We start from the raw sequence: 72089 nt of genomic DNA on the forward strand, positions 1-72089 counted from the left end.
AATATTTTTCAAAACACGCTAGATACTGTGCTTTTGGATGGAAACGTTTTGGAATCAATGGAAAAATGACAGATATGTACACAGGGAAAGTGAGAGAAGAGAGGAAAGGGACAAAGAGAATAAGGTACCACTTGGAGATACACCATAAAAATAGTATACCTTGCGTAATTAATAGTTAATAGACAACAGACACTCATATGTATATTAGGGCATGTGTGCATATTATGGGCCAGCTTGTCCAAAATCATATAATGTTATTGTGTCTTATAAAGACTACATAATCTGCATAGTTAGGGTATTTATTTCAAAGTCAATGACCTTTGTAGTAAAACCACTTGGTGTTGAGGGGACCTTGGCCAGACTTGACACTTCAAGGATCTAGAAAGACCTATAGGTTTAATTCTATGTTTAGGCAATTTGGTGGGAGAGATTTTAAAGTGTAAATCCACAATTTTTCTTTTTGAAGAAGTATTCAATTGAAATCCCCCCTTCTCGGGGGCAACCTCAATCTGTAGATTCTCTTAACACGCATTCCCTCAGGTTTCTCATTATGGAATTGAGCAAAATGTTTTGCTAGTGGTTTTTCAGGGTCTAGTAAACCACATTGAGCCACGCATGAAAATTGCCCTCTTATTTCTTCATTATCATTAGGCCCCTCTCATACTTACCACCTCAGCCCTCCTCTCTTTCCACTGTCCTTCCTTGCATTTCTGCTCGAGCACCCAGGGGCTTGCCATAAGGGGCATTCCCCTATTCACTTTTTTCACATTTTTGATATGGCAGTTTGCCGTGGGTATCCCCCCTAATGGCAAGGTACACCTGGCGTCCGGACGCATTATTTTAGTATGTGTATTTTAATTTTTTTTGTACTGTTTTATGTTTTTTATGTGCATATTTTCACCTTATTTCACCAATTAGCCATCATGGTTGTAACCAGACACCATTTTTATCATTGATTGCACATGTTGCACAATAACATTTCATAACTTTGGTACCCCCCTTTGTATAATTTGTTCATCCCCTAAAAGGCTTTCTTTTCCTGTGGTCTTTACAGGATATTTTTTGTGCATATGGTTTAGCCAAGGAGATGACCACCACATAGGTGTAAACAACAGGGGTTACATTAAGTACCTTATTCATTAGGCCTTATATATATTTTGTTCTACCACAAGCGCAATGCACATTTGCGATACATTTCCAAAATGAACTGCAAAATGCCCGTTACGTGTGCACTTTGTGACACATCCAGGAAACATCAAATGTGAATGTGGCCTAATACCTAGTATGCACTGCTAGTTTTTTTTTTGTTCAACCCAGCGGGCCGAACGAAAAAAATACTGACACCTCAGGTCAGAGCCACTGTTCTAACAATCTGATGTTAATACAGTGATCTCAGCTGCTGTTCTATTGTGTTCTGACAGGGGGACACTCCCCTCCCCCCCCCCGCCAGAACACTGCGGTCAGCGCTCTTAGCCATTGGACCTTTTTGGTCATGCCCCTTCAGAAGCCGGCTGTCATATAGTCAGATAGGGCTATATACATGTCATGACAGCATTTTTAACACAGGCTGCAGAGTTTTATAGTCAGCACCACCTGTCAAACTTCTCTCTGAGGGGGCGGCTCTACACCTTAAAGCCAAATATTTGTCTCACAGTTGCAATGCGGTCTAGCAATGTAAAATTGTTATTCAGCAATTTAAAAAAAGTTTAATAAAAAAGTAGCGAGGCTATAATTTGTACGGGGCCTCGTGATTTCTAACAGCAGCCCTGGCCTGGGGATCATGAAACTGGGAAAGTGTAAAGGAAGAAATATGTTGGCCACTGAAGTCATAGGAACAATTGCTGGGACTCCCAATATCTCGAAGATAGTCAGGAGATATTTGTGGTTCAAGGATTATTCATTGTGGTCTACACATTTTCTGCTCAAATCATCCGTTTATATGTTCTGAGAGCTCCCAGGAAAGATTCTGTTGGAAACACTACATTTCTTTCTGCCTAAAGGAACATTTGTGAAACAATTCACAACTGAGGGAGACATTTGGTTCCCCCCTGCCTGGCCACATATGCCACTGTAGTTTTGGTGTCCGACAAAATTTTTATAGCATGTCCCTGCAACAGCATACCTAGGTAAGTCAGAATTTCTCTAGAGGCCTTTCTTGCTAAAAACAGGAGGAAATACACCCCTGAACTGCTATCTTTTATGGGAACTAGGACAATGTCAGCTTGTAAACACTGACATTTTTCTTGAAAGGCTAGAATTCAGGTGTCTATTAATAAAGATTGGAGAGGTCTTTTTGCGAATTGCCAAATAATACTTTTCCTAAATAAAGGAATGGAACAAAGTCCCTGTTTGGAAGCATAATCAGCGGACTAATAGAGACTTCACATCCCAACAGCCCCAGCCTTTCTAATGTAAGTCTTGACCTCCTGAGTGTCTGCCTATCCTTGTGCTGCCTTTTTAGGACATGATTTAATAAACAATCTACCAGGCAAAGCTAGGGCAGCACATGCCCAATATATATTTTCCTGGACCTGGGAAGGAGGGGGGTCTGGGGAAGTTGAGTCTGATCTTTTCGTGTGATGACATGAGGGTCTATGTTTGCATGACATTTTAGCCTTATGATAACATTTCTGATATTGGGATAGATGCTGCCTGGCGTGAGCAGAGGGAGAGACATGCAGAGATATACTGTAGATCTTGATGGGCTTGTATTACATCCTAGGATCTTTCAAGACAAGCAGTACCCATTTAGAAATAAAAGAAAAAAATCTCTATAAGGTACCTTGTCCAAAAACAAATCAACACCACAAGGCAGAGACAGCCTAAGACAGAGGTGTGAATTTTATTCATGAACAGGCACCTATGTCCCAGCAACAGAAAATAAAATAACTTCACTGCTACCTTTCATCAATTTTTTTCAGTACTTTAGCAGGTGCCAATGGTGGACTGATGGCAGTGCTGGAAAAAAAGATGGGAAGACACTCAAACTAAATAAAGTCTTAGGTAAAAATATCAGTAAGGAATCACAGCACAGTATAGCAGAATATACTTACAGAGAAGCCGAGTACAAATTGGTACTGGTGTACTGGAGAGGAGACACCAGCAGGTTCTCTCCTAACATGGTCAGGCAAGACAGAGAAAGTACACTGTCCACAGCCAACTTTAAAGGGTAACTCCACTTTCGTGGGAGAAAATAAATAGCAAATAAAAAAAAATAATATAGCGTATAGAATTGCGACACAAATCATATTGTGTTTGAATGTTATTAAAAATTACCTTTCCTTTTCAATCTGCAGCTGTTGTAATTTTCTAAAAATGCAATGCAATATGGCTACCTGGAGGTGTTCTATACACAGAATGTGTACTGACCACACCCCAGAAACATAATTTCCTACTTGTGTGATTGGCTCACCAATTTTACCAGAAGTCTGCCTAAAATATAAGTCAGATTCCAGGCATCTCCTGCAACAAAAATGTCATTTTTGGTGAGATACTTCAAATAGGAGCACGTCTAAAGGGGTGCAGGCCCAGCAGATTTCCTCATTAGTGCCTTGCAGGTGCACAGCTGACAGATAATTATGAAACCACTCCCATTGGACCCACTCAGCACAGAGGCACAGGGGAACAAGAAGGGATTACTTCAGAATAACAAAAGGTAGGAATCTGCAACAAAGGTTGTTATAATCCTTGCAATGTACAGAGATCACCCAGAAGGGAATGTTTTTTTCTCAACAAAAGTGGAGTTATGCTTTAAATACTATAGCCCATCCCCGGCTATGGTCAAACATAGATATCTATCCATTTTCCACCATATCCTTTGAGCAGAGAATAATTTTCACAAATCCTTTTGAGGATTCTCTTTTTACCATACTATCTTGTTTGTTCTTTTTACAGTTGTTTTGTTTTGTTTCTCTACATGTTCTCTCGGTACAACAACCTTCAGAAGAGACACTTTCAAGCTCCATATTGATGAACACCCTCAAGTCTACAGCTTACCAGCTTTCACCACCGCCATATGTCGAGAATTTCTATCACCTTTACAAGTAGAAGGACTCCAGGACCCATTTACACAACAGGGCCTCGACTACATCGCAAAAACCAAAGTAAGTGCTAGCCTCCTTTCACTCAGACAACAAACAACCATTAAGTGCCTATCCCTGAATGCTAAAGGCTTGAACCATCCTGCTAAACAATATTCCATGTGGAAAGAAGCCGTAACAAAGTTGATATTCTCAGTATACAAAAAACACACTTTCTAGCCTACAATATCCCCAAATGCACCCACAAGGGTGCAGAGGGTTGCTCTTGGCTGTCAGAAACACCTTGGCCTTCCAACTTAAAGATTCCATCCTGGATAAAGAGGGTCGATACATCATCCTCACATGTGACATAAACTCACATCCTTTTACCCTGGTGGCAGTCTATACTCTAAACCTACACCAACTGAGATTCCTTCAAAAGTTGCTTAAACATATCGATTCAGTTAAAAATGGGCACCAAGTACTTTGTGGAGACTTCAACATCACAACTGACCCCTCACATAGACTCCTCCATTGCACCTAACCGCAGATCTTCGCTACGTAATCTATTGCATAATAAGGAGCTGTATGACATCTGGAGATGCCAACATGCAAACAAAAGAGATTACATGTATTTCTCCTCCAGACACTATACATACTCCCTATATTGACATGTTTTTAACTGATAAATGATTGTCACAGTGTCTTCTTCACATATACATAAAATAACATGGTCAGACCTTACTGCTTTATCTATTGCTATTGCTATTGCTGAACAGGGCGCACTCCCCGCAACCCCCATCTGACGCTGCAACATAACGTTATTGCAGGAACCGAAATGCTCAAAATTAATTGCCCAACATTTCAGGGACTTCTTTGCTCTTAATGCGGGGTCGGGTGAAGACCCAAATATCCTGTGGAACGCACACAAAGCGTACATAAGGGGAACACTCATTCAACAGACCGCTAAAGCTAAGAGCTGCTATGACCTTAACTAAATAAGCTAATCACCGAAATACATAAGTTAGAAGCCAGTAACAAATCTACACCATCGCCCACACTCTCAGCCTCCCTTCAAAACTTAGAGATGAATTGAGAATTCTATTAATGCAACAATATGATAAATACAGTATCTAAGATGCCTAAAGCTTAGTTTCTACACTAATGCTAACCGAGCAAAAGGGTCAAAGTGTAACAATTCATATCAAAGATTCAATATTTACTCCACCCAATTACACAACATAAAATAACAAACCCACAAGAAATTGCTGACCAGTTCGCTGATTATTATGTGGCATTATACAATCTCAAAAACAACCCCCAAACTCCCCATCCTTCCAAAGAGGACATTGATGTCTTCCTGGAAAATCTAGTTTTATCAAAATGATCAGACTCACTACTTGCACTCTTAAATTCTCCTTTCACATCTAACGAAATAGAGAAGGTCATAACATCTCTTCCAAGTGGAAAATCCCCAGGACCCGATGGCCTCTCAAACGAGTATTACAAAGTTTTCAGCAAGCTATTAACCCCTCATTTAACCAATGTGTACTCAGCAGCAACTTAAACCTCCTTTACACAAGAGATGCTACAAGCATATGTGGTACCCTACCCAAACTTCAGGCCTATATCACTTCTAAATTTAGATATTAAAATTTATGCCAAACTACTAGCAAAATGCCTCTCCACTTTAATACTATCTCTGATGCAAAGTGACCAGATGGGGTTTGTAAAAGGCTGACAACCCTTCAATGCAACTAGGAGGATCTTAAATGTTATACACCTCACAGAGAAAACCTGAACACCTTCTCTGCTACTGTCTATTGATGCAGAGAAGGCATTTGATAGAGTTCATTGGCAATATATGACTAGCACACTAACAAAATTTGGTTTTCAAGGCCCTATACTGTCAGCAATGCTTGCCTTGTACTCCTTCACTTCAGCACAGGTATACACTTCCAGTCTCCTCTCAAAACCATTTGCTATATCACATGGAACCCGCCAAGGATGCCCTCTATCCCCTCCCATCTTCAATCTGATGATAGAACCACTAGCGGAATCTATCCGCACAAATCCCCTTATAACAGGATTTCAGTTCAGTTCAGATATAGATCACATACTATTAATCTTTTTGCGGAAGATGTTATCCTCCTCTTGACTAACCCAATTACGTCACTACCTATACTACATCAAACTCTAACACAATTCAGCTCTATCCCATACTATAAAGTTAAAGCAGAGTTCTGGCCTCGGGGGTGAATTTTAGATAAAAATACCCTTGGGACAGTCAGGGCTAGTACATTCCATAACGGATAGCCTCTGAACTGTCCCGGGTCGCACTTACCTTTTAGAAGAAATACTTACCTTGAAATTTTCTTCTCCAGCGCTGCCATCTCAGGTTTGGGCAGCTGAAGCCATCGTGTCCTCTTCTGCCTCCTCTTCGGTGACGTCAGAGTCCCAGAATGTCCTGCACCGGCCCTGCTCGTCACTTCCGGTGCAGGCGCGGCATCCCTGCACAGCTTCTGGGCATGCCCAGAAGTTGTTTAGCGGGGAATTCCGTGCCTGCACCGGAAGTGACGAGCGGGGCCGGTGCAGGCGCATTGACTCCTGGGAGCGATGACGTTCTGCTCCCAGGAGTCATCGCTAACCCAAAAAAACAAAAGTTAGCTACAACAAATGGCTAAATGTGATCTCCCCTGGGTGAGTAGACTTGCAGCCTTCAAAATGATGATCTTATCTTAACCACTTGCCTACTGGGCACTTTTACCCCCTTCCTGCCCAGGCCAATTTTCAGCTTTCAGCGCTCTCACGCTTTGAATGACAATTGCGCGGTCATGCTACACTGTACCCATATGAAATTTCTATCATTTTTTTTACACAAATAGAGCTTTCTTTTGGTGGTATTTAATCACCTCTGGGTTTTATTTTTTACAAAAAAAAAATAAAAAATACAGAAAATTTTGAAAAAAAAAAGTTTTTCTTATTTACTGTGAGTAAATTTTGAAAATAAATATTTTTTTCTCCTTCACTGATGTGCGCTGATGAGGCGGCACTGATAGGCTGCACTGATGGGCACTGATGAGGTGGCACTTATGGGCACTGATGAGGAGGTACTAATATGCCGCACTGATGAGCACTGATAGGTGGCACTGATAGGCGGCACTGATGAGCACTGATAGGCAGCACTGATGAGCACTGATAGGTGGCACTGCTGGGCACTGAGAGGTGGCACTGCTGGGCACTGAGAGGTGGCACTGACGGGTGGCACTGATGGGCACTGAGAGGCGGCACTGATGGGCACTGAGAGGCGGCACTGATGGACACTGATGGGTGGCACTGATGGACACTGACATGTGGCACTGATGGGCGGGACTGATGAGCACTGATGGGCAGCACCATCAGTGCCCATACTCAGTGCCCATAGTGCTGCTAGTTAGTGCCCATCAGTGCCTAGATGAGCAGGCACTGATGGGCACTGACTGGCAGCACTATGGGCACTGATTGTGGGCACTGATGGGGGGCACTGATGGCGGGGACTGTGGGCAGTTATGGCATTTTTTCCCCTCTTGTATAATCAGGGCACTGGTGATCAGTGCCCTGATTACATTCCTCTGTGTCCCCTTACCGCTGATCGGCTCACCTCTTCCTCACACTGCAGTCTCTGTGTGAGGAAGGAGAGCTGGCGATGAGAGATGATCTCATATGTTTACATATGAGATCATCTCTCATTGCATGGTCCGATCACGTGGTAAATGGCCGCTGTGATTGGCCATTCACCACGATCTGTGATTGGCTGTGTCCAAGGGACATGGGACATGGATATATAGATATAGGGACAAGGGTATAAAGATGGCCTCCCGGAAATTAGAGCCTGCGTTGTAGCCATCTTTCGGCTATAGCGCGGGTGGAAGGTGGTTAAATATTATACTTTTTTAGAGTGCTTCCCATCACAGTCCCAGCATCATACATCAAATCCCTCACAGGCCTACTAAACAATTTTATATGGAAAGGTAAAAAAACAAGATGTGCCTGCAAGAATCTGCCTAAACGCAGATCTGCAGGTGGTATGGGGATGATTGACATTCAAGATTATTATTGGGCAGCGTTATTAGACCAAATCCAATACTGATAGTAAATTAATGAAGCTGCGCTTGTCTGGTAATTATATAACAAAAATCAGGCATAAATTAACACTGTAAAGTGATAGTAGTGCAATATAATAACTGGATCATAAAAATAAAGTGACTTGAAGTGCTGTAGCGATCAAAAGCTAGCAGTGGTGTGCTTATGAATAAATATAGATATAAAGTGACTACAGTGCCAAGAAGAATGGTGACTGAGTGACACCAAAAACATATTTAAAACTCTTGGTATATGAAAATCATATATTGAAACCAATAATGTGCTTGCGAGTAAATACAACTAGAGTGACTACAATACAAATAGGAGTGCCAGCAAGCAAACTATATTTGAATCTCTTGATATTGAAAAATCATATACTAAAACCAATAATCAGTAAATCCAATAAGGATATGGATAAATAGATTACGATGTGACTATATTGCCAATACTGTGAAAGGTGATTGGGTGACACCAATAATAAATAAGAATCAGGTGAATAATAAATAATCATATGCAGAGGGCAATAATCCAGTCAATAATTAATACATAGATAATATATGAATCACACCATAAAAGTTCATAAGGGTGGGTGAATGTGAAAGCTTGTGAGTGGTAATCCCACTGGGGATACAGGTGAAATAATCCAGGGGGTGACTTTAGCACCAGTGGTGATCAGTGATGCAATAGAGATGTAATTCTTCCGGGTGCACTACACCCTTACCTTACTGCTGTAAGGTTGCAGCATAAATGGGGGGAGGTCTCCTGACACTCCAATAGTCATCCGAGGGGGGTTTTGGGGTGCCGTTTGTAGCATGGGTTCCTGGCGATCCTATGGCCTTTCAGGGGGGATAGGGGATGTCATAACTTCCTAGGAGCACTCCAAATGGGATGCAGGGAAGAAAAGAGAGTTTTTTCTTGTGCAGTATTTCAATATAGTTTATTTTAAAAATATAGCAACTTACATTTAGGTAGACTTAGAGCAGTGTTCAGAAAACCGAGGCTCTGAATCGGAGCCGCCTGTGATGCCGCACTTCCGGGTTTGCCTACGTATCGACAAGTATTGTCACGGTCACGTGAATTCTTCAGGAGATGTGACCGTGATGCTGCTCCTGATGACGTCAAGCTGACGAAACACGCAGAGCGTAATCACGTCTTTTCCGCTTCTGTTAGGACGCACATCCGGTGGGTGGAACGCATCGCGTTCCGGAAGCTCAGCTGCATACAAGGAAGTTGCGGTCCCGGTTTCTTACAACGCTCGTTTACTTTTCTATTCTGGAGTACCTTTCTGTATTTAAAATAAAGTATTATATTTTACAATACTTCACTATGTGAGGCTCTTCTTCCCATATACGGTCCGGATTTCCCCCAACTTATTATCCGATGTTGATGTTACCTGATGCCACATCAATTCCATTTTGAGTATATCCCATATCTTGGAGTGATGATCTAATCGGATGACCAGAGCCATTGAGATCAGGGCCCCCAACCTGATGGGATCTAACCCCCGGTTGTATACTACACCTTTTACCCCTGTAGGGGTATATAGCACCAGTAAGTGTGGGCATTACTGAGAGGGGAGTATATTGTTTCCTCACCTGCACGTCCAGATTGGATCACCTCAAGATCCACCTAATTCTGGGATTGCATATCATCAATCACCTTATGGACTTTTGCTAATTTATTTAACCACCACAGTCACCTATTCTGTTAATTTATACCCACTACTATTTATATTTTTTATATGCAGTTACTTATACACTGGGTTTTGTTGCACCAGTCACTTTATTAAATTATTAATTGATATAATATTTACCTTTTACTATTTGTGATAATTTATTCACGGCCGTATACATTTATTTTTTCACCTATAATATTTTACTAGAATACCTCAGATTGCACATTGTGTCACTTTTGTTATCGGGAGCACTGTAATCTCTATGAGAGATAATCAATACCTATAACTGTTATTCTTATCATGCATGTTCTGTATATACACAATACCTTAAATATTTTTATACATAACTGGATTAATGGTTGATTATTTTGTTTATCTGCATGGAATTAAGCTTTAGGATAGATCACGCATAGGGATAGACTTCCATAATATGCACAGTTTTGAGATATTTTATCAATCTTAGCTGTGTATGTAAAGCAAATGATAGCCTCCAGGAATCTGATAGGTTGTAGAATATTGACTGATTTCTATTACTCTTTGCTTATAATGCAGAGTTGGTGAAGAAATAAGCCATTACAGTGCCTTGCTGTGTATTACAGCCTGAAGGAATATTGTTTAAGATTCATAAAACAGGATGTGCATTTTGGCTGATTTTTATATATACAGTATATAGTGCTTAGCTTTTTAACATGCCTTGGAGCTATAAAGCTTTACCATTGAATGACCGATGCATTGCAAGGAAGACTGGTTATTAAGCCCTATTTCGCTGGTTTAAGCAAGGAAATTTTACAAACTATAAAACAAAATGTAAAAGTTTTGGTATGACTGTAAATTATAGTGAAATGCCTAGCTTAGTACATAGTGGCAAAAGTGTGTTTGTTCAATAAACAGCTAATTTAGCGTGTCATATAGTCATGTTAGCTAAACCATGTTATAAATAGAGATGTCCCGAACTATTCGCCAGCGAACATCGCATGTTCGCGTCCGCCGCTGCGGGCGAACATATGCGAAGTTCGGTCCGCCCCTATACTTCATTATTGAGGCAAACTTTGATCCTGTACCTCACAGTCAGCAGACACATTCCAGCCAATCAGCATACCCTCCCTCCCACACCCTCCGACCTCCTATAAAAAAGCAAGGGCAGCATCCATCTTAGATCATTCTGAAGCAGTGTGTTAGTGAGAGCAGGGAGAGTGCTGCTGCTGCTGCTGCTGTTAATAGGGACAGTTGTTAGATAGTGTTCTCGGTCCACTCCTGCTGTAAGGACAGCATCCTGACAGCACCCCAAAAAGCCCTTTTTAGGGCTGGTATTTCAGTCAATTTTTTTTGTTGATATATATATATATATATCTATTGTGCAGTTGCCTGCCCGCCGTGTGTGAGAGGCCACAGACCCACCACAGACTGTACTGTGTGCACACCACCCTCATATCGGGTGGCACAGTACCTTGCAGTTTAAAAAATAATTTTTTTTTCCTCTGTCATAATTGCAGTTGCCTGCCGGCTGACAGTGAGTGTCAGGTCCACAGAGTGTACTGTGCCCACTGCAGTGCCCACCACTGATTTATACGGTGGCACAGCACCTTGCAAATTAAAAAAAATATATATTTTTTATAATTGCAGTTGCCTGGCCTGCCAGTGAGTGTCAGGTCCACAGAGTGTACCGTGCCCACTGCAGTGCCCACCACTCATATATACGGTGGCACAGCACCTTGCAAATTAAAAAAATATATATTTTTTATAATTGCAGTTGCCTGGCCTGCCAGTGAGTGTCAGGTCCACAGAGTGTACTGTGCCCACTGCAGTGCCCACCACTCATATATATACGGTGGCACAGCACCTTGCAAATTAAAAAAATATATATTTTTTATAATTGCAGTTGCCTGGCCTGCCAGTGAGTGTCAGGTCCGCAGAGTAAACTGTGCCCACTGCAGTGCCCATCACTCATATATATACGGTGGCACAGCACCTTGCAAATTAAAAAAATATATATTTTTTATAATTGCAGTTGCCTGGCCTGCCAGTGAGTGTCAGGTCCACAGAGTGTACTGTGCCCACTGCAGTGCCCACCACTCATATATACGGTGGCACAGCACCTTGCAAATTAAAAAAATATATATTTTTTATAGTTTCCTGCCAGTGAGTGTCAGGTCCACAGACTGTACTGTACCCACTGCAAATGGACTGTTTGCGGTTGTTTGCGGTGCGTTAAACGGGGAGTTTGGTCTGTCAGAGTTTGGTCTGTCACTGTGAAGCGGGCGTAACCCTTACACTACCTGATTGATACAACATCATACCTGATCGTATACACACACTGGATGTTTTAAAGCACGTTATTCCAAACAATTTAGGAATGTTAGGTGATTTATGCCCTTTATGGATTAAAACCCGACTCTGCGTCAACTACGTAATTTTCCATGGGAGTTTTGCCATGGATCCCCCTCCGGCATGCCACAGTCCAGGTGTTAGTCCCCTTGAAACAAATTTTCCATCACTATTGTGGCCAGAAAGAGTGCCTGTTGGTTTTAAAATTTGCCTGCCTATTGAGGTCTATGGCGGTTCGCCCGGTTTCTCCCGTTCGCGAACATTTGCGGAGGTTCGCGTTCGCCGTTCGCGAACGGGAAATTTTAGGTTCGCGACATCTCTAGTTATAAATGAGTTATAGGGTCACAAATATAGAGCATAATGGCAAGCACCCTAATAATAATTTATTATAGGCATCTACACTGCAGGAATAGGCTTCAGTAATAAAGAAACCCTAGCACATGTCTTATCAAAGATAACTCAACGAGTATGGTGCAACCTGCAGTCTTACAAAGTTAATCCCTATATGTTTAAAGTCCTATAGACATTACGTTTCACATCCCTGTTTGATATAAAGTCATTTTTCTTTGAGACTGGGTTCACACTTCACACGGATGCGGCTCACAGCAGAGGTCCGGTGTATCCCTGTTCTCTGTTTCAGGGACGAATCAAGCCAAAATTTTTGCCTGAATTTTGACCTGAAATGGAGCCAAAGATGCACAGGACCCCTGTGCATCCACTCCACAGCCGCCACGGAGATGTGTGAACCGGCTCCATTGATTGTCAGAAAAATGTCCAACTCAACATAAATGATTTGACTGTAGAATACTGAACTAGAAAACAGCCCATGGTAGCCTTCTCCCAAGTAAGTGACTACTGAAATACAACCAGAAATAGTGCTTTCTTTTCTGAGTGTGGTATGTATGCTGTGCATGTGTCTTCTGTGTGCTGTGTATGCTCTGTATGTATGTTCTAAGTGTTGTGTGCTCTTTACATTTTTTTTGTATGTTGTGTACATTCTGCTGTGTATTTGCTGTATTTACTCTGTGCTGTATATGTTTTGTGCAGTCAGTTCTGTGTATGGAGTATGCAACTTGTACTGTATATGCTCTATGCTGTGAAGTCTTCACTGTGTACATGTACGGTGCTGTCTATTTTAAACTATGTGCTAAGTACTGCATATGCTGGGTGTGCTCTATTCTATGTATACTGCATGTGATCTATTTTGAGAATGATGTGAGCTGTTCTTTGCTGTGTGCTTGCATACATTCTATGCTTTTAAACATGTGTAAGATCTGTGCTACCGTGGGCTGCTAGCATCTGATCCCTCTGTGTTGGCGATATTACATATCCAAGGCTTGTTCTATCCATATACATGTGAGTGCATACTAATTTTGTTTTAACCCTCCTCTTATGTTAGAATTCCGTTACTATCAATGATGTTTAGGGTCTGTTTTGACCCGTGTTTTAAATCAGCCATAAAATACCCTCTGAATAATTATTTATCATCAAATTTGTTTCTTAACTCTTGGTTACCTTGTTAGGCTTCGTTATCCTTGAAAAGATTGGTTTTAATATTTTTGGTGTGACCCCTTAGACCTTTCTTTTGATAGCATACCTCTCATTTTCAAATTTAAAAAATGGTAAAATAAAGTCAGCAACTCTGAAATGTATTTGTCCTATGTTTCTTCACTTTATTTAGAGAAGCAGACAAGCAGGAAAAGAGATAGGCCCCTCCCTAACTACAGCTCACAGGGTTGAGAGGGGATTGGCTGTCAGTGTTACTAAGCAGAGAGAGTGTTTATGATTTCAGTTTTGGCACTTATTAGTGTCCTAAAATCCTATATTATAACTGGGTCAGAATTGACCCTAACACCATGAACGTCTTAATTTTCACCACAGTATTTTATAATTTAGTGAAAAGGATTATTTTTCTATTACATTGTTTAAATAGAGGTTCCTGACAAAGTAAAAACATCTTGATGCAATAAACAAATTTATGTGATATTTATAGACATTCAAAACCTGAAAATGGGTCGGTTCTGACCCTAATATAAGAGGAGGGTTAATAAAGAAGATTTACAGTGAGAACTATGTCATTTTTTTGTGGCTCTTCTGAGTGGCTTTGGTTAGAGCCAGCTAAGCTCAAGGTCAAGAATCATCGGGATCTTGATTGATGATTTCCACGTTATATGTTACCCTTAAAAGTCAACGCTGGGGAATCCATCCGGGAGTGCCTATTTGACCCTGGGTTTTCATCCTATGCGTGTTTGACCATTGTAGTGAGGGTCAAACCTTAAGATGAGAGCACAACTTTGGTGTAGGTTTTGTTCATTTACTGTATTTCACTTCAGCTTATCGAGATTTGGTTGGCTGTGGACTTAAAAACATTATACACAGATTTTAATGTTTTGAATTTCAAGTTTTCTTCAATTGGACTTTCACAGGACTTACTATATTATAATTATTATTATCATTATTTGCGTATTTATTTTTTTCACATTTTATTTCCACATATTCATGCTTACATATGTGTAGCACCTTCCTAGTTAGGTAGGTGCTAGGTAAAAACATCTAATTGCTCCTGCTGCTTATCAGGGGAGCTGATCTGTTAGTTTGCCTGTCATGTGTTTTCTAGGTGTGATTCAATGGGTCTGAGGGAGTGTCCCCACTGTGTCCAATGAGGGAGCTTGTTGGACAGTGGAGGAAACATGGCCAGTGACACATCATGTTTTATGGCAGTCCCAGTGGGAGGGCATTGCTGCAATGCATCCTGGGATTGCCCATAAATATGGAGGGAGCATGTGACAGGGCATCTTTTGGTGTGAGCAAAGTCCCTGGAGGAGGTGGATGGCTGTCTCTCCTCCTGCAGAGTGAGGAAGGTGGTCCAGGCGGTTGGCCTAGGCACCAGGAGTGGAGCTGGGCTGCAGAGGATCCAGTGTGCTGACCAGTGGAGCTGTTGGGCAGAGGACTTTGGGAAAAACAGTATCTTGAGTACTGAAGGATCTGCCTAAGGGTCTGCCTAAGAGAGGGGACCACTCCAGAGAAGTCAGGGGATCAAGAAGCCAGCTCACTCAGAGTGTTACACTAAAGGGGGTGCCAAGTAGTTAAACCCTGAAGATAGGGATAAAGAGGGTGCCAGGAAGGGCCGTGAAGTTGTTTAGCAGTACAGTCTACCTCAGAATAAAGCTTGCCTCAGGATAGAGTTTACCTCAGGAAGCTTAAGCAAAACCTTTCACAGCCAAGGGCAAAGTGAAGCAGTGGCCTAGCTGTGACTAGCTCAATTTCAGCGTTACTCAGCGTTAACCAGCATTTATTCACGTCATCCCTGCCAGTTGTGCATAGTTCTATTCAGTTGGAGTATCCCACTCATCCCTTCTCCTAGCCAAGTTCCAAATAAAACATAAAAACCAAAGAAACTGGACTGTTTCCTGACTGAGCCAAAACCACTCTGAAATTATCGTTGCTAATGGTAACCCAGGGAAATCCGTAACCAGCAGCTCCCTTGGGAGTAGTGCTACATATGTATATATCATTTTTGATTTTGTCTCAGATTTAATAATAAGCGCAGAAAAATTTATATTTCAAGTTCTGTGTTATGTCTGCATTGTGCATGTGCCTCTGCTCTGTGTGTGTTTTTAATACTGTATGATAAGTTTGCTCTGTGGTATGTACTGTGTGAGCATTGAGTTATATAGGTTGTGTGTTTACTTTATATTGTAGCTGCTGTGTTGTATCCTGTGGGTGTGCAGTGGGTGCTATGTATTCTGTGCTATGTGTGCTTGTACAATGTGCACTGTATGTGATCTCTCTGTAGTTTGTGCTCTGTATGCTGTGTGTGCTTTTTGCACTGTGTAAGCTCTGTGTTGTGCATGTTGTTTAAGTTTTGTGCTTTGTGTGCTGTGCATGCTTTTTTTCCCTTGTGCTGTAAATGATCTCATTCCCATCCCATTCACATCTTGGAAGGGAACCATTCTAGAGTCATTGTACTTCATTGGGAAGCAAGAGTGGCCTTTGGTGCGTAGGGAAGCACACCCTCTAGTCCAGTTCTAGTTCATTGGTAAGGAAGAGGCATACATTTACATATTCCTAAAGCAAAATAAAATCTAGTAAAAATAAAATGTGCTTATAAACATTAATACATCAATATTAGGCATGATGTACAGAAAATTGCTTATTTATTTTGTATATCTTTGATTTGTCTTAACATACTTAGTTTGCACTCTCCTCACAAAATATTAACCACAGGACTGGACTGATTCCTGGAAAAAATTTAATCGAGAAATGAAATTCCATTTAACAAAGGAAATCTTGGCAGTTTTTCCTGTAGCTGTTTGATATGTAGAATATTATGTATGGCATTTTTATAAGTCAGGAATTAGAGAATATTGATAAAGCAGATTAATCATGTGTGATTTACTTAAACATATTAAACCAATATGCTTAATGTCATATACACACATATTTAATTATTTTTCAGTAAGACTCCAAATAGGGATTGTCAGAGTAATATGAATTTACAGTACAGGAATGTGTAAAAACAGATGGAAACTAACTTTATTTCACAAAGTGTCTTATAAAAAGTTGCTGACAATTATGTGGTCAATGTCATTTACATAATACAAAGTCATACTTGAAACTGAAATAATAGGAAACCAGAACAGGGATATTTTCAAATTCCCACACATTACCAAAAGAAAAACCCATCTACTCTGCCTTTCAGTGCAATTCTTTTTTTTTGATTATAAACTTTTATTGAAAAATATATTCAATACAAACAGTATAGTAAATGTAAAATTTACATAAAGGTGTTTCATCAATAAAATATTTTAAGTAATAGGCATGTGAAAAAAAACATACAAACGATAAAAAAGAAATAATAATTAAACAAAATATAAAATGTATATCCGTTCTTGATGGTAATATAGCGTTGTAAGAATGATAAAATATCCAAGAGTAGAGTGAGCAAGTTAACAGAATACGTGGGAAATCGTCAATATGTAGATTACCTCTTTCGCCTCAGTGAGAGGCGTCCAACTAACATAAACCATGGGCATGGTGTGGTGGAAAACAGAGACATCAAGTAATTGTACAGACAACATATGTTGATTGGTTAAGTTGATGTGATATTCATGTGGTTAGGGAACATTTGTATATGTACCAAGGAGTCCATTTTTGATCAAATTTGATCTTAGTGTTTGTGATGGTGTGATGGTATTGTTCCATTAGTCTTATATCTTCTATTCTACTGATGACCTGATCAAAGGGTATGAAAGTTTCTTTCCAGTGTTTGGAGATAACCCATAGCATTGCGATGCAAATGGTATGTGTTAGGCGTGTGAGGTCTGTGGTAATTTCTGGAATATTTTTGAAAAGTAGACATTGCAGGTGCAAGAGTGGAAATTTACATCCTGTAACTCTCTCTATTAGATTGAATACTTCCTGCCAGACATTTTTAATTTTGGGGCATTCCCAGAAAATATGTATCAGAGAGCCCACTTCATTACAACCTCTGAAACAATTTGGGGAGATCTCGGGGTAGAATTTATTCAATTTTTTGGGGGTATAATACCATCTCGTGAATATTTTAATAGCCGTTTCCCTCACTCCTAGGGATTTGGTTGTCTTACACATATTTATCCACATGTCTCGCCAGTCGGCTATTGATATAGCAGTCTGTAGTTCCGACTCCCATTTAACCATGTAACCAAGTTTTGTATCTGGATCACAATTGTTAAGTGAGGAATATATTGTAGAGATATGTCCCCTACTTGAGAGATCTTTTAGACAAATATGTTCATATGTGCTGAGAGGAGATCCTGAAGGCTTAGGGTAGTGTGATTCAAAGAAGTTTTTGATAAGGTCATAATTGAGCTTTTCCGATAGTGGGATATTTTTGGTGTGTAGTAACGACTCAAAAGAGAGGAAAGTCCCACCATCATATAAGTCTAGTAATGAAGTCAAATTATTACCGGACCACCATGCGAATCTCTCAGGGGTAATAAATGCTTCAGAAAATCTGGGGTTTCCCAAAAAGGAGGTGCCGAGAGGGGGATGAGATGCGAAGGACCATTTTTTGATGACAAGTCTCCACATCCTGAGAGCGTCAGAAACGATTTTATTACGGGAGGAGATTTTGCGTATAGGGACTATGTGGTCCCATAGTAGCCCTGCTAAGTGGTATGGAGCGACTGAGTTTTCCTCAAAGTTAATCCAAGGTAGATCTGAGGAACGATCGTGCCAATGGGCCATTTGGGCCAATCTACTACTAATATAGTAAAACCATATATTAGGAAGGCCCAGACCTCCAGTACGTTGGTGATGATATAGTATGCTCGCTGCATACCTGGGTTTTTTGTTGCCCCAAACGAATTTATTGATTATAGATTGTAACTTGGTGATGTATGCTTTGGTAAGGTAAATGGGAAGCGCACGGAACAGGTATATAAATTTAGGAAGAATGGTCATTTTGATCGCTGTGATCTTACCTAGAAAAGATAGTTGGTATGAGGACCACATTTGGAGCATACCTCGTATCTTGGCAAGCAACGGAGGATAGTTGGATTGAAAAATAGAATTGTAATGTTTATTAAGTTGTATTCCCAGATATGAAATCTTCTCGGAGGCCCAGACAAACGGGAAAAGGGTCTTCAGATGTAGGGTGTCGGACTCTGAGAAGTTAATTGGTAGGGCTACCGATTTGGATAAATTGATGCTAAGACCTGAGATTCCTGCAAAGCTTTCTAAAGTATTCAATAGATTGGGTAATGTGGTGAAAGGGTCTGGTATGTACATGAGAGCGTCATCAGCATATAAGTTTAGTTTGAATGTCTCGGAGTTCTTTTTATATCCTGAAATTCCAGTATGTCTTTTAATCGCAATCGAGAGCGGTTCGATGGCAAGGGCAAATAGAAGTGGTGATAAGGGGCAGCCCTGTCTTGTGCCCCTGCCCAAAGGGAAGAAAGATGAGTTACAGCCCGGGATCTTAATTCTCGTTTTAGGATTTTTATATAAAGCAGAAAAGCCATTTAGAAACTCGTTAGAGAAGCCGAATCTGGGTAGTAATTTTCCAAGATAGCTCCAAGTGACACTGTCAAAAGCTTTGTGTATGTCCAGTCCTAATAGTACCAATTGTTTTTTAGATAAATTTGCGTCTTGTATAATGTTGCATGCAAGTCGAATGTTATCCGTAATTTGACGGTTGGGGATAAATCCTGACTGCGATGATGAGATGAGTTTTGGGATAATTTGGGATAATCTAGAAGCGAGGATTTTACTGAATAATTTAAGGTCGTTATTAATAATCGAAATTGGCCTAAAGTTTTGGGGGCTAGAAAGATCCTTGTTCGGTTTGGGGAGAAGAGTCATGTTTGCTAGGGACATTTCTTCTGGGAAGTCGTTGCCCTTAAGTATGTGATTAAAGAGTATTGTAAGTTTAGGGGATAGAATAGGAGTAAACTTTTTATAGTATGAAGCACTGAAGCCATCTGGGCCCGGTGCAGATGAATTACGAAGGGATTTAATCATATTAGTTACTTCAGTTTCTGTAATGGGGGCGTTTAACTGCTCTATATCCAAGGGAGAGAGTGATGGGATAGGGATTTCATCAAACCAGATTTGAGAGTGTATTGGTGTGGCGTCAGAGGGGGAGGAAAGTAGTGTAGAATAAAATTTTTCAAAAATGCTCAAAACCTCCTTGGGATGAGAAGTGGTCATTCCTGATGATGTATTTAATTTATATACGTGTGGAGGTTTTAACGTTTGGTTCAATTTCCTTGCCAGCATTGTGGAAGCGGTGTTACCATATAGTAGGAATTTGGATCTTGAGTGTCTGAGGGATTTCTCTGCATTATCTGAGAGAATGTTATTTAATTCTATTCTCTTTTGGTCAATTAATAGCCTGGTGGATTGATCATGTAATGTAATATGATTTCTATACAATAATTGTAATTCCTTGGTGAGATCTTGAATCTTAGCGGTACGTGCACGGTTTTTTCTAACTGCTAACGAGATTAATTTACCTCTTATATAGGCCTTGTGAGTGACCCATGTGTTTGGGATTGAGGTGTCCACAGTAGGGTTTAATCTAAAAAATTCGGATATGGAATCGGAGAGTTCCTGAGAGTCTATCGGATTGGCTAATAGGGAGTCATTAAGTCTCCATGAGAAGGGAGTAGGAGAGAGACCTATTCCTGATGTGTCATATAGCACCATATGGTGGTCCGACCACACGCATGGAACAATGCTAGCAGAGATCGAATTGGCTAAGACCACTTGTGAGCAATAAATGTAGTCAATCCTAGCTGAAGAATTGTGCGGGTTAGAGTAGAACGTAAACTCTTTGGAGCCCATATTAAGACACCTCCATGTATCTACTAACTGTAAGTTATTGAGTCTACGCTCCAAGGATCTGGGGAACGTCTTGGAAGTCGAGTTTGGGTTGCTCCTATCCATGGTGGGATGAGAGACCATATTGAAGTCACCGCCTAGGATAATGTGGGAAGAGTGATGTTTTTCCAATATGTTAAAAAAATCTGAGAAAAATTTAACTGTGGCTCCATTAGGGGCATATATATTAGCTATTGTTAATTCCTTTCCCATAATGCGTCCCTTAATTATTATAAAGCGACTTTCTGTGTCTCTATATACTTCTTGGACATCCAGCGGGAAAGAATTATGAACGAATATTGCTACACCTCTACTTTTAGAGGAGTGTGTGGTATAAAAGGCCTGGTTATATGTCTTATGGAAGTATTTGGGGTGATTGTGTTCAGCAAAATGCGTCTCTTGGAGCAACAGGATTTTGGCGTCCAAACGCTTGAACTGGTGAAAAGCTTTCCTGCGTTTATTAGGGGAATTAAATCCCTGCACGTTATGTGAGACTATTCTAATGGTCATTTTGAGGCGAGAAAGTGGAATTTGCTATGGTGGGGTTTTAGGGTGATCGAGGTGTCTAAGAACCCATCCGTGGAGTTCAAAATTTGGAAGGGCCGTGGAGTAAGTGAGGGCGGACCCGGGGGATGAAGGTCTAGGTTGTGTAACTCAGGGACATCCTGTGTCCGGAAAAGGTTAACCCAAGCACATGTTAATAAAAGGCATTCTGGATAACTGTAGGTATTGAAATGTCTGTGGATATACATTAATAAATATGAAAAACTCAAAAAAGCAAAACTATAAAGGTCAAAGTTTAACAAGTAAGATAAACCATGGATCAGTAAACCGTTAAGGTACTGATAAAAGAGTAACATAAATGAAGGATAAACTCCTTCTAAACAGGCGACCGAGAGCCAGCAGCAGAGCAGAAGGAGAATCGGCCCATAACCGGGAATCAGAAAGGGCCTGACCTCCCCGCGACCACCAGTGGCCACCGGTCGACTGAGTGGGTACAACATGTACAAGCACGGGACCTCATTTAGGCCTCTTGAAGGATCCCTTCGAGGAGAGAAGGGAACAAAATTAGTGCAATGTCTGGTTATAGGTGGTTCTAAAAGAACCTAAAGGGAACAACATCGAGAAAAATCCAACAAAGATAGGGAGAATAAGAGGGTTGGGGGGGGGAGGGATGCGGGTGTGGAAGGGAGGGGGGGAGGGGGAGGGAAGGAGGGAAAAGGATCAAAAAGCATACATTTTGGTAGTATATAAATCCATAACAATTATATTTCCTTCATATGAATTCAAGATCGTGTGGAAAAATATAAGGAGTATTAAAAAAAAGAAGGAAAAAAAATGGAAAAAATAACTTGCGGATTAGGATGAGAACACCAAAAGATCTTGATAGATGTTAGGAGCAAAGATTGATTGGAGTCAATGATCTTCAGATGAGGATTCCTTGCAGTTCAGGATTTGACCATTAGGTGTCTCCCTTTGTCCACTGAACAGTGAATAGTGCTGTGGAGTATATTGGTACTGCATGGGAAAAAATTAAAAGGAAATGGGGAAAAGAGGACGGGGAAGAAAAGAGAAAATATGAGGGATTAAAATAAAGAAAGTACGTCAGATAAATCTCATGCTTAATGTTTTTTTGAGGAATCTCCAAGTATAATTCCGCAAAATTCTTGATTCCTAAGAATCAGATGATGTGAAAAATAGCAGAAAGCCTCAGATCCTGTCATTACGTGGTCTTCTGTTTCCTCTTCTAGAAGCCGGGGTTTGCCAAAGCGGTGAAGGTCTAGGAGCAGGGGGGGGTGAGGGGTTAGAAGAGGGATCCATCAGTCCTAGCTTAATAAGGACTTCACGACCCTCTGGGATATTAGTAGCCACGTACGTGGAACCATTGTGAGGGATTACAAGCTTAAACGGGAAACCCCATTTATAACGTATACGTGCAACTTGTAGGATTGTCGTGATTTCTTTTAGATTGCGTCTTCTCTCCAGTGTAGCCTGTGAGATATCCGGGAAAATCTGAATTTTATTGCCGTCGATAAGGATATTTGGGGTGTTCCTCGCAGCCCTGAGGATTTCCTCCTTGGTCAGGAAGTCCTTCATACATAAGATAATATCCCTTGGTGGTTTATCAGCAGGAGGTTTTGGACGGAGGGCACGGTGGATTCTATCACAAGAGAACTGGGACTCCATTACTTCAGGCAAAAGCGATTTAAACAGGCGATTTACTGTGGGTATGAGATCGGTATAGGTTTCAGGGATCCCCCTTAACCTCAAATTATTACGCCTGTTGCGATTGTCCAAATCCTCAACATGTGCCTGCAGCTGGTTAAATTCTGAGCTTAACAGCTCATGATCTCTGCTCAGCTCTCTGTAAGCTAGGGACAACTCATCATGCTTTGCCTCCAGCCTGTCTGTTCTTCCTCCAAGGGCAGAGATCTCCTGTGTAAGGGTGGTCTCTGTCTTGTGGAGCTCAGCCTGGAACTTTGCCATCAGCTTAGTGCACATAATTTCCAGGCTATTATCAAGGTCTTGTTTTGTGAGGGGAGCAGGGTACTCACAGTTTGCAGGGGTCAAGGAAGTCTTAGGAGCTGAGGTCTGTATGTTGCTGCCGACATGCACAGGAGGAGGAGGAGGGGTGGCGCCATCTTGCTCCATGTTAAACTTTTCCCGGGCTCTTAGGAGGTAGTGGGTGAGGGACTTCTGAGGAGTCTTGCGTTTTTTCCTCTTGCAGGAAGACATGCACAGGAACTGTGGCTGCCAGGGGGTGATCTTTGAAGGAGTTTCGGCGGTGGTATATGGCCCCTGTAGCCGGGATCACGGCCAGAGTGAGTGGAGCAGCAAGTTCAAGCCGCCATCCGTCCCGCGCCGCGCATGCGCCCCCCTCCTTTCAGTGCAATTCTGTAGTGCAACTTGGATGCAAATTAGATGCTACTTGTATATAGTTTTCATATTCTATGGGGCCAAAATCACACTGGCATCATAATAAAGTAGTACAGGTACCCTTTCCCAAATTACACTGTAATGTGAGTGAGCACAATTAAAAGCAATGTGATTTCCATTGTCATGCGATTAGGTGTAACTCAAGTCGCATCTGAAATCACATTAGTTTGAATGGAGCCTAAGCCTGCGGTCACACCAGGTACGATTTAAAGTGGAGCAATTTAAAGCCCGACTTCAGCACTACTTCTATGAGATTTGTAACAATTTATAAGACTTCAGTGCATCTTTAGTGAGAGGGGCTGTCCATGTCACTGGGAGGAACAGAGATATTATGAACAAAAGTTTAACTAGCAAAGAGTTAATATTTAACTTCTTTCAGGCTCAAGTAACGCTGATATAGACACAGGTACGATTTGTAAGCACAATTTACATTATAGTCTATGGCGATGAGATTGTGCTGAAAAAGTAATACATGAACTACTTCTCAAATTGCACTTCTTGAAATCATACCTATTAAGACACTGCCATAGAAGCACATTAAATGTTACTTCAGGTACGATTTGCAAATCGCATGTCGTACCTGAAGTTGTACCAGTGTGACTGGGGGCTAAGGCTCTATTCACGCTTGTACGACTCTAAAATTGTGCCGACTATGGAGTGCAACTTTGGTGTAACATTGACACAACATTAATGCAACTTTGGATGAGTTCAACTTGGATACGACATTGGCTTTGAACAGTGATAATGAGCAACTATTGCACAACTGTTGCATTGTACAGTATAACATTCAGGTATGACTTTTATGCAACTTTTGAGGGTTAACATTGAAGTCTATGGACCTCAAGTTGCATGAAAGTCAGACCAAAGTAGAGCATGAACTACTTTGAAGTTGCTGAAACTTTAAGTCACACATACAATGGGGCCTAAAGGTTTAGTATCTTGCTTAGGAGTACTGAACAATGGTTATGCTTATTGTTCTGGCTCCTAATACGTGTCTGTGGATCTGCCAACCCGATAAAAACAATACACTCCATTTGTTACCTTAGTTCGTCAGGCTGATTTACTAGACAAATTGAAAATCTTTACTCAAAATGTGAAAAGCATTTGAAAAACAATGTGAAAAGGTAATTTTCAGTTTTATGTTAAAATTGTCAGGAATTTATAATGTAACCCTGCTACAATTACTTAATTGAAACCCTTCAACTCCTATAGTAAATCAACCTTTATATTTCAACAATTGAAAGGAGTCTGAGTGACTGTATAGAACTAAACATCTGTCTTAACAGGTCAGTTTTTAAATCTTTGTATTTAATACATTCTTAAATAGAGTATATGAATTCTATTTTACCTAATACAAGCAGAGATATCATGGGATTTTACATATATTTAATTGATAGAATAAAGCATTTTTCACTTGTGAACCATCTATTTCTATTTTAACCAGATTTATTACCTATATAAATTAGCATTTTATCCCATAGCAATTTAGGCTGTAACAGGAAATAAAGCCAATCTAAACCAATTGACTGTAGCTCTGTGTATGAAGCATATTGTTTAAAAAATCCCTGCATCATAATTCTGCACTGTGCTAATATGAAGTGTTTTGGAAATCTCAGGTATGGCTTCAGTTCACAAATTACATCAAATACAATCCTGACTGTGGGAATATTAAGACATAGTTCTAAAGCTCATAGTCAAAGATATAACTACAATGTAGGTTATTAATATATATATATATATATATATATATATATATATATATATATACACAGTATCTCACAAAAGTGAGTACACCCTTCACATTTTTATAAATATTTTATTATATCTTTTCATGTGATAACACTGAAGAAATTACACTTTGCTACAATGTAAAGTAATGAGTGTACAGCTTGTATAACAAAGTACATTTGCGGTCCCCTCAAAATAACTCAACACACAGCCATTAATGCCTAAACTGCTGGCAAAAAAAGTGAGTACACCCCTTAGAGGAAATGTCCAAATTGGGCCCAAAGTATACATTTTTTGTGTGGCCACCATTGTTTGCCAGCACTGCCTTAACCCTCTTGGGCATGGAGTTCACCAGAGCTTCACAGGTAAACCCTCCCGAAACTGGGTGCCCTTTGTGTCGGGCCACGGGCAATGTTGCTTAAACAGCACAAATATTCCACAGGTGTAGCATTGGTAAGCTCTGCAATGTCACAATTGGGGTTTTTCCTGTCTTGTATAGGCAGCGTGCCGCACTGCTCTCCTGGGTTGGTCTTTGGTCTGAGAGAGGTGGTGGATGATGTCAAAAACAACAAACAAACACAAGGGCGCACCGGCCTAGTGCATTATCCTTTGAGCAGGTTTATTAAAAGAAATAGATTAAAAATACTCACAAACGAGTTCTGATAAAAACACATCAAACAAAGTATAAAATCCTCAGCAGTTTTTGGTGGATGATGTCACAGGGGGCGGGGAAACCCGATGGCATGGGGTAGTGACCGCCAGTCACCAAGCAGCAGCTTAAACAGTCTTAGAGCCAGCAGGGGAACCGGTATCTCTCCTCTCTCTGCAGTCCTGACAGTTTTCTCTTGTGAGGTAAAGACTTGTTGCTTCTTGCTCACCTGCTGTGCTGAGTTCCCGGGGGTTAGACAGTCTGACTGTTTTTTGTCTCAGATTCTGTGTCTCCTGTCAGGGTACAACAGGGTACCTGTTTTTTCCTGGTGAGAGAATTATGATTTTTTCCATATTTCTTTTTTGCCTGAGCTCACCACACCTGTCAGTGGCACAGAAGACTAGCAAAGGTAGCAGGGGGCAGCGTGGGACATATTTTTAAAAGAGTGCTCAAGGAATGCTCAAGGAATCCAAAGTATGGTGTTTTGCATTATTTTAGTAGCAGAAGCCCTAAACGCAAACACTCCAGAAAACATAAAACCCGCCACTGGTCATCTCCTGTCTAGGACAATCTGCATTCCTCAGATTCCCGCACAGGGCGGCTTTCCTGCTCCTCAAGCAGCTCACTTAGCAATGGCTCACATGCATTTAAATCAGCGCAATAGAAAATGCCTTGCCCAGCCCTGGATGCATGTTGGACCTGCATGCAGTCTGCAGTGACGTGAAATGAATTTGCATGCATTGCCTCAAATGACAATGGATAAGGAAGCAGATGCACAAATTTCAAAGCCGAGAGGCTGTAGCGGAAAGTATGCAGCAAATATCTATGCCACAGGCAAGACGCAGGCCCAACATCATGAAAAGCATGCAGATATTTCCAAATGTGAAAAAGGAAGGACCTTCTTTTCCCATAATGACAGAGTTAAAAGCTCATTGATGAAGAATGGGACACATCTGATAAGAAGACCAAATTACAGTAAAGGTTTCCAAGCTTTATCCAATGAAGCTGGCTGATGCATGTTTAAGCAAAGCACTTCCAGGATTGAATGGGGCCTGCCAGCCTCTGGCACGCAAGTGTTTTTGCCTTTCAATACCTTTTGGGGTTCCTATGTTTTGAAAAGTGGACTAGGTTCACACCATATGCAGTCCAATGTGTTTTTACTCTGAGTCAAAGATGCAGGAACAGTGTTTACCGTGGATTCCATTGGCCTATGCCACACCAGTGCAGTGTGTTCCAGTACAGTCAACTAAAGGAGAACATGATGCATTTTTTTTTGTATGGAACGCATCTGTGACATGACAAAATGCATTAAAAAAAGCACCTGAACACTTCAAAATGTGCATGCAGTAAGGCCCCTTCAACTCAGAAGCTGTGGTGAACTGATCCCCAGACTTGCAGAAAATCTATACCGTGGCTAGCAACAGCGTTAACTGTGATGTTTAAAGCATTAAGAAATTGCCTTTAATTCAAGTGGAACATGCAGGAATGGGCATGGTTCTGAAGGGCTTGAACCTGGCTGCTGACTTTTTGCTGAGGCTTCAATAGACCTAGTTTTAGGGCCTGGCACATTAAGTCACACTGATGAGAGCTCTGTGGTTGTGCTACTGGAGGGTGGTTGAAGCTTCCACACAAGCCCTTTGTAACGTGTTTGGCAAAACGCTGAACAAAGCAAATGACTGACAGAAGAAATGTCAAGATTATGGCCACAGTCTAACAAGAGGAAGCAGCCGTCTCTTTTCTAAAGTCGGTCAATGCTCAGAAGGGTTCAGGAGGCCAAATCTTATAGGCCAGGCTGAAACTTACTGGATAACAGTGAAGGGAGCTCAAACTTCCTTTTTACATGGAATCAAATCCAGAGCATGCTGCTAGACATCTGGAAAGTCTTTTGAAGGTGGGCCCAACCAGTGTCTTGCAGTGGGGGAGCCAGGATAGCCTCCTTTTTGGAGGGTTTGGATGACAAACATCAAAGACAGCTGGGAGTACAATCAACAAATCCTTTCATTCATGATCAACAGATCTCAAGAAGAAAGAATTACTGCAAGATTACATATAAGAATTCTACTGCAACAAGTTCATAGTGCTGCTGCCACCAAAAGAACAAATCTGGGGGTTTGTCCCCATTCTTTCTAGTACCCAAGGCATCAGGAGCTTTCCCAACTGTCTGGGTTTGAAGAAATTGAATGGGTACATACACAACAAAAGGTTCAAGATGGTGTCCGTGCAAAAGTCATGACGATAGTTCAGCATGAGGACTGATTCGAGTCAATTGACCTGGCTGACGTATATATTTCCATGTACCAATCGGTGCGTAACACCAGAGACATCTGAGATTTGCAGTGACCAGCTGTCACTTCGAATTCAGGTGTTTGCCATTTTTAGAATTAGCACAACACCAAGAAACTTTTTGAACATTTTGTTGGCAGTAGTTGCAGTAATTCCTCTTTGGGGATAAGGCTGTACCACTACTTGGATGACGTTTTGATTGTCGCAGGTGTAAGCAGGTGTAAGCCAGGAGCTAGAAAAGCATCACAACCTTGTCCTAGAAATCCTTTTCCAAGTTCAGTCGACTAGTGAACAAACAGGAAAAGCAGTTAACCCCTTCTTAATCTATGAAGGATCTTGGAGTAGTTTTTCATGTATGAATAAATCGAGTGGTTTTCCAAAAAGACAAAAATTAGCAAATTGAAAATCTGCGTACGAATAGTCATGGAGACAGCATTTATGTCAGCGAGGGACTGCATTGTCCCCATTGCAACGTTTTACAGTGGCCATTCCAGTGCTGCCTTGGGCCAGGTGGCACATAAGGGCTTTTCAATTTGCCTTACTCAGTCAATGGGCTTGGCTGCCTATGGATCAGAAGGTCTTTATGTCGGGGGGCGTGGCTGCCAGCACGGGAGATGGCTGCCTAGTAAGTCAGCTCCGTGAGCCACCCGAGACAAGAGCCGCAACGAGGGCACCTATCGACTAACCGACTAGCAGTACCGCTACCTGATAGCCCGCTGATAACACCGGGATGACCCGCAAAAAGAAGGAGACCGGACAACTTAACAAATTGTCCGGTTTCTTTATCTCTCAGGCGCATGGACTCCGCCAAGATGGCGCCGGCGGGAAGGGACAAGCACGGAGTTCCAAGCAGGGAGACGAACTGATCGCAAAGCTGCCTCTGCTCCCGCCACCGCCTTCACAGCGCAGGATCATTGGGAACCCTGACAGTGGTCAGTCTTCGGGGTCACCCTCACCACCTTCACCAACATCTAGGAGCCCAGCAAAAAGCAGGCAAAGGAGGGACTCACCGCCAGGACCTCTAGGCGACTCAGGTATGGAAGTATCTCCCCATCATCCATTTCCAGAGATGCAGGCATTGCCTGTCAGTGCTACATCAGGAGCAACCTCCTCGGGGGGGAACCCCATATCGGAAGCTTCCATGAGGGATATGTTATTCTCCCTGAGGGCATCCATGCAGGCTGATATGCAGCAGCACACTGATCGCATCACTGCAGAGATCTCTGCTTTGGGATCCAGGATTGATCAAGTGGAGCACTCAGTACAAACCCATGCTGACACCATTAATTCGGTTATAGACAAGCTAAACAACCACTCGGACGAAATTTCCTGGCTGAAAAATAAAGTAGCAGACCTGGAGGATCGCTCCAGGCGCAATAACATTAAGCTAAGGGGTATACCCGAATCGATCTCTACTGATCAGCTACAACAATATTCCACATCTCTCTTCAAGTTGCTAGTGCCATCACTGTCTGAATCGGAACTCCTTATTGATAGGATCCATCGTTTGCCTAAGCCCACTTTTCTGGAGGGCAATGTACCACGAGATGTATTGCTCAGGGTTCATTTTTTCACCACAAAAGATAAAATCATGCAGGCTTCCAGACAGCACGGAACCTTGCCAGAACCCTACAGTAATGTACTACTGTTGGCGGATCTCTCCAAACACACACTTCAATCAAGGCGCAACTTATCTACCATTACTAAGGCCCTGCGCAACCACCAAATACACCATAAATGGCGGTATCCTGCGACACTCTTGGTGACACAAGGGGGTTCTACAACAGCCGTCAGAATGCTGGATGAGGGGCTCTCTTTACTAAGAAGATGGAATATCCTACCTACTGACCAGGCTGCAGCTGTGACCTCTCCGCCCTTGCGCTCATTGGATAGCGAATGGCATGGGTCTTCCCGCAAAAGGCATTCTAGGCCCTCTTCCTTACATCTTAGCCCCAACCGCAATTGACCATCACATGTGTGTCTCAGGCTTCTGAATGTTAACCATTCACCTGGCCCTTCTCAAGTCTTTTTGCGAGTTCTGTCGCTCTCGAGCTGCCGAGACGGCTCTTTTTTTATGCCTTTCTAAGGTTCTTTTTCCCTTTTGGTTTTTTTCCTCATGTTTCTCAACCTTTTTGGAAATCAATACTGCCTTTTTTATTGGTGACATCGGCTTTCTACCGTTCTTTTTCCTGATCGATGACCATTAAGCTGTTATCAGTGAATGCCAACGGTCTAAACCACCCGGCCAAGAGGAGATCCCTTTGGAAGGAAGCTCTGACACGCAGAATTGACATTTTAGCGGTTCAAGAAACCCATTTTCAAGCGGATTCTTCACCATTCTGTAGTCACAAGAACTATCCCCAAACCATCTTTGCATCTAGTGCGGAAAAAAAGAGAGGTGTGATGCTGGCCTTCAGGGACACACTGACGGTTCAAATCCATAAGACGGTCCTAGATCCTGAGGGTAGATACATAATGGTGACTTGCGACATTAACAATCTGCCGCTTACCTTGGTGAACTTATACGCTCCGAACTCTCATCAAATACGTTTCATACGCAAGATCCTCAAGCAAGTATCAACACTTCAATATGGTCATCTTTTACTGTGTGGGGATTTTAACGCCGTTGTCGACCCCGGGTTGGACTCTTCTGCGTCCCCCCGGAGCCGACAACAGCCCCTTGGGTGGGTGATACATGAAGAAAAGTTATTTGATGTATGGAGGTGCCACCACTCTTTGGAGCGGGACTATTGGTTCTTCTCCCCAAGGCATTGTTCATATTCTCGCATAGATATGTTTATTGTTGACTTATTTTTGTTAGACAAGGCCTCCTCCTCTGCTGTCCATGACATAACATGGTCTGACCATGCACCTGTGGAATTGACAATAGAGGATGCAGTGAAGTGTAGTAGCTCCTACATCTGGAGGTGTGATGCCCACATGCTGCAGGATGCGAGGTGTCAAACGCATATTTCCAAACAATTGCAGGACTTCAACCAACTTAATGAGACCTCTGTCTCCGACCCGTGGGTGCTGTGGGGTGCACAAAAGGCCTTCATAAGAGGGGTGTGCATCCAGCAGCAGGTGCGGCTTCGGAGGCAGAGGAAGGACAAAATTTCTCAGTTGACTCAAAAAATACACACACTGGACGCGGACAACAAGACTGACCCTACTGAATCTAGGTTGCATACCATTCTTCGCCTGAGGCAGGAACTTCGTCTCCTGCTTTTGGAACTCTCCCACAGACATTTTAATTACCTTAAACAAAAATACTATTGTCAAGCCAACAAAGCAGGTACATTTTTAGCATCCCAGGTTTGGCGCAAACAAGCGAAATCCCGCATTCCCTACCTAATTCACCCTACGACAAAGTCCAAAATCACTTATCCACAAGCCATTGCGGATGAATTTGCTGAGTACTACAGCGCTTTATACAATCTCAAAAATAGTGCGTCTGAGATCCAGCCATCTGAGGAAGAAATACAGAATTTTCTTCATAAGGTGTCCTTGCCCTCTCTCTCTGAACAACAATTAAACGTCCTCAACTCCCCGATAACGGATGCGGAGGTCTGCTCTAGCATTGCCTCCCTACCAAAAGGCAAATCGCCCGGCCCTGACGGATTTTTCTAACGAGTTTTATCAACTCTTTACCCAATATCTTAGTCCCACCATGACAGCTGTCTTTAACAAGGCCATGTCCACTTCCTCCCTCCCACCTGATATCCTGAGTGCACATATAGTTACTCTACCTAAACCAGGTAAAGACCCTACCACGCCCGCTAACTTCCGCCCCATTTCCTTGCTCAATTCGGACGCAAAAATTTACGCTCGTATCCTGTCCAAGCGCATACAAACCATGCTCCCCACACTCATACATAAGGATCAAATGGGATTCACCCCTGGAAGGCAGACATCGGACGCCACCCGGCGAATCCTGAGCATCATGCACCAAGCACACTCCTCCAAAACCCCATCCGTATTACTTACCCTAGACGCCGAAAAGGCATTTGATAGGGTTCATTGGGGTTATATGAAGGCTACCCTGCAAAAATTTGGCTTCACAGGCCCCATCCTCTCCGCCATCATAGCCCTCAATTCGTCCCCTTCGGCGCAGGTGTACACCTCTGGCATATTGTCCAAAACTTTTCACATATCAAATGGTACTAGGCAGGGCTGCCCCCTATCCCCTACAATTTTCAACCTGGTAATAGAACCATTAGCAGAAACTATCAGATCTAACCCCCTTATTACAGGATTCAAACTACTGACTTATCATCACAAAATCAACCTGTTTGCTGATGATATCATTATGATGCTCACCCGTCCAGAGAGCTCCCTACTAGAGGCCTATAATACACTACAAAGCTATAGCAGGGTTTCATTCTATAAACTCAACGCATCTAAATCCACTGCTCTCAATCTGGGAGTCCCCGCTCACATCCAGTCTAGCATTCAACGGATCGTCCCTATTCCCTGGTCCACTGTAAGTATCCATTATTTAGGCATTGACCTCCCTGCCAACCCTCTTAAACTTCTACCCGTCAACGTAAATAGACTATTGGCCAAACTCACGACTGACATTTCCCACATGCGCAGCCCCTATTTCTCTTGGAGTGGCAGAGTCGCAGCATATAAAATGTTCATACTCCCCCAAATTTTGTATCTCTTCAGGGCACTTCCCATCCACTTCCCGGCAACACATCTCCAAAAACTTTCCAGATTAATGTGGTCATTCATATGGGGTGGCAAGAGGCCTCGTTGTGCCTTTTCACTTCTGGTTAGGAAAAAACAATTTGGTGGAGCTGCGGTACCCGATCTTACTACTTACTATAGGGCTACAATTCTGACCCAGCTAAAACAGTGGTTGATTACCAAAGAGTCGCCCATGTGGGTGGATCTGGAAAGGGACGTGGTGCCGACGAGGGATTTGCGAACTCTGCTCTGGGGCGATAAGTGGCTGGAGTGGCGACTTGCCCCACTGCCGCCTACCGTACAGGCGGCGTTGAGGACATGGCGCTTATCCCCGGTATCAAGTACGAGAGATGTATCAGCTATCTCATCACTACCTCTGACAATACTTACGCACCATTTACCGGATATGCAGGTCCACTTGCTTTCCAGACTGGGTGTGACCTCTATCAAGTCCTTTTATGAAGGAGGATCACTTCTCTCCATTGAAGAAATGACTCGAAGGTACAAACTTCCAGGGTCCATGTACTACCATCTTCTGAGAATATTCCATTTTTTACGGGTTCACCCATTGCGGCCTATCTTGGTGGATGGGAGTATATGGGACCTCCTCATACTCGACACCCCAACAAAACCCAAATTATCGCATTATTACGACGTTCTGTTAGATAATGCCAATTTCTACAAAACTACTACTATGTTCAAATGGGACAGGGAACTAGGCACTGCATTCTCTATACCACAGTGGCGCTCTGCCCTGGCTACCATATATAAATATTCGCACTGCGCGAATCATTGGGAGACGACCCAAAAAATTCTGAACAGATGGTACTATACTCCCTACCGTCTTGCAGGCTTTTCCCCCATCTTACTCCCAATTCTGCTGGAGGGACTGCTCTCAGGTGGGGACCCTGTTAAACATTCTGTGGGCCTGCCCTTCACTGACGAGCTACTGGAACAGGGTATTGTCTTATGTGTCCACACATACGGGGTGTATACTCCAGCCATCCCCGGCGCTAGCCCTTTTACATATAGGAATAGACCGTATACCGGTCACCTATAGGCCTTGGATCACTCATGTGTTACTAGCTGCCAGGACGATTGTTCTTCGTAAATGGAAAACAATAGAGCCCCCTCGCTTAGAAGAGGTGGTTCAACTCTTGAAATTGAACTACCACTTTGAAAAGGCATTGGCGATAAATAGAATGCAGCTGCGATCCTTTGAGGCTCAATGGAAGTTTTGGGCTGGGACATTATCCTGATTGTGTTGCTTAGATGTACACTATTACATGCTGTTGGTTACAGTAAATAATACCATTATATGTAATACCATTATATGCTATGCACTGTTCCTCTTGAGATGTTACTGTTACATGACCGTATGTTGAGAAACATATGTTTTTGTTTTGTTTTCTCTCTCTTTAATTTCTTTGTTATGCTCCGAAAATTTGAATAAATATTATTTGCAAAAAAAAAAAAAAAAAAAAGGTCTTTATGTCTGCACAAATGAGCAAGAACTGGAGTTTTGGACACCAGTGTGCCTCTTTTGTGGCGTGCCTCTCAGCCCAGGAGATAGAATAATTCTGACTTTGGATGCCAGTCTGCCTCCAGTCTGAGGAGACAAGTGCAAGGCCATTGGAGCCTAGTGGAATGCAGATGCTCTGATTGTCTTGAATGTAAGGCAGTTTTTTCTAGCATTGCAATCCTTTCTGGATCTTCCTCCAAGGTGCCCGAGTAAAGTTGATGATTGACAACAAGACAGCAGTAGCCTACATTGCCCACCAAGGGGGCACCAAGTGTCTGTCTTTTCCTGTTACTTTTCGTAATATAAACTTTTCGCTGGATGGAGAGCCGCTTACAGGCAGTTAACGACAGTCTACTTACTAGGAAAGCAGGATCCACTAATGGATCAGTTAGGCAAAATATTTTGGAACAATACGTACCTCAACTAGTATTGGCTCTATGGGGCATTCCAGCGGTAGTTCTCATAGAGAGTCCACTGAACACACAACTTCCAGTATTTGTAACAAGGTACAAAGGGGTAGTGATAGAAGGTGGATTCACAGTGCCATGTGATTTTTTCTATTGGATTTTGCCAGTTTTCCTCCAGTGTCATCAATTATTAAGATTCTCCTGAACATTTGGACAGAACACGTTTATGCCATGCAGGTGCTTTCCACCTGCTAAGGAGGCCATACTTTTTAATTGCTCCCCCAGATGTCATCCGCACCACCAATCCTGTTTCTGGTCAAACAAGATCTTTTATGCCAATGTCAATGGCAGCACCCCAATCCAGTAAGACTCTTAATAGCCTTGCTATTGAATTGGCTGGACTAGAGGTGCAGGGATTCTCATCCGAGGTGGTTCAGAGTGACCTTGGTGAAGACCACAAGACCATGAATGCTACATATAAGAGGATATGAAGTAGGTTTGTTCTGTTTGCTGAGCAAAGTTGTTTCTCTCTTGTGTCCCCAGCTCTAGCCAATATCCTGGACATTTTTACAGTCAGTGCTTGAGGTTGGTCTGACATACAACTCAATTAAAGTAAAGGTCTCTGTCTTTTTTTTCAAGCTGCAGATGGGTGGAAGAGCTGTTGAACAAATGCTTTGTTTCAGGTTGTAATCCATATAAGACCACCAAGGAAATTCTTGTTACCTTCATGAGATTTAGGCTTGGCTCTGAAAGCACTAGTACAGGCATCCTTTGCTTCAATAGCTTAATTTTCATTGCAGTTCCCAGTGGTAAAACACATTCCTATAACAGCAGTTGCATCAGACAGAAGGATGTTGGAGATTGCAGCACTTTCCTGCAAAGATCGCTTTTGTGTCTTTTTGCCAGAAATAGTGATACTACATTCATCTCCAAGTGGTATCAGTTTCCAGGAAAACCTAGGGGAAATCCCTCCAAGCATTCACATGGAGTCACTGAGTATACAACATGAAGACTTCAGGTCCTTACATAAGTTGCTAACCATGTTTATGGAAAGGTCAAAGACATGAGGAAAGTGGATAATCTTTCCATTTCGCCGTCAGGTTCTTGAGTCCTCTTCTATTGATTTACCAGGGTTATTATATTGCCATGCAGGAAGTAGGCCTTTCTGCTCAGGAACAGGGGCAAGCTCCTTCGACCGGAGGGGTGGCAGCCTTTGGGGCAGTTATGCCAAGATTCCAGTGAAGGATATATGAGAGATGGCTAGCCCTTCATTTGACTTTACAAGCTAGGTGTGCAGTCAGCATGTTCTGTAAAGTTTTGGAGGAGACATATAAATTATTTTTGTCTCTGGCAGCTTTTCTTGGATTGTCAATGTTTTTTTTCATGTGTTCCCACCTGCCCATTTATTCAGCTAGTTATATCCCATTGTGTGCTGACATGAGGTAGGGCCAGGAGTATAGAAAATTGTCATCAAATACTTACCGTAATTTTTGTTTCCTGGCCTAGCCTCACGTCAGCACAGGACTCCCTCCCTAGTGGCCTGTCGCAGGCTAGGTTATCAAACACTTCAGTGGGGGACGGGCTGTCTTTTATTTAGCTAGGAAGAGGTGGCCCTGTGGGCTCAAAAAGAGGTGTTAACCCATTGTGTGCTGACATGAAAGGAAAATTACGTTAAGTATTCGATAACAATTTTCCATAATCTTGAGTTAAATACATGTTTGATTGCGTGCTTGTGTGGAGGGCAGATTTCCTGGTTTTTAAGGGGTTACTTTTTTGATATTCAGTATAGTATATTGATAGTTTTAGTGCAACAAATTGTTGGAATTTGGAATGTTTTTTTTTTTTTTTTTTTTTTTTTTCTGTTAAATCTAACTGGATCTAAATTTGACAACAGCACAAAAAAAAAAAAAAAAAAAAAAAGTCCACAATTTATATAGCTTTGTTTTTCAATCTCTTATTTCTGTTTTTTAAATTGTCATTTTATGTTATAGCTGCTCAAAATGTATTATAGGTATTTTGGTTTTTGCGGTTTGTAATTTCTATGGAGCTAAATCTTTTTATTATGTTGCCTTAATGGTCTAAAACATTTAAAGGGAAATTCTGGTTTCACATTCACTTAGCCACAAAATAATTTCTGTCAAATTTTGTTTATGTTAAACGATTATGACAACCTTAATAACAAAATGTTCTATGTTTTGTTTATATTTTAGGAATTTTTGAGGTTAACCAAAAAATAACCCTATTACTTAGCCAAGCATTAATGTTAAACCTTTTTTTTTGGCTTGTTACTATGTGTGACTTGATGGAGACCGGAGGCAAATTACAAGACAAATAATTGGGTAACAACCATTCTGCCTATTTAGTAAGGTCTTGGTTACATAGATAAAATCAAAAAGATACAAGCTATAAAGCTCAGATTCCAGCTGTTTTTGTCCAGAGAAAGGCAAATCAAACTATACTCATTAGAAATTTATATGTAAAATTGTAAAATGTAAGTGTTCAGTCCTTTATGCACATTAATTTGGTTAACTTAATACATATATATATATATATATAATATATATATTACATCTGGAGACATGCTTGGCTAGGCCATCACCTTTACCCTCAGCTTCTTTAGCAAAGCAGTGGTCATCTTGCAGGTGTGTTTTGGGTCAGTATCATGTTGGAATACTGCCCTGCAGCCGAGTCTAAGAAGGGAGGGGATCATGATATGCTTTAGTATGTCACAGTACATGTTGGCATTTATGGTTACCTCATTGAACTGTAGCTCCCCATTGCCTGAAGCACTCATGAAGCTCATTTTACACTCCCACCACCATGCTTGACTGTAGGCAAGACACATTTGTCTTTATACTCCCCATCTGGTTGCCGCCACACACGCTTGACACCATCTGGACCAAAAAAGTTAATCTTGGTCTCATCAGACCACAGGACATGGTTCCAGTAATCCATGTCCTTAGTCTGCTTGTCTTCAGCAAACGGTTTGTGGTCTTTCTTTTGCATCATCTTTAGAAGAGGCTTCCTTCTGGGATGACACCCATGCATATCAATTTGATGCAATGTGCGGCGTATGGTCTGAGCATTGATAGACTGACCCCCCCACCCCTTCGACCTCTGCAGCAATGCTGATAGCACTCCTATGTCTATTTCCCAAAGACAACCTCTGGATATGACGCTGAGCATGTGCATTCAACCTCTTTGGTCGACCATGGCAAGGCCTGTTCTGAGTAGAACCTGTCCTGTTGAACCGCTGTATGGTCTTGGCCACCATGCTGAAGCTCAGTTTCAGGGTCTTGGCAATCTTCTTATAGCCTAGGTCATCTTTATGTAGAGCAACAATTATTTTTCTAAGATCCTCAGTGAGTTCTTTGCCATGGGGTGCCATGTTGAAATTCCAGTGACCAGTATGAGAGAGTGAGAGCGATAACACCAAATTTACCACATCTGCTCTTCATTCACACCTGAGACCTTGTAGAACTAACTATTCACATGACACCGGGGAGGGAAAATGACTAATTGGGCCCAATTTGGACATTTTCACTTAGGGGTATACTCACATTTGTTGCCAGCAGTTTAGACGTTATTGGCTGTGTGTTGAGTTATTTGTAAGGGACAGCAAATTGACACTGTTATACAAGCTGTACACTCACTACTTTACATTCTAGCAAAGTGTCATTTCTTCAGTGTTGTCACATGAAAAGATATAACAAAATATTTACAAAAACATGAGGGGTGAGATACTGTATATATATATTTATATGTGTATATGTGTGTGTTGTGTATATATATATATATATATATATATATATATATATATATATATAAAACGTGAGGGGTGAGATACTGTGTGTGTATATATATATATATATATATATATATATATATATATATATATATATATATATACAGTGCTTTGCGAAAGTATTCGGCCCCCTTGAACTTTGCGACCTTTTGCCACATTTCAGGCTTCAAACATAAAGATGTAAAACTGTAATTTTTTGTGAAGAATCAACAACAAGTGGGACATGATCACGAAGTGGAACGGAATTTATTGGATATTTCAAACTTTTTTAACAAATAAAAAACTGAAAAATTGGGCGTGCAAAATTATTCAGCCCCTTTACTTTCAGTGCAGCAAACTCTCTCCAGAAGTTCAGTGAGGATCTCTGAATGATCCAATGTTGACATAAATGACTAATGATGATAAATAGATTCCAACTGTGTGTAATCAAGTCTCCGTATAAATGCACCTGCACTGTGATGTGGAAGAAGGTGCTCTGGTCAGATGAAACCAAAATCGAACTTTTTGGCAACAATGCAAAACGTTATGTTTGGCGTAAAAGCAACACAGCTCATCACCCTGAACACACCATCCCCATTGTCAGACATGGTGGTGGCAGCATCATGGTTTGGGCCTGCTTTTCTTCAGCAGGGACAGGGAAGATGGTTAAAATTGATGGGAAGATGGATGGAGCCAAATACAGGACCATTCTGGAAGAAAACCTGATGGAGTCTGCAAAAGACCTGAGACTGGGACGGAGATTTGTCTTCCAACAAGACAATGATCCAAAACATAAAGCAAAATCTACAATGGAATCGTTCACAAAAAAACATATCCAGGTGTTAAAATGGCCAAGTCAAAGTGCAGACCTGAATCCAGTCATGAATCTGTGAAAAGAACTGAAAACTGCTGTTCACAAATGCTCTCCATCCAACCTCACTGAGCTCGAGCTGTTTTGCAAGGAGGAATGGGCAAAAATTTCAGTCTCTCGATGTGCAAAACTGACAGAGACATACCCCAAGCGACTTACAGCTGTAATCGCAGAAAAAGGTGGCGCTACAAAGTATTAACTTAAGGGGGCTGAATAATTTTGCACGCCCAATTTTTCAGTTTTTTATTTGTTAAAAAAGTTTGAAATATCCAATAAATTTCGTTCTACTTCATGCTTGTGTCCCACTTGTTGTTGATTCTTCACAAAAAATTACAGTTTTACATCTTTATGTTTGAAGCCTGAAATGTGGCAAAAGTTCGCAAAGTTCAAGGGGGCCGAATACTTTCGTAAAGCACTGTATATGTGTGTGTGTATATATATATATATATATATATATATATATATATATATATTTTTTTTTTTTTTTTAACATTCTCCAATTGCAAGTCAGACACTCAGATATTCTGTCCCAAATCTTTATCCCTGTCTCTCAGCATGAGCAGCACAAAGTATTTGTATATCCTGGTTCATTCCTGGCATCTGTCAGGAAAGCAGTTGGATAGTTGGGTCCCGATGACAATACAATTCCTGTGCGCTCCAGTGAAGAGATTTCAGTCATTCTGGAAAAAATGGATGACACCATATATCTGGAAGGCTTTCTGTGAGACACTGGTTGGCAGGACCTTGAATGGTATGTATGTGTCATCTAGGTTTCTCACATAAAGAGAGGATTTCTGGTTTATGACTGATGTGGAGAAAACATGTTTTTTTTTTTAATCTTCTGTTCTTGGTTCTAGAGGGCTGAAGGCTTTGTAGAGTTTTGAGTGGGATAACGTCTTCCTACTTAGGTCCGCATCTTACCTGGTAGCCAGACCTCATTATTAATCTCAGCTGTCTACAAGTCTTTATATATGCAAGATGTAGCTCAGGGCTCTCTCTCTCTCTCTTGTTCTCTCTACTGTGGGAGCCTGCGGCTGGGTGAAAAGGCTGACTTCTGACAGAGCACTAAAAAAGAACAAGTGCTGCATGTGTGTTTTTGGGAACCCATTAGGGATCACTCTTTTAGTCAGGAACTGACCTGAGTTTTGTTAGACAGGGTGATCTGGTTTTAGGCTATGGACTTTTTCTACAAAGCCTTCATGCTGTGAAACTGTGTTTGTTTACCACCTTGCTGAATAGAAATATTCCTGGGTTTCTCTTTCTCATGCATGGTTTATGATGCCAATACTAGTTAGGCCTGTTACAACTGACATTGCAGATCAGACTTCTGAATGTAAAGTACATTTTTACTAGAGTTTTCACAGCTGCTATCTATGAATTACTAGAGATTTGTAACATGAGAGAGGGAGAAATAATAGCTTAAAGCAGTCTCACTGCACAGGTAATTTTAGACGGGAAAGCACAAGGATTGACATGGGTCACTTTGAGAACTAAAATGCTCTCCTTTTATGTCACATATCAACATTTCAGTCTGTATTGGTTTTCTTTGATTTTAAGAAACCATGTTCCCATAATGTGTGTTCCCATAATGCACACACTTGCTTTAATATCTATTTAAAATATTTCAGAAAATTCCCATTTTTTTCAGGGTCTTTTTTCAGCAATACACATTTCCAGTCTAATAGAAAAAGGTTCTACCATTTCTCTCTTTTTACACTCCCCTTGTTTGATATTTAATGTTAGTTACTATTGCCAATATGCCTCATTCCTAAAATATTAGTTGGTTTATAAGCAATTACCATGTTTATCAAGTTCTCCCCTCTAGTTGGCTTACTCATTGAATATCTAGGCACTTTAATTTTTAGCATCAGCTTTTAGGGATTATTTTTATTTGGAGATCTTGGTCTCACCCCAAGAGGGAGGGAAAAGGCTGTCATACCCAGCTCAACAAAAGTCACTTGAACAATTAACTTTTGCCAAAGGAACTGTGTGGACATTTTTTTGGCAGAACAGTGCCTGCATCCAGTCAGCAGGCACCACTGATGCTGGCTGTCAGAATACAGCACCCGACTAGAAGATTGTCCATCCCCACTGTTTAGTGTGGTTGAAGGAGTCTAATAGATTTCGTTTGTTTAGCCTACAGTCTAAAAGAAAAAAAAAACAAAAAAAAAACCTAGAAGTGCTTGACCAGCTTTACTCCCCTAGAGTTTTTTGTTTTAAGCCATTCCAATTTACTTTTAACATTATGCATATTGGTTCTGTCTTTGTCTTATTGTGGCCATTTGTAAGTTTCAATAAAATTTGTTTTATGTCATTATGTGTAAGTCTGTGTATGGTTGCATTTCCTTTTTATAAATGAAATATTCCTTTGTGTTTGATTTTTTTTCGCTTGATTTTTTCTTTTTTGAAGCATGCCTTTTTTATTTGGGGAGGCAGGTTGCAAGTTGTAAGCACACATTACATTTCATACATGGTCGACTTTAAAATGGTAATAAAGCCTTACATAAGCCCAGTGGAATAACTAGCCTAAATGCTGGAAAATAACTGTCAGCTCCGGTCAGAGCCACTGAACTAACTATGTGAGGTTAGTCCAGCGATCACCCCCACTGAGCTGTTTTGTTCTAACAGGGGGATTTCCCCTCTCCCAGAACACTCTGATCAGTGCTCTCTGCCATTGGCTAAGAGTGCTGATAGGGAGTCAGTCAGATACTGGTTTTCCAGCATGCATGATATAAACACCGGCTGAATGTCGGACATTTTTTTTGTTTGAACCAGCCGTTGTCTCCCTACATTCGCCCGTGTGTACGGGGCTTTAGGTGATAAACAATGATGAAGCAAATCCTCCCACATAAGCTGTACCTGTTTGTCTGCAGCCCTCTTTCCTCCAGTACCCTGTAAAGTACAATGTGATCAGATGGTATTTCTCAGCCTACAGAAGGACGGGGAGTGAGGATCTGACATTACACACTCCAAAACACAGAGCAGAAAGCTAAGTGTAATCTGACACCCAGGTGGAGGAAATAGACACACCCTCTACACATCTTTATCCCTTAGCATATCTCGTTCTTTTGAGACTGTGCTTCAATGAACTTTCAGCATTCCTGGTCCCATGTGCCGATGTGCACTCCAGTTGACTTCCAGGGATCCTGTATCTGTGTGCTCCAGTGTACTTAAAAGAGTTTCCAGCTGGAGTGCGCATGCACGGCAGTTCCGGGACGGATGCCTAGCCCGTGAGCTCTGCACCGGTCCGGTCTATTGTGAGACGGAGCCGTTGGGAGATTCTCTCTCCCCGCCAGCATCCCACCTCCTGCACACCTGAGGGACAGTTTCTGTATGTCGGCGGGCCATAGGAAGGAGGTATCCCGCCGACTCGATTTCACTTCTCCTCTGCAGGACTCTCCTAAGATGGCGGCGGCCAGCCCACAACAACAAGAAGCACGAGGCAGCTCTGAGGTAAGGGGGCTTATGGACTCCATAGCGGACATACCACCAGCTTCCCCTGGGCCCTGGTCCTCCCCAGCGACCCCAGTATATGCCCTAAACCCTAAAGGGGTGTTTCTGCGCTAAATAAATTGAAAAATAAAATTATGATAAATGTGAAAAGCAGCTAACACAAAATCAACCAACAGTGATTAATAGAAACAATAATAATAAAGTGTAGCGCTAAGAATATGAGTTATTCCACAAACGATAATGTGAATAGCTAGTGAAAAAATAAATCCACAAACAATGATATAAGAATAGTGTCCAGGATAAATTATGGTGAGTAAGATCCCAGAAAATGATACAATTCCAAATAAATCCAGGTGCAAAATATTGTGAGAGACGTTCCTTCCAAAATCACCCAGGGAAAGTGTAGGATGGGGACACCTCAGTGCACAGATAATCAAAGCAGCTTACCAGAGCGCCATGGCTACTCAAATAAATGAGAAAGCCTCTCCCAGCATGTAGATAAACAACCATACATCGGTGAATCCAAGAAGGTGGGTGATACCTCTTAATCTCTCTTAATCACTCAATGTAAATGACAAATGCAGGCACATAAAGCAGACAGCTGAAGGGTTCAGTCGTGGCGTCCCGCGTGTATCCAAACAGCATTTACAGCAGTAAAGGAGGCCGGCTCCATAAGGGGGCGTGTGGACGTTACGTCTGGAGTCGCCAACGTTTCGTCATCGAAAGATGTCGTCGGGGCTGTTCTAGATGAATTTACTTTCTCTAGTTCTATTTGTCTTATGATTTATCTGTCATAAGCAGTTTGTTCCTTCCCTCCCCTCCTTCCTTTTTGTGGATGTTTAATGAATTATCGGTTTCAACCAATCAGATCTAGATAATTGATTATTATATGCCATTATAGCTATACTTAAGTCCTTTTTTCTTTATATGGAATATCTAATAGATTTACATTATTACATTTTTAGGACACATTTGGCTGTTTTTAATCGATCTGGTTTCTTCATTTCATCCACACACTGACCGATTGGATTATCGAACTTTCGGGCAGCGATATCTACATATGATGAAAGCATACATCGGATACTAATAATGTCGCTGTTCCCTTTAACCCGGCATCCCGTTTCTGTTTCGTGTGGTGTAGCTATATATATATATATATATATATATATATATATATATATATATTTTTTATAAAAAAATATTTTTTTTTTTCCTTTTTACTTTCAATGTATTTTTATTTGAAGAAAAAATAAGAAGGATAACATCAGAGACATCATAACATTGCAAACAAGAACATAAGGTTACAGGTTATCAGGTAGGTGGCAAGGTACAGTGTGATACAACCACATAAAAATACAGTCAGAGGATAAACCAGCAGTGAATTAAGTTGTCTAATAGTTCAACGGCCAGGAGGGTTAAGGTTAAAATGTGTTGTTCATGAAATGGTGCCATACTATCGTCTCGACCTTCAACTAAGGGGCCCCGCTATATGAAGCCACTAGGATGTATGGCCTAGGAATGCCTGAGATCCCTGATAAACATAGGAAACATTCGGGGGTACAACAAGCTGCATTCACAAAACTACAATAACCTGTGAGTGAACGCGGGACAAATCAGGGGAGTAAACGGCCTCGGTAGATTGTAACATAAGCATTAGTACAGAGATACCCCGTAAGTATAGAATCTGATGGCGTTAGACCAGAAGAAAAGAGAAAAGATGAAAGGAAAGGCAGAAAAAGAGATGAAGGAAGTAGCAGAAGCGAGAGAACAGCCGATCTCCAGTAGGATTAAGGGACTCCAATTAGTTGCTACCCAATCCAGGGGTCAGCGAAAATCCAAGATATGTAGCCCATGGTTCCCATATTCTCTCAAATTTCGCGACTGAATTAGAAAGAACACTGATCAATTTTTCTTGTGACATTATCCACGTGATTTTATTCTTTATTTTCCGCATCGAGACCGATGGTTGTTTCCTGGAGCCTGCTATTGGCATTTTGGCCCCCAGGAATATATAGAAGATCAGTTGTTGGGAAAGCTTGGGCACGTTAGGAATAGGAAAGTTCAGTAGCGCAGTAGCTGCTTGTTTAGGAATTTTGTGAGTGGTGACCTTGTATATCATGGAAAATATCTTGTTCCAAGTGCTTCTCAGTTTAGGGCATTCCCACCAAACGTGTAACATAGATTCTGACAATTGACAGCCCCGAAAACATAAGGGAGAAGAGGATGGGTACATTTTGTGAAGTCTCATGTGAACTAGATACCAGCGAGTCAAGACCTTTAAGCTTGCTTCAATCAGGGACACATTTTGGATGCCCTTGTAAGAGCGCAGACAGGCTCGTCCCCAATCTTCTATCTCCCATGTTTCCACTAGATCAGATTCCCAAGCTTTCATAAAAGGTAATTTAGTACGTTCTGAGACCAGTGCTGAGTAGATCACCGAGATGCCCCCTTTTTGATCCGTGGAATTGCCACACCATACCTCATAGTCCGTGAATGATAGTGGCGGCGTTACGCCTAACGAAATGGAGACGAGAAAGTGGGATATTTGTCGAAATCGAAATATTTCGGAATGTGGCATTTTTAATTTGTTCAGACAGTGTTGTAAGGAAAAAGGGCCAGTGGTAGTGAAGAAGTGTCCAATACGGTAAAGGCCTTTGTCAAGCCACCATTTAAAGGCTTTAATATCCTGACCAGGAGGGAATGCCGGACAGTTAAACAAGTGAGCTAACGGGCGGATAGTGGAAGTGAGGGCTGAAAGTTTTTTAAGTTTATCCCAAAGAGAAAAGGAAGAGGAAAGCGTAGGTGATAAGATTGGAGGTCTGTGTTTGGGAGAGCACCAAAGAAGGTAATCTAGTGTGAAGGAGGGTACTGGCCCGATTTCCCCCAAATGAATTTAAGTATTGAGCGTTGGAATTTGTGTAATTGCATTCTCTGTAGCGGGATCGGGAGGGCCCTGAACAGATATAGGATTCTAGGGAGTAGGTTCATTTTCACAGAGTGAATCCTGCCCAGCCACGACAAGTGATACAACGACCAGTCCATTAATTCCCTCTCCAGGGAATGGTAAAGGGCCGGGTAATTAGCCTTATGTAGGGACTCCACTTTAGGAGTCAGGTTAACCCTTAGATACTTAATGTGTGAATCGCTCCAAGCGAAGGCAAAGGGGGATTGCAATTGTTTAGCTTCCTGAGGGTTGACCGAAACGTTCAGGATGGATGACTTAGAAAGATTCACTTTGAGTCCAGAGACTTTTGCAAATTTATCCAATAGGGCACAGATGTTTGGGAGGGTAGTAGAAGGAGATGTAATGAACATTAAGACATCGTCCACAAAAAATGCGCACTTATGTTCGAGAGGTCCACAGTGGACTCCCTTGATGTTAGTGTCCGCTCGAATAGCTATAGCCAATGTTTCGATTGCAATTTCGAAAATAAGCGGAGATAAGGGACAGCTTTGCCTTGTTCCTCTGGCGATTGAAAAAGAGTCTGAATAGAAGCCCTGGTATCTAATCTTAGCTGTGGGGAATGAATAAAGTGCCTTGATTATGCCCATGAAATTGTTGCCGAAGCCCCATCGTTCTAGAATAGTGAATAGGTATGGCCATTCTATGAAGTCAAAAGCCTTTTGCAGGTCTAGTGACAGAAGGAGTCCTTCCTGATGTCCACAGCCATCCCAACCGGATTAGAGGAGGGAAATGATATCGACTGCCCGCCGCATTTGATCAGGCCCTTGTCTCCCCGGAATAAAACCGACTTGGTCTTTATGAATATAACGGTTAATAAAGGATGCAAGTCTGTTAGCTAGGATTTTAGTGGGTATTTTCAAGTCATTATTCATGAGAGATATCAGTCTATAATTGCCGATTACTCAAGGGTCCTTGTCGGGTTTTGGTATCACTGATATTAAAGGCAAAGTTGCTGTCAGCCGCAATCGGGGTTCCCTTTTTAATAGCGTTAAAATATCTAGCCAAGAAGGGGGCCAGGGTTCTGGAAAATGTTTTGTAGTACAGATTGGAGAACCCATCAGGCCCTGGAGATGAGCCAACTTTGAGATCCTTAATCACCAATTCGATTTCTGTGTCAGAAAAGTTGGCTTCAAGGACTTCCCTATGCTGTGTAGAAAGACTGGGGATATCTAGATACTGCAGGAATTCCGACAAGTGAGATACCGTGCCTGGCGTTTCAGGCGAGTAAAGGTTTTCATAGTAATCAGAGAATGCTTGCATTATACGTTTGAGATTTTGGGTCTTGTGGCCTCCAGGGATGGAGAATTTAGGGAGAGCGAAAGTTCTAACCCTGGGCCGGAGTTTAGAGGCTAACATGGGGCCTATTTTGTCCTTGATATGGCAAAATTTGTCTCCTTGCCATCTAAGATATTTCTCTGCCGTGCTGGTCAAGGCCAGATTTAGCTTAGTTCTGGCTTCATCTAGGTCTCGCAAGGGAACCGTTTTGGGATCCCATTTACGTTGGGCACTGAGTGCAAGGAAGTCCCTTTCCAGACCATCAATGTGAGCCCTGCTGTCTTTCTTAATTCTGGAGGCTATCTGGATCAGTTTACCCCTGATTGTCGATTTGTGGGCCTCCCAGAGCGATTCAGGGAAAATGTCATCTAAGTCGTTCAAGAGAAAGTATTCGGAAATAGCACGTTCTATTTCGGTAACCCTGCATGGTTCGCTCAAAATGGATTCATTGAGCCTCCAGTGACGGGATCTAGAAGGAGCGGGTGTGCGGGATAGCACCACCGTGACCATGGAATGATCCGACCAAACCACATCTCTGATGTTGGCAGAGTGGAGGGATGGGAGAAGGGAGTGAGATACCAGAATGTGGTCGATGCGAGCATATGATTGGTGCGGGTGCGAGAAATGAGTATAATCTTTCTGTGTGGGATGAACTTCTCTCCAGCTATCAACCAAACCCATTTGGTTGATGATCTTGGTTATCTTTGTACTACATTTGGGTGGCTTGATAGATTGGGACCCATGTGGTTTAGATTTGTCAAGGCCGTAATCAAATGCAGTATTGGAATCCCCTCCCATGACAATGTGACCCTCGAGATGTGGGAGCAATTTCTTAAACATAGTTTGAAAGAATTGAGTTTGGTTCTGGTTAGGAGCATAATAAGAAACCAAAGTATATAATTGTTCGTCTACAGTGCCCTTAACTAGGAGAAACCTTCCCTCTGGGTCTTTCAATTCCATATGGAGTGAGAATTTGCACGCCTTGGCAAAGAGAATGGCAACCCAACGTTTCTTGTCGGCAGCGTTCGCCAAGTAAAAGACAGGAAACTTAGCATGAATGAAGGTGGGATTATAAGTTTTTGGGAAATGGGTCTCCTGAAGCAACAGCATCTCCACCCTACGGTGGTGGAATTCTTGGAAAGCTTTCCGCCGCTTTATAGGTGAGTTAAGGCCCTGGGTGTTGTGGGTGGCTACCCTGAGGTATGGTGTGGGAATTTTAGAGGATGCCATTAAGGAAGGAAGCACTGTGCAACTGGGAGCAGGTGACACTTACCCATGTCTGGATCAAAGAAGAAAAGAAGAGATATCCCTGGGAACCGGAATGTTGGATAGCTGTAAGGAGGTGACGTACCAAAATCTGGAGACCGGCTGTGAAAGAGAAAACCAAAGATAAGGATGAAAGAGAAAGCAGGAAAAGACTGAGCAGACCTACGTCCAAAAAGGACTCCGAAAGCCGGGGTGAGGTCTGCAGCACCCCGACCAAACAAAAACCAACAAAGTTCCCACTCCTCCGAAAGAAGAGGGGGAAGCAGCCACGTGGGGAATGCTGCGGCATGTCCCAGTGACTAGTGGAGGCGCCATTCGGCCACTCCGACAGGACTCCCGCCCCTGTATGAAAGTAAACCAGTTGCAAACATATATGAATGGATAAATGCATGAAAACAGCAGTTTAGCCTATCAAGCCTGCAAAAAAAACAAACAAAAAAAAACAAAAAAAACTTACAGCTAGGCATTGATAAACGTGTAAATGCAGAGATTGACATTATATGTTAGTGAACCATGCATGAAAAAACAACATGAGAAAAGGAAAACAGGTCAATGGTTGCGAGCCACGGGTGGCCCCAGTAAAAGGCAAAGGACCTCAATGGCTGGTAATGAAAGCATCTGGATCCCAAAAAAAGAGTCACGTAAAAGAGCTTACGCTCTGGAGTGAAAAAAAAAGGAGAAGGCATCTTCAGTGATGCAGGTCAGGGTGGATTACAGTCCTTGGTACGCTTGAACTTCGATCTTTTCCACAGGGGGGTGATGGGGCTGGTAGGAATTGGTCGCTTGGTCGATCCTGAGCCGGTGGAGGGGCTTTGTAGTTCCGGTGTGTGATGGATGAGATTCAGGTGCAGGAGAAGTTTTTCGCCTTCTGTGAGACTGGAGAAGGAGAATGTCTTATTTTTGAAGGTAAACTTGAGAGCAAAAGGGAATGCCCACCAATATCTTATTTCCCTTTGGGCCAAAATAGAGAGAAGAGGTTTCAGGGAACGCCTTCTTTGTATAGTGGAGGGAGACAGATCAGTAAAAATTTGCACATGGTGACCTTGGCATGTGAGCTGTGGCAGTGCTCTGGCCCTGTGGATAATTTCTTCTTTGATGGAGTAGAAGTGCAGTTTGACAACCACATCTTTAGGGTTGCCATCCTTCCTTGGTGGTCCCAATGCCCTGTGGGCTCTGTCCAATTCCAGTTTATGGTCCGGTATGTCAGGAATAAGGTCTTTAATCAAACCTTTGATGGCTGTGGGAATATCAGTCACAGAGTCCGGCAGGCCTCTCAGTCTGAAGTTATATCTGCGGGACCTATTCTCTAAGTCTTCAACTTTGAGTAAAACAGTATCCAATTGGTCCTGCAGTGACTGAATAAGTACAGTGTGTTGATTAGTTTGAGCCACGGTCATGTCTATTTTAGATTCCATCGCCTCCATTCTGGAGCCCAAGTTCTGAAAGTCCACTTTCAAATCTGATGTGATCTTAGTGGCAATTTGGGAGAGACCCCTATCAAGGAGAGCAGAGAGTTTGGAAAGGAGATCCTCACTGTCGGGCTGTGCAGGGCTGCCTGTTCCCGCCATGTTAAGTAAAGGAGGGGGAGGTGCAGGAGAGCTATAGCCTGGGGATGGGGAGAAATCATCCCTCACTCGCCCCAATAACGATGCTGTGGAAGCTGGTGAAGGGGTTAACAAATAGGGAGTACTCACGGAGCCCCGTGTGGTAGCAGGAATTGTGCCATCTGCCTGCTTTTCAGCTTGCTCCGGTTCTCCCTCCTCCATCCTGTGACACTGAGGCACCGGGTCCGCCATGTTGGGAGGAACAGCCTGCTGAGGTCCCTCCGGACTCGATCGTGTGGCATCTACCGCTAGCCTGTGTGTCCCTGACAGGTTAGCTGCGGGAGTGAAGCCGGATGGTGACCGTTCAGCGGTTCGGGGCGGGAGTGCCTGTCGGTGCGGTGCGGAGCTCCGGGCGTAAGCGACCATTCTAGGAGACTCCGCGCATTCGCCCCTTTTTTTTTCTTTTTTATATGTAATCTTTTGAATTTTTCAAAATCTAGTGGCAGAGGTATCGTGCATGTTTTTTGTACATGCACGATCTTCTGCATCACACTAATTAAGTGACACATGTATTGTTTGGAATCATTTAACCATGTGAATTATTATATCAATTTCCCTCATACACTGTTAACACATGGGTTTACGTTTTTTCCGTGTATATTTTCCAACCTTTGTTCACTCCATGTGTTTTCTTATTGGCTATATTGATTATAATTCATTATGCTGGGATTTATCTCTTAAATATTTATTTTATTCATGCACTTACTTTGGTCATCATTATTCAACTTGATTCTTTGCTTTGTTGGATTTATATTCCACATCGCCTTCCACACACACATTTTACATCGGTCACTTTTTTCACATTCAACCAATCTCAGATTTTTTTAGTGCACATTTTTTATACACACTATATTTAAATATGTTGACATACTCATTATGATGCACCTACAATGATTGGGATTGTTTTGTATGTCATTTATTATTCATTATATATTCTTTCACACTTCTATTTTTCTATACACATGTATGTCACATGGAATTTTTTCTATATGTGCTGCTTGTATATTCATTTTACGATTATTTTCTATTTCACATTTTTTGCTACAATGATTGTTCATGTTTTTTATTTGTTGGGGAGTTTTTAGCCCGTGAATTTAGACCACAGGTGATTGCAGCGGTCCATTACAATGAATACTTGATCATTTTGATTAGTTTCAGCTGCGGAGTTACCTTTATCTGGGGTCTATCTGGGGTCTGTTCACGGTCACAATTCATGTGGTTATGAGTAGAGATGTTTCCGAACTATTCGCCGGCGAACAGTTCCCGGCGAACATCGCTTGTTCGCGTCCGCCGCTGCGGGCGAACTTTTGCGATGTTCGGTCCGCCCCCTATACTTCATCATTGAGGCAAACTTTGACCCTGTACCTCACAGTCAGCAGACACATTCCAGCCAATCAGCATACCCTCCCTCCCACACACTCCCACCTCCTATAAAAAAGCAAGGGCAGCATCCATCTTAGATCATTCTGAAGCAGTGTGTTAGTGAGAGCAGGGAGAGTGCTGCTGCTGTTAATAGGGACAGTTGTTAGATAGTGTTCTCGGTCTACTCCTGCTGTAAGGACAGCATCCTGACAGCACCCCAAAAAGCCCTTTTTAGGGCTGGTATTTCAGTCATTTTTTTCTATTGTGCAGTTGCCTGCCCGCTGTGTGTGAGAGGCCACAGACCCACCACAGACTGTACTGTGTGCACACCACACTCATATCGGGTGGCACAGTACCTTGCAGTTTAAAAAATATATTTTTTTTCCTCTGTCATAATTGCAGTTGCCTGCCAGCTGCCAGTGAGTGTCAGGTCCACAGAGTGTACTGTGCCCACTGCAGTGCCCACCACTGATTTATACGGTGGCACAGCACCTTGCAAATTAAAAAAATATATATTTTTTATAATTGCAGTTGCCTGGCCTGCCAGTGAGTGTCAGCTCCACAGAGTGTACTGTGCCCACTGCACTGCCCACCACTCATATATATATGGTGGCACAGCACCTTGCAAATTAAAAAAATATATATTTTTTATAGTTGCCTGCCAGTGAGTGTCAGGTCCACAGACTGTACTGTACCCACTGCAAATGGACTGTTTGCGGTTGTTTGCGGTGCGTTAAACGGGGAGTTTGGTCTGTCAGAGTTTGGTCTGTCACTGTGAAGCGGGCGTAACCCTTACACTACCTGATTGATACAACATCATACCTGATCGTATACACACACTGGATGTTTTAAAGCACGTTATTCCAAACAATTTAGGAATGTTAGGTCATTTATGCCCTTTATGGATTAAAACCCGACTCTGCGTCAACTACGTAATTTTCCATGGGAGTTTTGCCATGGATCCCCCTCCGGCATGCCACAGTCCAGGTGTTAGTCCCCTTGAAACAACCTTTCCATCACTATTGTGGCCAGAAAGAGTCCCTGTGGGTTTTAAAATTCACCTGCCTATTGAAGTCTATGGCTGTTCGCCCGGTTCGCCCCTTCGCGAACATTTGCGGAGGTTCGCGTTCGCCATTCACGAACGGCAAATTTTAGGTTCGCGACATCTCTATTTATGAGTAAGCGACCCCTTGTGTCGTGAAAAGCGTCAACCTTTTTGTCCCATGTCTCACCAGTTTGATCTTTGATGTATTTGATGAAGAATAAAATTACTCCTCTTTTGATTTGAATCTTCGGAGTGAGGTTACTTTTTTCTATACTTTAATTCTTTCTTGGACAGCGTGCCTCTCCCCCAATTCAAATCTTTGCATAGATCCCTCCTCAAAGCCCCTTTTAGCGAACAAGAAGTACTAGATGTGATTAAATCCCTCCATTCAAATTCCACCCCTAGCCCCAACGGTTTACCTAATGCTTATTACAAATCATTTGCGTCTACCCTCTCTCCTTACCTGGTCAGGTTCTTTAATTCCCTTAGGGGTGGTTCCCAACTCATTAACACATCTAACAAAGCTTTCATTTCCGTTATTCCCAAACCAGGTAAAGATCATTCTGAGGTGGGGAACTACAGGCCAATTTCTCTCATCAATAACGATCTTAAGATAATGACTAAAATTCTAGCTAACCGTCTATCCAGCTTTATTAACAAATACATTCATAAGGATCAAGTGGGATTTATCCCTGGCAGACAGGGTCCTGACCAGGTGAGGAGCGTAATTGACGCTATTTCTTTGCTGAACTCGGGTTGGAATGGCGGCACAACTCAGGAGGGGTTTCTCCTCTCTTTAGATCTACAAAAGGCCTTCGGCTCCTTGTCTTGGCCATTCCTTTTCAACACTCTTGAAAGAAGGGGCTTTGGTCCTTCTTTCATTACCACGCTCACTGCCCTCTACTCCTCTCCTATAGCTCAAATCAGATTGCAAGGTTATTACTCCGCTGACATCCCGATCCGCAGAGGTAAGAGGCAAGGGTGTCCTTTATCCCCACTTCTTTTTCCATAGCTTTGGAGTCACTAGCAACGGCCATATGCCTTCACCCTGATATCCATGGTCTTAGGTACGGAGCCTATACCCACAAATGTGCTCTGACGACATAATGCTATTCATCACCTCGCCCTTGATCTCCCTCCCTAATATAGTTTCCCTCCTTGATGCCTTTGGCGCAGCCTCGGGCCTACGGGTCAACATGAGTAAATTGCTAGCTCTTAACATCAATCTCCCTCACTAGTTGATCGACTTAAAGCTCATTTTCCCTTTTCACGGCACTCAGATTCCATACCTTATTTAGGAGTCTCTATAACCCCCAAGAATAGACAAGCTCTACTCGGCCAACTACCCACTCATGATCAAAAAATTAATTAATGACCTATTGGAATGGTCGCGTTGTCACATTTCCTGGCTAGGCAGAATTAGTGCAGTCAAGATGACTCTTCTTCCGCGCATTCTATATCTATTCCGCTCACTTCCCATTCCAGTGCTTAAATCTCACATTTAGAAACTTCAAGCTAACATTTTTAAGTTCACCTGGGGTAAGAAGTGCTGTAGGATAAACAAGCATACTCTCTTGCGCTCCCTGAAACAAGGAGGTCTGGGGGTACAAGACCTCTGGAAATATTATCAGGCAGCACAATTAGCTCAGTTTTCCATCATCTACTCCAAGGGGTACAAGCCTGATTGGTACTCTATGGAACGTCAGGCCGTTCCCCTTCACACTATTGACTACCTGGTTTGGCGGCCCGCCAACTCTCTTCCCCCGGTAATGGCTCCTTCCCTCTCTCACTCTTTTTCTATATATGACTTGATTCACAAATCACTAAAGGTCACCTCCCCTTTGGCCCCTCTCACTCATATTTTTCATAACCCAGCCTTTCCTCCAGGTAAAGATATTGGGGCATTTAAATGGTGGACAGACAAGGGCCTTTATAGGATTGGTCACTTTTTTGATAGGACAGGTCCCCTAACATACTCTCATTGTACCAATAAGTAGAAGATGCCACCTGTGGAATGATTCCAACTGACTCAAATCACACATTTCCTCAATTCTCTCAGGACCGAATCCCCTGAACCTTTACTGGTAACCCCTTATGAAGAGTGGTGCGCCCAAATCTTTGATGTCAAGGGAGGGATTTCTCTTATTTACGCTCTACTGAATGACTCTCAGACCAAAACCGCCTACATGATTAAATGGGAACAAGATCTGAATTTGGATTGGGACCTCTCTGACTGGCATGCATATGTTGGGCGCTCCTTTCGGGGAGTACACAACATAGGACTCATGGAAGCCAACCTCAAGGTTCTCATGAGATGGTACATGGTGCCTGCAAGATTGGCCACAATATTTCCCACTTCCCCCCCCCGGTCTGTTTTCGGGGGTGTAACTTGTCTGGCACCCTTCTCCACATTTTTTGGGAATGCCCCAAAATTAGGACGTTTTGGCATTGAAACTTTAGAATGGTTCGCCAGATTACAGACCTTTCCCTTCGCCCTTCTCCGGTTTATGCCCTCTTATGCCACCGCATTCCCAAAGTTCCTAAACACACCCAAGCGCTTATCTTTCAGATATTCCTCTGCGCCAAAATGACAATAGCTAAGCAGTGGAAGCTGCCTTCGGTATCCCCTCGCCTAGCTAGACGTAAAATCTCTTGGATAATGGCTCAGGAGAAGATGTTTAGCATATTAGATGACTCAAAAAAAAAAATTTAGAGAAGATCTGGGAACCCTGGGCAGCTTTAGAAAATGTGACGCTTTAATTGCCTTTAAGACCTGTCCTAGCGACTGATACTTTATAACATCCCGTGGCAAGCAGGACCCTGGCCGCAGGAACCTCTCTCATATCTCCTCTATCCCCTTCCCCTTCCCCATTCTTTTTCCTTTTCTCTTCTCGTAACCTTTCCGATTCCTTTCTCTTCCATCTGCTAGCTTCTCCTTCTCTCTTTTCCTTATATTTCAGTTATATTGTTGACACTGTTTCATGTTTCAAAGTTTAACCAGAGATCATGTATGACTTGGTCTCGAGCCCTCTTCTCTGGTTTCATTGGGTTTAGATTCTATATTTTGATTCAACTAGGCATGTATATATTTCCAAAACCCTTCTTATGTTCAATTGGTAGGCAATCATTATATTTGAAACCTACAGCGTAGGGTTTGCTACGGTCACTCTTTATTAGGATCCCTTTCATGTGGAACACCTCCCCTGAGACACAGTGTGTTCCTTTTCGAGGTGTCTTAGGGGCCGTGTCCTTAAGTTTTGGGGGCTTCTCCCCCTTTTTGATGATCCATGACCTTTCGTAGTTTTTTATACCTTACATTGGATGATTTCCGATGCATTTAATACTGGTTGCCTTGGTTATTACGTACCTACTTATCACTTTTGTATTTTGTTTTCTGACATTTGTTAACAGATGTTTTTTTTTTTTTTACTTTGCTGTACCATTAATGTTTTGTACCTGCATTTGTTATTCTCTAATAAAAACCATCGAAAAAAAAAGAAACAGTTTCCAGCTGCGCTCTTTCAGTGTCCCATATGTACTTCCAGTGAGCTTCCAGCACTCCTGTTCCTGTGTTCATGTGATTCCAGATCTCCAGTGCTCCCAGAGACTCTTACTTATATTTCTGTGATTACAGCAACCCATTGCTTTCAGTGACTCTCTCCTGTGCATCTGTATTGTGGCTCTGCAGTTGCCTGCTTGGGTTTGTCAGAGGACCACAACCTTGCAGCTAATTTCTTTCCATGTATTTATGAACCTTGCTTTGTGCATTGGTTCAAATCATTTGGTGGAATGGGGATTATGGTGTGGGGTTGTTTTTCAGGTGGTTGGACTTGGCCCCTTAGTTCCAGTGAAGGGAACTTCTAAGGCATCAGCATACCAATACATTTTGGACAATTTTATGCTCCCAACTTTGTGGGAACAGTTTGGAGATGGCCCCTTCCTGTTCAATCATGACTGCACATCTGTGTAAAAAGACATGAAAAAGCAAGTATGGGGTGGAGGAACTTGACCGGCCTGCACAGAGTCCTGACCTCAACCCCACAGAACACCTTTAGGATAAATTAGAGCAGAGACTGCGAGCCAGGCCTTCACGCAGGTAATCAAAAGGAGGAAAGCCGCTCAGGTGTGTCAGTCCGACCTGGTGCTGGCAAGACCCGTAGTCCGGAGCAATGCAAGAGAAGTAGTAGAGCCGCACTCAGGTATATGAAAACAATAATAAGGTCTCTTTATTCTTCAAAATCATAAGCAGGCAGACAGTGCAGGGAACAGGTAGTCCAGGTTTACGCGTTTCACGGCACACACGGCCGCTTACTCATAACCATAGTGAAGGATGACGGAAATCGGTTGCTTTTAACAGACAAAAATTCTTGACTGATTGATGCGATTACTCGCAGGTTTATGTTGTTAACTTCATTATCCTCAATGAGGAACCAATTATTCCATAATCCAACACCTGAGACTATTGGGAGTACATTTGGAAATCGCTTCATAAAGAAGCACAACACAAGAACATGACAGTGCATGATTAAACAAAAATACATAGATGGAGGAACATGGTAAAATAAAAATTATAATAATAAAATCATGTGAGCGCAAGGAAAGTCCAAATCGGCAAAATACATGGTGCAATACAAGAATGTATAACTTGTGTACACACAATTCTTATGTGTTCCCATATACATATACATTAAGCTTCAGAATAAGGTGTATATAAAGTCAAATAGAGCCATAGACCTTCATTTTTATCCAAATAAATATCCACAAGGGAAATTATACGTGTGAGTGAAAAGAAAATGTGTATATGTATGAACCATATGTGTGTGCATATAAGTAGCAAAGGGACACATATAGTGTATGTGCACTTGCATGGGGTATATTCTAAAACTACAAGAGAACATGTATGTGTATTGAATTGAAAAAATAAAAATTAAATTAATAATAAATAAAAACACATGCATGTGACTGTAGTGTATGCACATATATTTGGAGTATGTTCTAAAGCCACAAAAAGGAATATATATATAATTAATTCAAGTTTAGACACATAGGTATGTTGTTGTAGTGTGGCGACAAACATACTTAACCAAACATAGGGCTCATAAGGTATATATGATGATGAAAATGCATGATGTGCGGACACTGGTGACCACAAATGTAAAAATGTGTGAAAAAATTACAATTGATCAAAAAACATTACCAGTGAAAAAACAGTCCAGTGACACACACTGTTGATAAACAACAGATGAATATAAATGAGAAATATTGATGTGTAAAATAGTGTATGAATCAACCAATAAGTATGGTGATGGTGATGAATATGATGATGAAATAATAAATATGTTGAACGAAAGACTTGAGTGAAAAAAGGCAGATGAACCTTAATACTGTTGCTGTAAGCAACAGAGTGCAACAACTTATATAAGACATATAACATATATATAATATAAAATAATAATCATGTGTATATATGTATATGGAAATGTTAAATAAATGATGAATAAAAGTGCGTATGTGCAAAAGTTGTGGATTTTTGGTCTATATTGTGGATATATTAATGTGGATGGAAAAGTGAATTAGAAGGTCAACTAAATCTGAAGCAAAAAATTAGTGCCGGGATGGATATCCTAATCGCAATGTACATGAACCCGTTGAAAATAAGGTCCCAAGCCCGAACGGACAGAATAATTAGATATCGTAAAAAGATTTTATATATACAGCCCATCTCTGTCAATGGCAAAAAGGCTCAATTAAGGTAGTCATGGGCACAATTTTTAATCATGATTTCTAGTTAATATACTATTTTAGGTCAAAAGGAAGAAAAATTGTGCACCATGTCCAGTTAAAACATTGAGTGCCAGACTGAGTGGTTTTTCAACAAAGTTTCAACAAAGTTTTAAAATATATATATTTCCGGATCTAGATTCCATGGATGTATCCGATGTGGGGGCCATCGATGTGTCTGTGGCTCCCATGTCGGGATCAGAGAAACTAACTCGTTTTTTGTGCGGATGTTGGCGATGCCAGGAATTGGATTTCTTCCATGTGTAGACGTTTTTAGTCTCGTAATCGATCTCGTCTCTGAGCAACTTCTCTTGTTTTCCCTTAATGATGTCTATTTCAAGTTTATCGATTTTATCGTTGAGCCCTTGATCCAAGTCTGCAAATAGTGAGGAATCTTTGAATGGTAAAAGTTCTGTCTGTAGTAAAGAGATATCATCTTGCAGTTTGTCAAGTTCCAGGTTTTTGGAGTCCACGATTAGTCTCATAAGATCAAAAGAGCATTTAGACAGCGTCTCAGTCCATTGCTGTTTAAGGTCTTCATTATAAAGTTCAAACGTGGGGAATTTTTTGATACGGAGACCTCTTGGGATTCTCGCAACATCGATGTACTCACTCAATGTAGTCTTTTCCCAATAGGCTTTGACCTCCTTGATCATGAATTTCTCCAACTTGTGGAAAATGGTTTTAACAGAAGATGAGGAATCATCCTTGGCTTTTTTAAGAGTAGCCTGTGCGTCCTGTCTTAACGGGTTATTGCTCAATAATCTGAGCGTTCGACTGGTGGAGGGTACTTCCATACTGTTCCGTGTGTCATAAAACACATGCACCGTCTGTCAGAGATAAATGTAAAGTCCGTGTGCTTGAAGAGATGAAGGGAGAAACTGAAGAGGACTCACCGGGCTGGCTGTAATCACGGAGACCGAAGGTAATCAAAAGGAGGAAAGCCGCTCAGGTGTGTCAGTCCGACCTGGTGCTGGCAAGACCCGTAGTCCGGAGCAATGCAAGAGAAGTAGTAGAGCCGCACTCAGGTATATGAAAACAATAATAAGGTCTCTTTATTCTTCAAAATCATAAGCAGGCAGACAGTGCAGGGAACAGGTAGTCCAGGTTTACGCGTTTCACGGCACACACGGCCGCTTACTCATAACCATAGTGAAGGATGACGGAAATCGGTTGCTTTTAACAGACAAAAATTCTTGACTGATTGATGCGATTACTCGCAGGTTTATGTTGTTGACTTCATTATCCTCAATGAGGAACCAATTATTCCGTAATCCAACACCTGAGACTATTGGGAGTACATTTGGAAATCGCTTCATAAAGAAGCACAACACAAGAACATGACAGTGCATGATTAAACAAAAATACATAGATGGAGGAACATGGTAAAATAAAAATTATAATAATAAAATCATTTGAGCGCAAGGAAAGTCCAAATCGGCAAAATACATGGTGCAATACAAGAATGTATAACTAGGTTCATCTGCCTTTTTTCACTCAAGTCTTTCGTTCATCATATTTATTATTTCATCATCATATTCATCACCATCACCATACTTATTGGTTGATTCATACACTATTTTACACATCAATATTTCTCATTTATATTCATCTGTTGTTTATCAACAGTGTGTGTCACTGGACAGTTTTTTCACTGGTAATGTTTTTTGATCAATTGTCATTTTTTCACACATTTTTACATTTGTGGTCACCAGTGTCCGCACATCATGCATTTTCATCATCATATATACCTTATGAGCCCTATGTTTGGTTGAGTATGTTTGTCGCCACACTACAACAACATACCTATGTGTCTAAACTTGAATTAATTATATATATATTCCTTTTTGTGGCTTTAGAACATACTCCAAATATATGTGCATACACTACAGTCACATGCATGTGTTTTTATTTATTATTAATTTAATTTTTATTTTTTCAATTCAATACACATACATGTTCTCTTGTAGTTTTAGAACATACCCCATGCAAGTGCACATACACTATATGTGTCCCTTTGCTACTTATATGCACACACATATGGTTCATACATATACACATTTTCTTTTCACTCACACGTATAATTTCCCTTGTGGATATTTATTTGGATAAAAATGAAGGTCTATGGCTCTATTTGACTTTATATACACCTTATTCTGAAGCTTAATGTATATGTATATGGGAACACATAAGAATTGTGTGTACACAAGTTATACATTCTTGTATTGCACCATGTATTTTGCCGATTTGGACTTTCCTTGCGCTCACATGATTTTATTATTATAATTTTTATTTTACCATGTTCCTCCATCTATGTATTTTTGTTTAATCATGCACTGTCATGTTCTTGTGTTGTGCTTCTTTATGAAGCGATTTCCAAATGTACTCCCAATAGTCTCAGGTGTTGGATTACGGAATAATTGGTTCCTCATTGAGGATAATGAAGTTAACAACATAAACCTGCGAGTAATCGCATCAATCAGTCAAGAATTTTTGTCTGTTAAAAGCAACCGATTTCCGTCATCCTTCACTATGGTTATGAGTAAGCGGCCGTGTGTGCCGTGAAACGCGTAAACCTGGACTACCTGTTCCCTGCACTGTCTGCCTGCTTATGATTTTGAAGAATAAAGAGACCTTATTATTGTTTTCATATACCTGAGTGCGGCTCTACTACTTCTCTTGCAGGCCTTCACGCACTCACATCAGTGCCTGACCTTACAAATGCACTTCTGGAAGAATTGTCAAACATTTCCATAGACACACTCCTAAACCTTGTGGACAGCCTTCTCAGGAGAGTTGAAGCTGTTATAGCTGCAAAGGGTGGGCCAATGCATTATTGAACCCTACGGACTAAGACAGAGATGCCATTAAAGTTCATGTGCATGTAAAGATAGGTGTCCCAATACTTTTGGTAATACAGTGTAGCTTTTTTCAGACTATTTGGTCATTATCAGTGCAGTGTGCACTGGCCTAAAATGAGGATAATCCTCTTTTTTTTTTGGATATGTAATAAAATGAGACACATGAATACCTTATGTTTTAATAAGACTTTATAGGGCTATGCACTGATTAGAGTTGAGGGATTTTTGATTTCATTAGTCCATTATCAACGTAACCTGTATGCTAAATCTTTTGTAAATTATTTGTGCATAAAAAGAAAATGCAGCAGAAAAAATATATCTCCATTCTTACAAAACAAATTCTACTGTCCATAAAAGAATAGATATTGAAAGCTGACAGATAAGAATGTAAAAATTCCAACAATTAACAATAGTAATAGGTCCTTTGTGTCTTACACATATTTATATCTATCATAGCCAAATACACATTTTAAGCATTTGCTAATCATTATTGAATTTCAAGTTTTGCATTTGCTATAATTAACTCCCAGGTCATTTGTTTTGTTTTATGGACATGCCTTCTTTGCAATTAACATGATAAATAAATGATAGATAAAAATATCTGAACTTCTCATTACAATATTTTACAGCAAAAACTATGTTTTGCTTTCTCAAATCCCATTGCAACATTTCTATAAACTGTGAGGCAGTTGATGAACAGTTGGATTGACAGGGTGGAAAAGCAAATGCCCAGTAGTTGTTTTTTCTCCTTTTTTTCTGAGAGACATTGCTATACAATTTCTTAGCTGATTATTTCCCTTTAGCTTACAACTTTTTTCAAAATTAATGGCTTTATGTCCTAAAATATTAACATCTCCCACCAGCAGTGTTCATGTAAAATGCCCTTGCCATAAACCATTGTAGAAAGACAACTAGAGATCTGCAAATAGTTAAAGTACTGCTTGCTTTTTTTGTATCAAATAGCAGACAGTCAGAAAACATGACATGGCATTTATGATGACACAAATACTTTAATGAAGCATTAAAATTAGTTACACTCTATGACATCAGATACAATATTTACAAAACAATAGAAACTATTTTATTTGCAATTTACCTATTTTGAATGTGTAGCAGAAATAATTATTCCATAAGAAGCATGCTGTGCCAACCTATCACTTGTAATAATGTTCTGATGCATTTATATGGGTTCACTAATATAACTGTTTTTTTGCAGTTGAACACAATATAATTTAGGGGAATGCTTAAAGAAAAATAGCCACACATTGGTGTGGCTTCCTATTCAGCCATGATGTAATCAGTAAGCAAACCTTGTGCTTTACTAATTTTTTGAAGGAACATACAGTCAAAATAGATTTTGGAGGTGACAAGAAAATATGCAGAAACATTTTTTTATATAAAAAATCATACAAATTTTATTTTATATCAAAATTAAAAACCAATATTTTAAAACAGACAATAATTCCTTGCAGTCATGATGTATGTACAGTGGTTTCCGCTCAACATGTTTCACCAGAAATATGGCTTCTTCAGGAGTCACCTGAAGCCCTGTACAGAATATCACTATAAATAAATCAGAAAAAATATATTATAGATTCAATTTAATGAACAATTCAGTTCAAACATTTGTAAAGTGCATATAAAATGCCAGAAAAAGTTCTATGTATGTATATTGAACACACAAAAACAAAATTTTACAGGTCATGTGATAGAGCATCTCACCCTGTATGCGCACACAACTTCATATGTATTTGGAGATGTTAACACCTGGTAGACTGTTCTGCTGGGGAGTATTAGTGTGTCATAGAAGGAGTATGCCCATCATGGAGCCTAGGGATATACAGTGCTCAAAAAAAACATAAAGGAACATTTTTTAAATTAGAGTATAGCATCAAGTCAAATAAACTCCTGGTATATTGATTGGGTCAGTTAAGTAGCAGAGGGGGTTGTTAATCAGTTTCAGCTGCTTTGATGATAACAAAATTAAAAACAAGGGCACTAGATGGGGAACAATGAGATGGCCTCCAAAACAGAAAGGTTTTACAGGTGGAGGCCACTGAAATGTTTTCCCCTAATCATCTTTTCTAACTGTTTTTCACTAGTTTTGCATTTGGCTAGGGTCAGTTTCACTAAGGTAGCATGAGGCGATACCTGGACCCTATAAAGGTTGCACAGGCATTCCAATTCCTCCAGAATGGTGGCACATCAATACTAGGGATGATCGAACTTTTGAAAAGTTCGGTTCGACCAGAACACCCGAATTTCCCAAAAGTTCGGTTCGGATTTCAGAACCCCATTGAAATCAATGGGACCCGAACTTCGGTAATCAAAAAACACCATTTTTAAGCCCTAAAATCCAATAAATGCCCCTAAAAAGTGCCTAGGGTTCTGGGTCATGCCCCATTAACTATTAATCACACAAAAAAAGTTCTTAAAATTTGTCATTTTTGATAAAAAAGCCAATTATTGAAAAAAAAAAGAGAGATTTTTTGATTTTGACTTTGGATTTAGTATCTGGAGGGGTCTAAAAGTGTACATGTGAAGTTTCAGCTCTGTAGCATGTCCAGAACCATGAAAAAAAAAAGATAATTTTTCAGTAGAACAGGGATGTGGGACCCTCCTTTTACACCTATATGATCTTATTTTCTGGTTCTGGACATGCTACAGAGCTGAAACTTCACAGGTACACCTTTTAGACCCCTAGACACAAAATCACACAAAAAAAGTTCTTAAAAATTGTCATTTTTGATAAAAAAGCCAATTATTGAAAAATTAAAAAAAAAAAAGAGATTTTGTATAAAAATCATATATAGGTTCTTTTGAGGCAGGCAAAACATCTGAACTTGTGTATAGTGGTATATATATACACACATAATTATATGTATATAGACAGCTAGCCATATGTAGGTGTGATAGTAGCAGAAATATATGCTTGCGCTAATGAAATCATTTACAGTAATATATTTCTGCTACTATCACATCTATATATGGCTAGGTGTCTATATACATATAATTATGTGTGTATATATACCACTATACACAAGTTCAGATGTTTTGCCTGCCTCAAAAGAACCCCAAAAAATGCCAAAAAAAACGCTAGCGTCAAAAAAAAAAAAATGCCCAGGTGTGTTTTTGCTGGCATTTTTGGGAGTTTTTGGAGGCAGGCAAAACATCAGAACTTGTGCACAGTACCACTATACACAAGTTCAGATGTTTTTCCTGACTGCAAAGAACCCAAAAAAATGCCTGCTTTGAAACCGGCAAGGTGTGAAAACCGAGGAGAGAAGCTAACCCCCTGAGCTGAAAGTTTTCTAATACAAACAATCCTTTTTTTTTTTCTGGTTCTGGACATGCTACAGAGCTGAAACTTTACAGGTACACCTTTTAGACCCCCCAGACACAAAATCACACAAAAAAAGTTCTTAAAAATTGTCATTTTTGATAAAAAAAGCTAATTATTGAAAAAATTTAAAAAAAAAGAGATTTTTTCATTTTTATTTTGGATTTCAGATCTGGGGGGTCTAAAAAGTGTACATGTGAAGTTTCAGCTCTGTAGCATGTCCAGAACCATAAAAAAAAGATAGTTTGTATTAGAAAACTTTCAGCACAGGAGTATGGCTTCGCTGCTGTAACACCTTGCCGGTTTAATAGAAGGCATTTTTTGTGGGTTCTTTGCAGTCAGGAAAAACATCTGAACTTGTGTATAGTGGTACTGTGCACAAGTTCTGATGTTTTGCCTGCCTCCAAAAACCCCCAAAAAATGCCAGCAAAAACACACCTGGGCATTTTTTTTTTTGACGCTAGCGTTTTATTTGGCATTTTTTGGGTTCTTTTGAGGCAGGCAAAACATCTGAACTTGTGTATAGTGGTATATATACACACATACTTATATGTATATAGACACCTAGCCATATATAGGTGTGATAGTAGCAGAAATATATTACTGTAAATGATTTCATTAGCGCAAGCATATATTTCTGCTACTATCACACCTATATATGTCTAGGTGTGTATATAAATATATGGATGTGTGTATATACACCACTATACACAAGTTCAGATGTTTTGCCTGCCTCCAAAACCCCCCAAAAAATGCCAGCAAAAACACACCTGGGCATTTTTTTTTTTGACGCTAGCGTTTTTTTGGTATTTTTTTGGGTTCTTTTGAGGCAGGCAAAACATCTGAACTTGTGTATAGTGGTATATATACACACATAATTATATGTATATAGACACCTAGCCATATATAGGTGTGATAGTAGCAGAAATATATTACTGTAAATGATTTCATTAGCGCAAGCATTTATTTCTGCCACTATCACACCTATATATGTCTAGGGGTATATATACAGACATATATGTGTATATATACCCCCTATACACATGTTCAGATGTCATGTCTGACAGCAAACATGTCCTCAAAAAAGCACTGGCAGTTGCAGCCCCTGCAGCATAAAAAATGCTTGGCTGGTGAGAAGCCATATTCCAGTTCCGAAGCAACTCAGAGAAATGATCATTTCTCTATAGCGGTCACCCTGCTATGGAAGGGTTTTGTCACCCTGCCATAGCAGTCACTGCCAGTTAACCCTACACTACACTACGGTCCCCTTACACTTAACACTTTCCCTACAGAAACTAAATTTTTGAAGCTAACTTAAGTGTAAAGGAGCACTCTAACTACACTAGATATCCCTTTCCTCACACTAAAAATAGCTAAATGACACTTTTAAAGTAAAATTAACAGAACTGCTTCCACTCTCTTCCATGTCCAGTATAACAATGCTAGGAATATGGCGGGGGCGATCTTATATACTGGGGGGGCGTATTCACTAATGATTGGTCTAGGGACCCCCTAGTCACTCCAATCACATTCCTAGCATTCTCCTGCCCCCTCAATTGGCTTTTGCTAATGGTTCTGGTCCAATCACGGCTTTTAAAGCCCATTTCCTGAAGCATTGCATTTTGGTCGGTTCTGGTTGCCGAATTCCGAACTTTTTGGGCAAAAAGTTCTAAATTCGGCCAAACCTCGAACACCCAATGTTCGGGCCGAACCGATGGTCGACCCGAACCGTTCGATCATCCCTAATCAATACGTGCTATTGCCAGAAGGTTTGCTGTGTCTCCCACCACAGTCTAAAAAGCATGGAAGAGATTCGAGGAGACAGGCAGGTACTCTAGGAGAGCTGGACAGGGCCAGAGAAGGTCCTTAACCCATCAGCAGGACAGGTATCTGCTCCTTTGTGCAAGGAGGGACAGGATGGGCACTGCCAGAGCCCTACAAAATGACCTCCAGCAGGCCACTGGTGTGAATGTCTCTGACCAAACTATCAGAAACAGACTTTATGGGGCCCTGTGTCACTGCCCGGCACTGTGGAGCTTGATTGGCATTTGCCATTGAACACCAGAATTGGCAGGTCCACCACTGACACCCTGTGCTTTTCACAGATGAGAGCAGGTTCACCCTGAGCACCTCTGACAATGATAAAAGATGAAGCCTAGTACATTTATTTCATTTACACATGTGTATGCAGACACATACTGTACATGGGCCGCTGCATTTGTTTAAACAATATCAAGCTAGAGACTCACCTTCACTCATAAGCTGTTGCGGAGAACTTGTTCAAAGAAAGTTGAGATTTCTAATGGATTCACAGCCTCACAGGATAACCAGCTAATCTTTAGTAACCAGAAACAAGTTAGTTGAAAATAACTCACATAAGGAGCACTGTTGAAAACATACAAACAAACCATAATGAACACCATAAATTTAAATAAGCAAATTAGATGAGGCACCTCATTGCCCTTTGATATGAAACCCACACCTCAGCGAATTACTGGTAAGTATTAGGGTTGGGCTCTGTGTTCGAGTCAAACTTAAGTTCAACTTGAACATTAGCTGTTTGTGTGTTCGCAGACCAAGATTTCCCATAGATGCCAACATTAAAGACAGGGAGTAGTGCCATGGCAAGCTGACCACTATTTCCCATAGATGCCAACGTTAACCACTTCCTTACCGAGTCATGTAAAATGACGTCGGCAAAGTGGTTGTCTAGATCCGGGCCGCCGTCATATGACGTCGGCCCGTTCTAGCTGCTACTGCGCGCCCCCGGCGGCGCGCAGCGGCGCGATCAGGGATGAGGCTCGTCCCTCGGACATAGCCCATCACTGATCAAGGTAAACAGCCAATAGAAATTGGCTGTTTACCACGTGATCGGCTGTGTCAATCACAGCCGATGACATGAGCGGCTCCAGCACGAGCCGCTCGTTCTCTCTGCAATGCGCGCCCCCGGGGGCGCGCAGAGCAGCGATCGGGGACGAGGCTCGTCCCTCGGACAGAGTCGATCCCCGATCTAGGTAAAGTGCCAATGAAATTGGCTCTTTACCACGTGACCGGCTGTGTCCAATCACAGCCGGTCACAAATGTCAACAGAGAACACGGTAACTAGCTGTCACCGTGTTCTCCTCCTCACACACTGATCCTGTGTGAGGAGGAGATTGTGGTAACAGCTAGTTACCAAATACAGTGCACCCCAACCACACTGATTGCCCCCCCCCCCAATAAAGAGCACCTGTCACTAGCCCATCAAAGTACCCGAGTACCTGTCATCAGGTACTCAGATGACAGGTACTCGGGTACTCTGATGGGCTGGTGACAGGTATTCGGGTACTCTGATGACAGGTACTCGGGTACTCTGATGACGGATACTCTGATGACAGGTACTCGGGTACTCTGACGGGTACTCGGGTACTCTGATGACGGGTACTCGGGTACTCTGATGACAGGTACTCGGGTACTCTGATGACGGGTACTCGGGTACTCTGATGACGGGTACTCGGGTACTCTGATGACAGGTACTCGGGTACTCTGATGACAGGTACTCGAGTACTCTGATGACGGGTACTCGGGTACTCTGATGACGGGTACTCGGGTACTCTGACAGGTACTCGGGTACTCTGATGACGGGTACTCGGGTACTCTGATGACGGGTACTCGGGTACTCTGATGACAGGTACTCGGGTACTCTGATGACGGGTACTCGGGTACTCTGATGACAGGTACTCGGGTACTCTGATGACAGGTACTCGGGTACTTTGAGTACCTGTCAACGGAGTACCCGTCATCAGAGTACCTGAGTACCTGTCACCTACCCATCAGAGTACCCGAGTACCTTCCACCTGCTCATCAGAGTACCTGACGCCTGAAGTACCCAAGTACTTGCCGCCTGCTCATCAGTACCCATCACTACTCATCAGTACTCATCAGTACCTATCACGTATCAGTACTGATCATCAGTACCCATCAGTACAGTATCACCTATCACCTATCAGTCAGTGAGTACTACTCATCAGTACCTATCACCTGCCTGTCACCTGCCCATCAGAGTACCCGAGTACCTGTCACCTGCCTATCGGAGTACCCGAGTACCTGCCACCTGCTCATCAGTACCAGAGTACCTGTCACCTGCCCAACAAAGTACCCGAGTACCTGTCACCCTTCATACAGCCACCATGTCCAAGTCCAAAAAGGTTTATATACGTCGTCCGTTTAAACCTAAATACCGGTGTTATGGTAGCAGATAGCTGCCATAACCCTGGTATTTTTTTAAACGGTGGACGGTTGGCTTTCCGATAAGGGTGGTCCCAGCGGCGGATTCGCCGTGGGATCACCCTTCCGGGATGGCGGAAGAGGCGCCCCCCCCCCTCCCGACGCGTTCCGGTCCTTTTCCCCGCTTACCGGACCCGCCGGCAGCGGGGAAAACGATCCGGTCCCGAATCCTCACAGACAGGATGTCGAGTGAGGGCAAGCTTGCCCTCACTTGACTCTATGGTCTTGGAGGACCGGAGCTACGGAAAATGTTGTTGCCTAGCAACCGGTTTAAAGGTCCTTTTTTTTTTTTTTTTTCATTTTATATTATAATTATTATTATTATTTTTTTTTTTTTCTATCTTTTAGTGTACTTGTGAGATCTGAGGCCTTTTTGACCCCAGATCTCACAAAAAAGAGGTCCTGTCGTGCCTATTTCTATTACGAGGAATATTTACATTTCTTTTAATAGAAATAAAAATGATAATTTTTTTTTTTTTAAACGGTGTAAAAATAAAAAATAATAAATAAAATAAATAGTAAAAAAAAAAAAAATTAAAGCGCCCTGTCCCCGTTAGCTCGCGCGCAGAAGCGAATGCATACAGAAACCCCGCCCACATATGTAAACGGTGTTCAAACCACACATGTGAGGTATCGCCGCGATCGTTAGAGCAAGGGGAATAATTTGAGCCCTAGACCTCCTCTGTAACTCAAAGATGGCAACCTGTAGAAATTTTTAAATTGTCGCCTATGGGGATTTTTAAGTACCAAAGTTTGTCACCATTCCGTGAGCGTGCGCAATTTTGAAACATGACATGTTGGGTATCTATTTACTCGGCGTAACATTATCTTTCACATTATGGAAAAAAATTGGGCTAACTTTACTGGTTTCTTATTTTTTAATTAAAAAAAGTGAATTTTTTCCAAAAAAATTGCGTTTGGAAGACCGCTACGCAAATACGGTGTGATAAAAAATAGTGCAATAATCTCCATTTTATTCTCTAGGGTCTCTGCTAAAAAAAAAATATATAATGTTTGGGGGTTCTAAGCAGTTTTCTAGCAAAACAACTGATTTTAGCTTGTAAACACCAAATGTCAAAAATAGGCCTAGGCAAGTGGCTAGGATGCATGATGATGCTCCTTGGATGTTCGGCCCCTCTATATGGCTAGGCTGTGAAAAAGTCTCACACATGTGGTATTGCCATACTCAGGAGGAGTGGCAGAATGTATTTTGGGGTGTCATTTTTGCTGTGTACATGCTATGTGTTAGGAATATCCTATAAATTGACAACTTTGTGTAAAAAAAAAAAGTTTTCATTTTTTTCCCACATTTTCTAAAAACCTGTGGAAAAAAATGATATGTTCAAACGACCCATAATGCCTCATAGAATATACGTTGGAGTGTTTGCTTTCCAAAATGGGGTCATTTTGTGGACTTTTCCATTGTATTGGTGCTCTAGGGCCTTGAAAAGTGTGATAGGTAGTAAGAAAGTTTTATGTGTATTTATGCTCCTAGAACGCCTGAATGTGCTTCTTGGACGTGGAGTCTCTTTTTGTGGCCAGGCTGTGTAAAAGTCTCACACATGTGGTATCGCCATACTCGGAAGGAGTAGCAGAATGTATTTTTGGGTGTAATTTTTGCTGTGTACATGCTATGTGTTAGAAATAGCTTATAAATTGACAACTTTGTGGGAAAAAAAAGAAAAAAAAATTTTTTCTTCATTTTCCCAAGAATTGTGGGAAAAAATTACAACTTCAAAAAACTCACCATGCCTCTTACTAAATACCTTGGACTGTCTACTTTACAAAAAGGGGTCATTTGGTCGGTATTTGTACTGTCCTGACATTTCAGGGCCTCAAGAAAGGAGATAGGCAGTCAGTACATCTGGTGTGATCAATTTTCAGTAATTGGTACCATAGCTTCTAGACTCAATAACTATCACACAGACTAAATAATATACACTAATTTGGGTTAATTTTACCAGAGACATGTAGCAGTATACATTTTGGCCCAAATGTATGAAGAAAAATTTATTTTTTGCAAAATTTCATAATTGAAACTAAAAAAAAGTGTTTTTTTTTCAAAATTTTTGCTCTTTTTTTGCATATATCACGAAAAAAAAAAACCCCAGTTGTGATCAAATACCACCAAAAGAAAGCTCTATTTGTGTGAAAAAAAATGATAAAAATTTTGTTTGGTTATAGTGTAGCATGACTGAGCAATTGTCATTCAAAGTGTGAGAGTGCTGAAAGCTGAAAATTGGTCTGGGCAGGAAGGGTGTCTAACTGCTCTGTATGGAAGCGGTTAAAGACCGGGAGCTGTGCCATGCCAAGCTGACCAATATTTCCCATAGATGCCAATGAGCACTGAAAGCTCAAAATTGCTCTAGTCAGGAAGAGGGTGAAAGTGCCTTGTGTTTAAGTGGTTAAGGTGAACCCTATTACAGAATAAAAAATAGTATAGATTTTAAGAGGAACTCCACACCAAAATTAAAAAAAAATAAATGGCGTGGGTTTCCCCCCAAAATCCTTACCAGACCCTTATCCGAACATGCAGCCTGGCAGGTCAGGAAAAGGGGGGATGAGCGAATGCCCCCCTCCTGAATCATACCAGGCCGCTTTAACATGGGGAGGGTGCTTTGGGGTGCCCCCAAAGCACCTTGTCCCTATGTTGATGGGGACAAGGGTCTCTTCCCAACAACCCTGGGCTGTGGTTCTTGGGGTCTGTAGATGGGGGGCTTATCAGCATCTGGAAGCCCCCTTTAACAAGGGGGCCCCCAGATCCCGTACCCCCCCTCCCCATGTGAGTGGGTATTGGGTACATAGTACCCCTAGTTATTCACCAAAAAAGTGTAAAAAAGGAAACACCACAGAACACAGTTCTTGACAAGTCTTTTATTAAAAAGAAAAAAAATTGTGTCCCTCGATGAATATCCATCGTCAATCACAACGTCTGCTGGACCCAAAAAATAGAGAAAAATTCAAAAACGCTTCGCCTCTTCAGAGGCTACCTGCCATCTGCCTGATCCTCAGCTATGACAGTTCTTTTATAAGCAAGTGTTGGTTCCCCCGGGTTACATTACCTGGTGGACCCGCTCCTTCTAATGTCACATGAGGCAGCCCTGGGTTGTCAGGAAGAGGCCCTTGTCAGCATCAACATGTAGCAAGCAAGTGCAAATATGAATCCCTGCCCAAGCAACCAGTGTAAGATAAGGCCCGACACATAACCTTCAGATCAAGATACATAAATCAAAGTAGATCTATATTGCAAGCATTTAATACATTAATTCCAATAATCTTTCCAAGAAACTAGATGCAATGATCATTGTATCATCTCCTGATTTTATGGCTAAATGTTTTTTGTTTTTAAAGGGACAGCTTTTTTCTATTACCCTATATAAATTGTATTATAGGAATGGTTTGAAACTGAGAGCTTCATGTAACCCTGGATATCTAGTTGCTGACAGCTAAAATATCCATTTTGTCTCACGTTGCAATAGTCATTTATCCA

The sequence above is a fragment of the Pelophylax lessonae genome, assembly GCF_965119305.1.
Source record: "Pelophylax lessonae genome assembly, chromosome: 3".
NCBI classification, from domain to species: Eukaryota; Metazoa; Chordata; class Amphibia; order Anura; family Ranidae; genus Pelophylax; species Pelophylax lessonae.